Source organism: Colletes latitarsis, unplaced genomic scaffold (assembly GCF_051014445.1).
Source record: "Colletes latitarsis isolate SP2378_abdomen unplaced genomic scaffold, iyColLati1 scaffold0018, whole genome shotgun sequence".
Classification (NCBI taxonomy): domain Eukaryota; kingdom Metazoa; phylum Arthropoda; class Insecta; order Hymenoptera; family Colletidae; genus Colletes; species Colletes latitarsis.
Genome location: NW_027488369.1, coordinates 18,163,392 through 18,235,480, shown reverse-complemented (window position 1 = coordinate 18,235,480; position 72,089 = coordinate 18,163,392).

Below are 72,089 nucleotides of genomic sequence, written 5' to 3'. Positions count from 1 at the left end.
GGTTATGTCTGGGTTAGTTCTGGTATTTGCTATCATCTGGCACATACTTCCGCGTTTTTCGCATACTTGATGGCCGGATCCTGTGCTTTTTCTGTTTTGGATCCCGTAGTAATGAGGTTCCACACCGAAACAGTCAATTAAACTGGTTGCGATTAATATATTAGAGGATAACGCCGGTTATGTCTCGGGTAAGTCTGGGATTTGTCCTCATCTGACTCGTACTTCCGCGTTTTTCGCATACTTGTTGGCCAGATCGTGTGCTTTTTCTGTTTTGGATCCCGTAGTAATGAGGTTCCACACCGAAACAGTCAATTGAACCTGGTTGCGATTAATATTTTGGAGGATAACGCCAGTTATGTCTCGGTTAGGTCTGGTATTTGCCCTCATCTGGCTCGGACCTTCGCATTTTTCGCATACTTGTTGGCCAGATCCCGGCCTTCTTCTGGCTTGGTCCACGTAGTAAAGTGGCACCAGACTGAAACAGTCAATTAAACCTGGTTGCGAATAATATTTTAGAGGATAACGCTAGTTATGTCTGGGATAGTTCTGGTATTTGCAATCATCTGGCTCATACTTTCGCTTTTTCTCATAGTTGTTGGCCAGATCCTGGGTTTTTTTCTGGTTTGGATCCCGTAGTAATGCGGTACCACACCGAAACAGTCAATTAAATCTGTTTGCGATTAATATTTTAGAGGATAATGCCGGTAATGTCTCGGTTAGGTCTGGTATTTGTCCTCATCTGCCGCGTACTTTCGCATTTTTCGCATACTTGTTGGCCAGATCCTGGCCTTTTTCTGGCTTGGACCACGTAGTAATGTGTTACCACACTGAAACAGTCATTAAAAGCATGTTCCGATTCGTATTTTAGAGGATAACGCTGGTTATGTCAGAGTTAGTTCTGGTATTTGCAATCATCATGCTCATACTTTCGCATTTTTCTCATCCTTGTTGGCCAGATCCTGGCCTTTCTCTGGTTTGGATCACGTAGTAATGCGGTACCACACCGAAACAGTCAATTAAACCTGGTTGCGATTAATATTTTACAGGATAACGCCGGTTATGTCTCGGTTTGGTCTGGGATTTGCACTCATCTGGCTCGTACTTTCGCATTTTTCGCATACTTGTTAGCCAGATCCTGGCCTCTTTCCGGTTTGGATCATCGTAGCAATGCGGTACCACACCGAAACAGTCAATTAAACCTGGATGCGAATAATATTTTAGAGGATAACGCTGGTTATGCCTGGGATAGTTCTGGTATTTGCAATCATCTGGCTCAAACTTTCGCATTTTTCGCATACCTGTTGGCCAGATCCTGGGTTTTCTCTGTTTTGGATCCCGTAGTAATGTGGTACCACAACGAAACAGTCAATTAAACCTGGTTGAGATTAATATTTTAGCGGATAACGCCGGTTATGTCTGGGTTAGGTCTGGTATTTGCCCTCATCTGGCTCATACCTTCGCATTTTTCGCATACTTGTTGGCCATATCCTGGTTTTTTTTCTGGTTTGGATCCCGTAGTAATGTGGTTCCACACCGAAACAGTCAATAGAAGCTGGTTCCGATAAGTATTTTAAAGGATAACGCTGGTTATGTCTGGGTTAGTTCTGGTATTTGCTATCATCTGGCACATACTTCCGCGTTTTTCGCATACTTGATGGCCGGATCCTGTGCTTTTTCTGTTTTGGATCCCGTAGTAATGAGGTTCCACACCGAAACAGTCAATTAAACTGGTTGCGATTAATATTTTAGAGGATAACGCCGGTTGTGTCTCGGGTAAGTCTGGGATTTGTCCTCATCTGACTCGTACTTTCACGTTTCTCGCATTCTTGTTGGCCCGATCCTGGGATTTTTCTGGTTTGGATCTCGTAGTAATGTGTTACCACACTGAAACAGTCATTAAAAGCATGTTCCGATAAGTATTTTAGAGGATAACGCTGGTTATGTCTGGGTTAGTTCTGGTATTTGCTATCATCTGCCACATACTTCCGCGTTTTTCGCATACTTGTTGGCCAGATCCTGTGCTTTTTCTGTTTTGGATCCCGTAGTAATGAGGTTCCACACCGAAACAGTCAATTGAACCTGGTTGCGATTAATATTTTGGAGGATAACGCCGGTTATGTCTCGGTTAGGTCTGGTATTTGCCCTCATCTGGCTCGGACCTTCGCATTTTTCGCATACTTGTTGGCCAGATCCCGGCCTTCTTCTGGCTTGGTCCACGTAGTAAAGTGGCACCAGACTGAAACAGTCAATTAAACCTGGTTGCGAATAATATTTTAGAGGATAACGCTAGTTATGTCTGGGATAGTTCTGGTATTTGCAATCATCTGGCTCATACTTTCGCTTTTTCTCATAGTTGTTGGCCAGATCCTGGGTTTTTTTCTGGTTTGGATCCCGTAGTAATGCGGTACCACACCGAAACAGTCAATTAAATCTGTTTGCGATTAATATTTTAGAGGATAATGCCGGTAATGTCTCGGTTAGGTCTGGTATTTGCCCTTATCTGCCGCGTACTTTCGCATTTTTCGCATTCTTGTTGGCCAGATCCTGGCCTTTTTCTGGCTTGGACCACGTAGTAATGTGTTACCACACTGAAACAGTCATTAAAAGCATGTTCCGATTCGTATTTTAGAGGATAACGCTGGTTATGTCAGAGTTAGTTCTGGTATTTGCAATCATCATGCTCATACTTTCGCATTTTTCTCATCCTTGTTGGCCAGATCCTGGCCTTTCTCTGGTTTGGATCACGTAGTAATGCGGTACCACACCGAAACAGTCAATTAAACCTGGTTGCGATTAATATTTTACAGGATAACGCCGGTTATGTCTCGGTTTGGTCTGGGATTTGCACTCATCTGGCTCGTACTTTCGCATTTTTCGCATACTTGTTAGCCAGATCCTGGCCTCTTTCTGGTTTGGATCATCGTAGCAATGCGGTACCACACCGAAACAGTCAATTAAACCTGGATGCGAATAATATTTTAGAGGATAACGCTGGTTATGCCTGGGATAGTTCTGGTATTTGCAATCATCTGGCTCATACTTTCGCATTTTTCGCATACCTGTTGGCCAGATCCTGGGTTTTCTCTGTTTTGGAACCCGTAGTAATGTGGTACCACAACGAAACAGTCAATTAAACCTGGTTGAGATTAATATTTTAGCGGATAACGCCGGTTATGTCTGGGTTAGGTCTGGTATTTGCCCTCATCTGGCTCATACCTTCGCATTTTTCGCATACTTGTTGGCCATATCCTGGTTTTTTTTCTGGTTTGGATCCCGTAGTAATGTGGTTCCACACCGAAGCAGTCAATAGAAGCTGGTTCCGATAAGTATTTTAAAGGATAACGCTGGTTATGTCTGGGTTAGTTCTGGTATTTGCTATCATCTGGCACATACTTCCGCGTTTTTCGCATACTTGATGGCCGGATCCTGTGCTTTTTCTGTTTTGGATCCCGTAGTAATGAGGTTCCACACCGAAACAGTCAATTAAACTGGTTGCGATTAATATTTTAGAGGATAACGCCGGTTATGTCTCGGGTAAGTCTGGGATTTGTCCTCATCTGACTCGTACTTTCACGTTTCTCGCATTCTTGTTGGCCCGATCCTGGGATTTTTCTGGTTTGGATCTCGTAGTAATGTGTTACCACACTGAAACAGTCATTAAAAGCATGTTCCGATAAGTATTTTAGAGGATAACGCTGGTTACGTCTGGGTTAGTACTGGTATTTGCTATCATCTGCCACATACTTCCGCGTTTTTCGCATACTTGTTGGCCAGATCCTGTGCTTTTTCTGTTTTGGATCCCGTAGTAATGAGGTTCCACACCGAAACAGTCAATTGAACCTGGTTGCGATTAATATTTTGGAGGATAACGCCGGTTATGTCTCGGTTAGGTCTGGTATTTGCCCTCATCTGGCTCGGACCTTCGCATTTTTCGCATACTTGTTGGCCAGATCCCGGCCTTCTTCTGGCTTGGTCCACGTAGTAAAGTGGCACCAGACTGAAACAGTCAATTAAACCTGGTTGCGAATAATATTTTAGAGGATAACGCTAGTTATGTCTGGGATAGTTCTGGTATTTGCAATCATCTGGCTCATACTTTCGCGTTTTACTCATAGTTGTTGGCCAGATCCTGGGTTTTTTCTGGTTTGGATCACGTAGTAATGCGGTACCACACCGAAACAGTCAATTAAACCTGGTTGCGATTAATATTTTACAGGATAACGCCGGTTATGTCTCGGTTTGGTCTGGGATTTGCACTCATCTGGCTCGTACTTTCGCATTTTTCGCATACTTGTTAGCCAGATCCTGGCCTCTTTCTGATTTGGATCATCGTAGCAATGCGGTACCACACCGAAACAGTCAATTAAACCTGGATCCGAATAATATTTTAGAGGATAACGCTGGTTATGCCTGGGATAGTTCTGGTATTTGCAATCATCTGGCTCATACTTTCGCGTTTTTCTCATAGTTGTTGGCCAGATCCTGGCCTCTTTCTGGCATGGACCACGTAGTAATGTGGTGCCACACCGAAACAGTCAATTAAACCTGGTTGCGAATAATATGTTAGAGGATAACGCTGCTTATGCCTGGAATAGTTCTGGAATTTGCAATCATCTGGCTCATACTTTCGCGTTTTTCTCATAGTTGTTGGCCAGATCCTGGCCATTTTCTGGTTTGGATCACGTAGTAATGTGTTACCACACTGAAACAGTCATTAAAAGCATGTTGCGATTCGTATTTTAGAGGATAACGCTGGTTATGTCAGAGTTAGTTCTGGTATTTGCAATCATCATGCACATACTTTCGCATTTTTCTCATCCTTATTGGCCAGATCGTGGCCATTCTCTGGTTTGGATCACGTAGTAATGCGGTACCACACCGAAACAGTCAATTAAACCTGGTTGCGATTAATATTTTACAGGATAACGCCGGTTATGTCTCGGTTTGGTCTGGGATTTGCACTCATCTGGCTCGTACTTTCGCATTTTTCGCATACTTGTTAGACAGATCCTGGCCTCTTTCTGGTTTGGATCATCGTAGCAATGCGGTACCACACCGAAACAGTCAATTATACCTGGATGCGAATAATATTTTAGAGGATAACGCTGGTTATGCCTGGGATAGTTCTGGTATTTGCAATCATCTGGCTCATACTTTCGCGTTTTTCTCATAGTTGTTGGCCAGATCCTGGGTTTTTTCTGGTTTGGATCCCGTAGTAATGCGGTACCACACCGAAACAGTCAATTAAATCTGTTTGCGATTAATATTTTAGAGGATAATGCCGGTAATGTCTCGGTTAGGTCTGGTATTTGCCCTCATCTGCCGCGTACTTTCGCATTTTTCGCATTCTTGTTGGCCAGATCCTGGCCTTTTTCTGGCTTGGACCACGTAGTAATGTGGTGCCACACCGAAACAGTCAATTAAACCTGGTTGCGAATAATATTTTAGAGGATAACGCTGCTTATGCCTGGGATAGTTCTGGTATTTGCAATCATCTGGCTCATACTTTCGCATTTTTCGCATTCTTGTTGGCCAGATCCTGGCCTTTTTCTGGCTTGGACCACGTAGTGATGTGGTACCACACCGAAACAGTCAATTAAACCTGGTTGCTAATAATATTTTAGAGGATAACGCTGGTTATGCCTGGGATAGTTCTGGTATTTGCAATCATCTGGCTCATACTTTCGCGTTTTACTCATAGTTGTTGGCCAGATCCTGGGTTTTTTCTGGTTTGGATCCCGTAGTAATGCGGTACCACACCGAAACAGTCAATTAAATCTGTTTGCGATTAATATTTTAAAGGATAATGCCGGTAATGTCTCGGTTAGGTCTGGTATTTGCCCTCATCTGCCGCGTACTTTCGCATTTTTCGCATTCTTGTTGGCCAGATCCTGGCCTTTTTCTGGCTTGGACCACGTAGTAATGTGTTACCACACTGAAACAGTCATTAAAAGCATGTTCCGATTCGTATTTTAGAGGATAACGCTGGTTATGTCAGAGTTAGTTCTGGTATTTGCAATCATCATGCTCATACTTTCGCATTTTTCTCATCCTTGTTGGCCAGATCCCGGCCTTTCTCTGGTTTGGATCACGTAGTAATGCGGTACCACACCGAAACAGTCAATTAAACCTGGTTGCGATTAATATTTTACAGGATAACGCCGGTTATGTCTCGGTTTGGTCTGGGATTTGCACTCATCTGGCTCGTACTTTCGCATTTTTCGCATACTTGTTAGCCAGATCCTGGCCTCTTTCTGGTTTGGATCATCGTAGCAATGCGGTACCACACCGAAACAGTCAATTAAACCTGGATGCGAATTATATTTTAGAGGATAACGCTGGTTATGCCTGGGATAGTTCTGGTATTTGCAATCATCTGGCTCATACTTTCGCGTTTTTCTCATAGTTGTTGGCCAGATCCTGGCCTCTTTCTGGCATGGACCACGTAGTAATGTGGTGCCACACCGAAACAGTCAATTAAACCTGGTTGCGAATAATATGTTAGAGGATAACGCTGCTTATGCCTGGGATAGTTCTGGTATTTGCCCTCATCTGCCGCGTACTTTCGCATTTTTCGCATTCTTGTTGGCCAGATCCTGGCCTTTTTCTGGCTTGGACCACGTAGTAATGTGTTACCACACTGAAACAGTCATTAAAAGCATGTTCCGATTCGTATTTTAGAGGATAACGCTGGTTATGTCAGAGTTAGTTCTGGTATTTGCAATCATCATGCTCATACTTTCGCATTTTTCTCATCCTTGTTGGCCAGATCCTGGCCTTTCTCTGGTTTGGATCACGTAGTAATGCGGTACCACACCGAAACAGTCAATTAAACCTGGTTGCGATTAATATTTTACAGGATAACGCCGGTTATGTCTCGGTTTGGTCTGGGATTTGCACTCATCTGGCTCGTACTTTCGCATTTTTCGCATACTTGTTAGCCAGATCCTGGCCTCTTTCTGGTTTGGATCATCGTAGCAATGCGGTACCACACCGAAACAGTCAATTAAACCTGGATGCGAATAATATTTTAGAGGATTACGCTGGTTATGCCTGGGATAGTTCTGGTATTTGCAATCATCTGGCTCATACTTTCGCATTTTTCGCATACCTGTTGGCCAGATCCTGGGTTTTCTCTGTTTTGGATCCCGTAGTAATGTGGTACCACAACGAAACAGTCAATTAAACCTGGTTGAGATTAATATTTTAGCGGATAACGCCGGCTATGTCTGGGTTAGGTCTGGTATTTGCCCTCATCTGGCTCATACCTTCGCATTTTTCGCATACTTGTTGGCCATATCCTGGTTTTTTTTCTGGTTTGGATCCCGTAGTAATGTGGTTCCACACCGAAGCAGTCAACAGAAGCTGGTTCCGATGAGTATTTTAAAGGATAACGCTGGTTATGTCTGGGTTAGTACTGGTATTTGCTATCATCTGGCACATACTTCCGCGTTTTTCGCATACTTGATGGCCGGATCCTGTGCTTTTTCTGTTTTGGATCCCGTAGTAATGAGGTTCCACACCGAAACGGTCAATTAAACTGGTTGCGATTAATATTTTAGAGGATAACGCCGGTTATGTCTCGGGTAAGTCTGGGATTTGTCCTCATCTGACTCGTACTTTCACGTTTCTCGCATTCTTGTTGGCCCGATCCTGGGATTTTTCTGGTTTGGATCTCGTAGTAATGTGTTACCACACTGAAACAGTCATTAGAAGCATGTTCCGATAAGTATTTTAGAGGATAACGCTGGTTATGTCTGGGTTAGTTCTGGTATTTGCTATCATCTGCCACATACTTCCGCGTTTTTCGCATACTTGTTGGCCAGATCCTGTGCTTTTTCTGTTTTGGATCCCGTAGTAATGAGGTTCCACACCGAAACAGTCAATTGAACCTGGTTGCGATTAATATTTTGGAGGATAACGCCGGTTATGTCTCGGTTAGGTCTGGTATTTGCCCTCATCTGGCTCGGACCTTCGCATTTTTCGCATACTTGTTGGCCAGATCCCGGCCTTCTTCTGGCTTGGTCCACGTAGTAAAGTGGCACCAGACTGAAACAGTCAATTAAACCTGGTTGCGAATAATATTTTAGAGGATAACGCTAGTTATGTCTGGGATAGTTCTGGTATTTGCAATCATCTGGCTCATACTTTCGCTTTTTCTCATAGTTGTTGGCCAGATCCTGGATTTTTTTCTGGTTTGGATCCCGTAGTAATGCGGTACCACACCGAAACAGTCAATTAAATCTGTTTGCGATTAATATTTTAGAGGATAATGCCGGTAATGTCTCGGTTAGGTCTGGTATTTGCCCTCATCTGCCGCGTACTTTCGCATTTTTCGCATTCTTGTTGGCCAGATCCTGGCCTTTTTCTGGCTTGGACCACGTAGTAATGTGTTACCACACTGAAACAGTCATTAAAAGCATGTTCCGATTCGTATTTTAGAGGATAACGCTGGTTATGTCAGAGTTAGTTCTGGTATTTGCAATCATCATGCTCATACTTTCGCATTTTTCTCATCCTTGTTGGCCAGATCCTGGCCTTTCTCTGGTTTGGATCACGTAGTAATGCGGTACCACACCGAAACAGTCAATTAAACCTGGTTGCGATTAATATTTTACAGGATAACGCCGGTTATGTCTCGGTTTGGTCTGGGATTTGCACTCATCTGGCTCGTACTTTCGCATTTTTCGCATACTTGTTAGCCAGATCCTGGCCTCTTTCTGGTTTGGATCATCGTAGCAATGCGGTACCACACCGAAACAGTCAATTAAACCTGGATGCGAATAATATTTTAGAGGATAACGCTGGTTATGCCTGGGATAGTTCTGGTATTTGCAATCATCTGGCTCATACTTTCGCGTTTTTCTCATAGTTGTTGGCCAGATCCTGGCCTCTTTCTGGCATGGACCACGTAGTAATGTGGTGCCACACCGAAACAGTCAATTAAACCTGGTTGCGAATAATATGTTAGAGGATAACGCTGCTTATGCCTGGGATAGTTCTGGTATTTGCAATCATCTGGCTTATACTTTCGCGTTTTTCTCATAGTTGTTGGCCAGATCCTGGCCATTTTCTGGTTTGGATCACGTAGTAATGTGTTACCACACTGAAACAGTCATTAAAAGCATGTTGCGATTCGTATTTTAGAGGATAACGCTGGTTATGTCAGAGTTAGTTCTGGTATTTGCAATCATCATGCTCATACTTTCGCATTTTTCTCATCCTTGTTGGCCAGATCCTGGCCTTTCTCTGGTTTGGATCACGTAGTAATGCGGTACCACACCGAAACAGTCAATTCAACCTGGTTGCGATTAATATTTTACAGGATAACGCCGGTTATGTCTCGGTTTGGCCTGGGATTTGCACTCATCTGGCTCGTACTTTCGCATTTTTCGCATACTTGTTAGCCAGATCCTGGCCTCTTTCTGGTTTGGATCATCGTAGCAATGCGGTACCACACCGAAACAGTCAATTAAACCTGGATGCGAATAATATTTTAGAGGATAACGCTGGTTATGCCTGGGATAGTTCTGGTATTTGCAATCATCTGGCTCATACTTTCGCGTTTTTCTCATAGTTGTTGGCCAGATACTGGGTTTTTTCTGGTTTGGATCCCGTAGTAATGCGGTACCACACCGAAACAGTCAATTAAATCTGTTTGCGATTAATATTTTAGAGGATAATGCCGGTAATGTCTCGGTTAGGTCTGGTATTTGCCCTCATCTGCCGCGTACTTTCGCATTTTTCGCATTCTTGTTGGCCAGATCCTGGCCTTTTTCTGGCTTGGACCACGTAGTAATGTGGTGCCACACCGAAACAGTCAATTAAACCTGGTTGCGAATAATATTTTAGAGGATAACGCTGCTTATGCCTGGGATAGTTCTGGTATTTGCAATCATCTGGCTCATACTTTCGCATTTTTCGCATTCTTGTTGGCCAGATCCTGGCCTTTTTCTGGCTTGGACCACGTAGTGATGTGGTACCACACCGAAACAGTCAATTAAACCTGGTTGCTAATAATATTTTAGAGGATAACGCTGGTTATGCCTGGGATAGTTCTGGTATTTGCAATCATCTGGCTCATACTTTCGCGTTTTACTCATAGTTGTTGGCCAGATCCTGGGTTTTTTCTGGTTTGGATCCCGTAGTAATGCGGTACCACACCGAAACAGTCAATTAAATCTGTTTGCGATTAATATTTTAAAGGATAATGCCGGTAATGTCTCGGTTAGGTCTGGTATTTGCCCTCATCTGCCGCGTACTTTCGCATTTTTCGCATTCTTGTTGGCCAGATCCTGGCCTTTTTCTGGCTTGGACCACGTAGTAATGTGTTACCACACTGAAACAGTCATTAAAAGCATGTTCCGATTCGTATTTTAGAGGATAACGCTGGTTATGTCAGAGTTAGTTCTGGTATTTGCAATCATCATGCTCATACTTTCGCATTTTTCTCATCCTTGTTGGCCAGATCCTGGCCTTTCTCTGGTTTGGATCACGTAGTAATGCGGTACCACACCGAAACAGTCAATTAAACCTGGTTGCGATTAATATTTTACAGGATAACGCCGGTTATGTCTCGGTTTGGTCTGGGATTTGCACTCATCTGGCTCGTACTTTCGCATTTTTCGCATACTTGTTAGCCAGATCCTGGCCTCTTTCTGGTTTGGATCATCGTAGCAATGCGGTACCACACCGAAACAGTCAATTAAACCTGGATGCGAATAATATTTTAGAGGATAACGCTGGTTATGCCTGGGATAGTTCTGGTATTTGCAATCATCTGGCTCATGCTTTCGCATTTTTCGCATACCTGTTGGCCAGATCCTGGGTTTTCTCTGTTTTGGATCCCGTAGTAATGTGGTACCACAACGAAACAGTCAATTAAACCTGGTTGAGATTAATATTTTAGCGGATAACGCCGGCTATGTCTGGGTTAGGTCTGGTATTTGCCCTCATCTGGCTCATACCTTCGCATTTTTCGCATACTTGTTGGCCATATCCTGGTTTTTTTTCTGGTTTGGATCCCGTAGTAATGTGGTTCCACACCGAAGCAGTCAACAGAAGCTGGTTCCGATAAGTATTTTAAAGGATAACGCTGGTTATGTCTGGGTTAGTTCTGGTATTTGCTATCATCTGGCACATACTTCCGCGTTTTTCGCATACTTGATGGCCGGATCCTGTGCTTTTTCTGTTTTGGATCCCGTAGTAATGAGGTTCCACACCGAAACGGTCAATTAAACTGGTTGCGATTAATATTTTAGAGGATAACGCCGGTTATGTCTCGGGTAAGTCTGGGATTTGTCCTCATCTGACTCGTACTTTCACGTTTCTCGCATTCTTGTTGGCCCGATCCTGGGATTTTTCTGGTTTGGATCTCGTAGTAATGTGTTACCACACTGAAACAGTCATTAGAAGCATGTTCCGATAAGTATTTTAGAGGATAACGCTGGTTATGTCTGGGTTAGTTCTGGTATTTGCTATCATCTGCCACATACTTCCGCGTTTTTCGCATACTTGTTGGCCAGATCCTGTGCTTTTTCTGTTTTGGATCCCGTAGTAATGAGGTTCCACACCGAAACAGTCAATTGAACCTGGTTGCGATTAATATTTTGGAGGATAACGCCGGTTATGTCTCGGTTAGGTCTGGTATTTGCCCTCATCTGGCTCGGACCTTCGCATTTTTCGCATACTTGTTGGCCAGATCCCGGCCTTCTTCTGGCTTGGTCCACGTAGTAAAGTGGCACCAGACTGAAACAGTCAATTAAACCTGGTTGCGAATAATATTTTAGAGGATAACGCTAGTTATGTCTGGGATAGTTCTGGTATTTGCAATCATCTGGCTCATACTTTCGCTTTTTCTCATAGTTGTTGGCCAGATCCTGGATTTTTTTCTGGTTTGGATCCCGTAGTAATGCGGTACCACACCGAAACAGTCAATTAAATCTGTTTGCGATTAATATTTTAGAGGATAATGCCGGTAATGTCTCGGTTAGGTCTGGTATTTGCCCTCATCTGCCGCGTACTTTCGCATTTTTCGCATTCTTGTTGGCCAGATCCTGGCCTTTTTCTGGCTTGGACCACGTAGTAATGTGTTACCACACTGAAACAGTCATTAAAAGCATGTTCCGATTCGTATTTTAGAGGATAACGCTGGTTATGTCAGAGTTAGTTCTGGTATTTGCAATCATCATGCTCATACTTTCGCATTTTTCTCATCTTTGTTGGCCAGATCCTGGCCTTTCTCTGGTTTGGATCACGTAGTAATGCGGTACCACACCGAAACAGTCAATTAAACCTGGTTGCGATTAATATTTTACAGGATAACGCCGGTTATGTCTCGGTTTGGTCTGGGATTTGCACTCATCTGGCTCGTACTTTCGCATTTTTCGCATACTTGTTAGCCAGATCCTGGCCTCTTTCTGGTTTGGATCATCGTAGCAATGCGGTACCACACCGAAACAGTCAATTAAACCTGGATGCGAATAATATTTTAGAGGATAACGCTGGTTATGCCTGGGATAGTTCTGGTATTTGCAATCATCTGGCTCATACTTTCGCGTTTTTCTCATAGTTGTTGGCCAGATCCTGGCCTCTTTCTGGCATGGACCACGTAGTAATGTGGTGCCACACCGAAACAGTCAATTAAACCTGGTTGCGAATAATATGTTAGAGGATAACGCTGCTTATGCCTGGGATAGTTCTGGTATTTGCAATCATCTGGCTCATACTTTCGCGTTTTTCTCATAGTTGTTGGCCAGATCCTGGCCATTTTCTGGTTTGGATCACGTAGTAATGTGTTACCACACTGAAACAGTCATTAAAAGCATGTTGCGATTCGTATTTTAGAGGATAACGCTGGTTATGTCAGAGTTAGTTCTGGTATTTGCAATCATCATGCTCATACTTTCGCATTTTTCTCATCCTTGTTGGCCAGATCCTGGCCTTTCTCTGGTTTGGATCACGTAGTAATGCGGTACCACACCGAAACAGTCAATTCAACCTGGTTGCGATTAATATTTTACAGGATAACGCCGGTTATGTCTCGGTTTGGCCTGGGATTTGCACTCATCTGGCTCGTACTTTCGCATTTTTCGCATACTTGTTAGCCAGATCCTGGCCTCTTTCTGGTTTGGATCATCGTAGCAATGCGGTACCACACCGAAACAGTCAATTAAACCTGGATGCGAATAATATTTTAGAGGATAACGCTGGTTATGCCTGGGATAGTTCTGGTATTTGCAATCATCTGGCTCATACTTTCGCGTTTTTCTCATAGTTGTTGGCCAGATACTGGGTTTTTTCTGGTTTGGATCCCGTAGTAATGCGGTACCACACCGAAACAGTCAATTAAATCTGTTTGCGATTAATATTTTAGAGGATAATGCCGGTAATGTCTCGGTTAGGTCTGGTATTTGCCCTCATCTGGCTCGGACCTTCGCATTTTTCGCATACTTGTTGGCCAGATCCCGGCCTTCTTCTGGCTTGGTCCACGTAGTAAAGTGGCACCAGACTGAAACAGTCAATTAAACCTGGTTGCGAATAATATTTTAGAGGATAACGCTAGTTATGTCTGGGATAGTTCTGGTATTTGCAATCATCTGGCTCATACTTTCGCTTTTTCTCATAGTTGTTGGCCAGATCCTGGGTTTTTTTCTGGTTTGGATCCCGTAGTAATGCGGTACCACACCGAAACAGTCAATTAAATCTGTTTGCGATTAATATTTTAGAGGATAATGCCGGTAATGTCTCGGTTAGGTCTGGTATTTGTCCTCATCTGCCGCGTACTTTCGCATTTTTCGCATACTTGTTGGCCAGATCCTGGCCTTTTTCTGGCTTGGACCACGTAGTAATGTGTTACCACACTGAAACAGTCATTAAAAGCATGTTCCGATTCGTATTTTAGAGGATAACGCTGGTTATGTCAGAGTTAGTTCTGGTATTTGCAATCATCATGCTCATACTTTCGCATTTTTCTCATCCTTGTTGGCCAGATCCTGGCCTTTCTCTGGTTTGGATCACGTAGTAATGCGGTACCACACCGAAACAGTCAATTAAACCTGGTTGCGATTAATATTTTACGGGATAACGCCGGTTATGTCTCGGTTTGGTCTGGGATTTGCACTCATCTGGCTCGTACTTTCGCATTTTTCGCATACTTGTTAGCCAGATCCTGGCCTCTTTCCGGTTTGGATCATCGTAGCAATGCGGTACCACACCGAAACAGTCAATTAAACCTGGATGCGAATAATATTTTAGAGGATAACGCTGGTTATGCCTGGGATAGTTCTGGTATTTGCAATCATCTGGCTCAAACTTTCGCATTTTTCGCATACCTGTTGGCCAGATCCTGGGTTTTCTCTGTTTTGGATCCCGTAGTAATGTGGTACCACAACGAAACAGTCAATTAAACCTGGTTGAGATTAATATTTTAGCGGATAACGCCGGTTATGTCTGGGTTAGGTCTGGTATTTGCCCTCATCTGGCTCATACCTTCGCATTTTTCGCATACTTGTTGGCCATATCCTGGTTTTTTTTCTGGTTTGGATCCCGTAGTAATGTGGTTCCACACCGAAACAGTCAATAGAAGCTGGTTCCGATAAGTATTTTAAAGGATAACGCTGGTTATGTCTGGGTTAGTTCTGGTATTTGCTATCATCTGGCACATACTTCCGCGTTTTTCGCATACTTGATGGCCGGATCCTGTGCTTTTTCTGTTTTGGATCCCGTAGTAATGAGGTTCCACACCGAAACAGTCAATTAAACTGGTTGCGATTAATATTTTAGAGGATAACGCCGGTTGTGTCTCGGGTAAGTCTGGGATTTGTCCTCATCTGACTCGTACTTTCACGTTTCTCGCATTCTTGTTGGCCCGATCCTGGGATTTTTCTGGTTTGGATCTCGTAGTAATGTGTTACCACACTGAAACAGTCATTAAAAGCATGTTCCGATAAGTATTTTAGAGGATAACGCTGGTTATGTCTGGGTTAGTTCTGGTATTTGCTATCATCTGCCACATACTTCCGCGTTTTTCGCATACTTGTTGGCCAGATCCTGTGCTTTTTCTGTTTTGGATCCCGTAGTAATGAGGTTCCACACCGAAACAGTCAATTGAACCTGGTTGCGATTAATATTTTGGAGGATAACGCCGGTTATGTCTCGGTTAGGTCTGGTATTTGCCCTCATCTGGCTCGGACCTTCGCATTTTTCGCATACTTGTTGGCCAGATCCCGGCCTTCTTCTGGCTTGGTCCACGTAGTAAAGTGGCACCAGACTGAAACAGTCAATTAAACCTGGTTGCGAATAATATTTTAGAGGATAACGCTAGTTATGTCTGGGATAGTTCTGGTATTTGCAATCATCTGGCTCATACTTTCGCTTTTTCTCATAGTTGTTGGCCAGATCCTGGGTTTTTTTCTGGTTTGGATCCCGTAGTAATGCGGTACCACACCGAAACAGTCAATTAAATCTGTTTGCGATTAATATTTTAGAGGATAATGCCGGTAATGTCTCGGTTAGGTCTGGTATTTGCCCTTATCTGCCGCGTACTTTCGCATTTTTCGCATTCTTGTTGGCCAGATCCTGGCCTTTTTCTGGCTTGGACCACGTAGTAATGTGTTACCACACTGAAACAGTCATTAAAAGCATGTTCCGATTCGTATTTTAGAGGATAACGCTGGTTATGTCGGAGTTAGTTCTGGTATTTGCAATCATCATGCTCATACTTTCGCATTTTTCTCATCCTTGTTGGCCAGATCCTGGCCTTTCTCTGGTTTGGATCACGTAGTAATGCGGTACCACACCGAAACAGTCAATTAAACCTGGTTGCGATTAATATTTTACAGGATAACGCCGGTTATGTCTCGGTTTGGTCTGGGATTTGCACTCATCTGGCTCGTACTTTCGCATTTTTCGCATACTTGTTAGCCAGATCCTGGCCTCTTTCTGGTTTGGATCATCGTAGCAATGCGGTACCACACCGAAACAGTCAATTAAACCTGGATGCGAATAATATTTTAGAGGATAACGCTGGTTATGCCTGGGATAGTTCTGGTATTTGCAATCATCTGGCTCATACTTTCGCGTTTTTCTCATAGTTGTTGGCCAGATCCTGGCCTCTTTCTGGCATGGACCACGTAGTAATGTGGTGCCACACCGAAACAGTCAATTAAACCTGGTTGCGAATAATATGTTAGAGGATAACGCTGCTTATGCCTGGGATAGTTCTGGTATTTGCCCTCATCTGCCGCGTACTTTCGCATTTTTCGCATTCTTGTTGGCCAGATCCTGGCCTTTTTCTGGCTTGGACCACGTAGTAATGTGTTACCACACTGAAACAGTCATTAAAAGCATGTTCCGATTCGTATTTTAGAGGATAACGCTGGTTATGTCAGAGTTAGTTCTGGTATTTGCAATCATCATGCTCATACTTTCGCATTTTTCTCATCCTTGTTGGCCAGATCCTGGCCTTTCTCTGGTTTGGATCACGTAGTAATGCGGTACCACACCGAAACAGTCAATTAAACCTGGTTGCGATTAATATTTTACAGGATAACGCCGGTTATGTCTCGGTTTGGTCTGGGATTTGCACTCATCTGGCTCGTACTTTCGCATTTTTCGCATACTTGTTAGCCAGATCCTGGCCTCTTTCTGGTTTGGATCATCGTAGCAATGCGGTACCACACCGAAACAGTCAATTAAACCTGGATGCGAATAATATTTTAGAGGATAACGCTGGTTATGCCTGGGATAGTTCTGGTATTTGCAATCATCTGGCTCATACTTTCGCATTTTTCGCATACCTGTTGGCCAGATCCTGGGTTTTCTCTGTTTTGGAACCCGTAGTAATGTGGTACCACAACGAAACAGTCAATTAAACCTGGTTGAGATTAATATTTTAGCGGATAACGCCGGTTATGTCTGGGTTAGGTCTGGTATTTGCCCTCATCTGGCTCATACCTTCGCATTTTTCGCATACTTGTTGGCCATATCCTGGTTTTTTTCTGGTTTGGATCCCGTAGTAATGTGGTTCCACACCGAAGCAGTCAATAGAAGCTGGTTCCGATAAGTATTTTAAAGGATAACGCTGGTTATGTCTGGGTTAGTTCTGGTATTTGCTATCATCTGGCACATACTTCCGCGTTTTTCGCATACTTGATGGCCGGATCCTGTGCTTTTTCTGTTTTGGATCCCGTAGTAATGAGGTTCCACACCGAAACAGTCAATTAAACCTGGTTGAGATTAATATTTTAGCGGATAACGCCGGTTATGTCTGGGTTAGGTCTGGTATTTGCCCTCATCTGGCTCATACCTTCGCATTTTTCGCATACTTGTTGGCCATATCCTGGTTTTTTTCTGGTTTGGATCCCGTAGTAATGTGGTTCCACACCGAAGCAGTCAATAGAAGCTGGTTCCGATAAGTATTTTAAAGGATAACGCTGGTTATGTCTGGGTTAGTTCTGGTATTTGCTATCATCTGGCACATACTTCCGCGTTTTTCGCATACTTGATGGCCGGATCCTGTGCTTTTTCTGTTTTGGATCCCGTAGTAATGAGGTTCCACACCGAAACAGTCAATTAAACTGGTTGCGATTAATATTTTAGAGGATAACGCCGGTTATGTCTCGGGTAAGTCTGGGATTTGTCCTCATCTGACTCGTACTTTCACGTTTCTCGCATTCTTGTTGGCCCGATCCTGGGATTTTTCTGGTTTGGATCTCGTAGTAATGTGTTACCACACTGAAACAGTCATTAAAAGCATGTTCCGATAAGTATTTTAGAGGATAACGCTGGTTACGTCTGGGTTAGTTCTGGTATTTGCTATCATCTGCCACATACTTCCGCGTTTTTCGCATACTTGTTGGCCAGATCCTGTGCTTTTTCTGTTTTGGATCCCGTAGTAATGAGGTTCCACACCGAAACAGTCAATTGAACCTGGTTGCGATTAATATTTTGGAGGATAACGCCGGTTATGTCTCGGTTAGGTCTGGTATTTGCCCTCATCTGGCTCGGACCTTCGCATTTTTCGCATACTTGTTGGCCAGATCCCGGCCTTCTTCTGGCTTGGTCCACGTAGTAAAGTGGCACCAGACTGAAACAGTCAATTAAACCTGGTTGCGAATAATATTTTAGAGGATAACGCTAGTTATGTCTGGGATAGTTCTGGTATTTGCAATCATCTGGCTCATACTTTCGCGTTTTACTCATAGTTGTTGGCCAGATCCTGGGTTTTTTCTGGTTTGGATCACGTAGTAATGCGGTACCACACCGAAACAGTCAATTAAACCTGGTTGCGATTAATATTTTACAGGATAACGCCGGTTATGTCTCGGTTTGGTCTGGGATTTGCACTCATCTGGCTCGTACTTTCGCATTTTTCGCATACTTGTTAGCCAGATCCTGGCCTCTTTCTGGTTTGGATCATCGTAGCAATGCGGTACCACACCGAAACAGTCAATTAAACCTGGATGCGAATAATATTTTAGAGGATAACGCTGGTTATGCCTGGGATAGTTCTGGTATTTGCAATCATCTGGCTCATACTTTCGCGTTTTTCTCATAGTTGTTGGCCAGATCCTGGCCTCTTTCTGGCATGGACCACGTAGTAATGTGGTGCCACACCGAAACAGTCAATTAAACCTGGTTGCGAATAATATGTTAGAGGATAACGCTGCTTATGCCTGGAATAGTTCTGGAATTTGCAATCATCTGGCTCATACTTTCGCGTTTTTCTCATAGTTGTTGGCCAGATCCTGGCCATTTTCTGGTTTGGATCACGTAGTAATGTGTTACCACACTGAAACAGTCATTAAAAGCATGTTGCGATTCGTATTTTAGAGGATAACGCTGGTTATGTCAGAGTTAGTTCTGGTATTTGCAATCATCATGCACATACTTTCGCATTTTTCTCATCCTTGTTGGCCAGATCGTGGCCATTCTCTGGTTTGGATCACGTAGTAATGCGGTACCACACCGAAACAGTCAATTAAACCTGGTTGCGATTAATATTTTACAGGATAACGCCGGTTATGTCTCGGTTTGGTCTGGGATTTGCACTCATCTGGCTCGTACTTTCGCATTTTTCGCATACTTGTTAGACAGATCCTGGCCTCTTTCTGGTTTGGATCATCGTAGCAATGCGGTACCACACCGAAACAGTCAATTATACCTGGATGCGAATAATATTTTAGAGGATAACGCTGGTTATGCCTGGGATAGTTCTGGTATTTGCAATCATCTGGCTCATACTTTCGCGTTTTTCTCATAGTTGTTGGCCAGATCCTGGGTTTTTTCTGGTTTGGATCCCGTAGTAATGCGGTACCACACCGAAACAGTCAATTAAATCTGTTTGCGATTAATATTTTAGAGGATAATGCCGGTAATGTCTCGGTTAGGTCTGGTATTTGCCCTCATCTGCCGCGTACTTTCGCATTTTTCGCATTCTTGTTGGCCAGATCCTGGCCTTTTTCTGGCTTGGACCACGTAGTAATGTGGTGCCACACCGAAACAGTCAATTAAACCTGGTTGCGAATAATATTTTAGAGGATAACGCTGCTTATGCCTGGGATAGTTCTGGTATTTGCAATCATCTGGCTCATACTTTCGCATTTTTCGCATTCTTGTTGGCCAGATCCTGGCCTTTTTCTGGCTTGGACCACGTAGTGATGTGGTACCACACCGAAACAGTCAATTAAACCTGGTTGCTAATAATATTTTAGAGGATAACGCTGGTTATGCCTGGGATAGTTCTGGTATTTGCAATCATCTGGCTCATACTTTCGCGTTTTACTCATAGTTGTTGGCCAGATCCTGGGTTTTTTCTGGTTTGGATCCCGTAGTAATGCGGTACCACACCGAAACAGTCAATTAAATCTGTTTGCGATTAATATTTTAAAGGATAATGCCGGTAATGTCTCGGTTAGGTCTGGTATTTGCCCTCATCTGGCGCGTACTTTCGCATTTTTCGCATTCTTGTTGGCCAGATCCTGGCCTTTTACTGGCTTGGACCACGTAGTAATGTGTTACCACACTGAAACAGTCATTAAAAGCATGTTCCGATTCGTATTTTAGAGGATAACGCTGGTTATGTCAGAGTTAGTTCTGGTATTTGCAATCATCATGCTCATACTTTCGCATTTTTCTCATCCTTGTTGGCCAGATCCTGGCCTTTCTCTGGTTTGGATCACGTAGTAATGCGGTACCACACCGAAACAGTCAATTAAACCTGGTTGCGATTAATATTTTACAGGATAACGCCGGTTATGTCTCGGTTTGGTCTGGGATTTGCACTCATCTGGCTCGTACTTTCGCATTTTTCGCATACTTGTTAGCCAGATCCTGGCCTCTTTCTGGTTTGGATCATCGTAGCAATGCGGTACCACACCGAAACAGTCAATTAAACCTGGATGCGAATTATATTTTAGAGGATAACGCTGGTTATGCCTGGGATAGTTCTGGTATTTGCAATCATCTGGCTCATACTTTCGCGTTTTTCTCATAGTTGTTGGCCAGATCCTGGCCTCTTTCTGGCATGGACCACGTAGTAATGTGGTGCCACACCGAAACAGTCAATTAAACCTGGTTGCGAATAATATGTTAGAGGATAACGCTGCTTATGCCTGGGATAGTTCTGGTATTTGCCCTCATCTGCCGCGTACTTTCGCATTTTTCGCATTCTTGTTGGCCAGATCCTGGCCTTTTTCTGGCTTGGACCACGTAGTAATGTGTTACCACACTGAAACAGTCATTAACAGCATGTTCCGATTCGTATTTTAGAGGATAACGCTGGTTATGTCAGAGTTAGTTCTGGTATTTGCAATCATCATGCTCATACTTTCGCATTTTTCTCATCCTTGTTGGCCAGATCCTGGCCTTTCTCTGGTTTGGATCACGTAGTAATGCGGTACCACACCGAAACAGTCAATTAAACCTGGTTGCGATTAATATTTTACAGGATAACGCCGGTTATGTCTCGGTTTGGTCTGGGATTTGCACTCATCTGGCTCGTACTTTCGCATTTTTCGCATACTTGTTAGCCAGATCCTGGCCTCTTTCTGGTTTGGATCATCGTAGCAATGCGGTACCACACCGAAACAGTCAATTAAACCTGGATGCGAATAATATTTTAGAGGATAACGCTGGTTATGCCTGGGATAGTTCTGGTATTTGCAATCATCTGGCTCATACTTTCGCATTTTTCGCATACCTGTTGGCCAGATCCTGGGTTTTCTCTGTTTTGGATCCCGTAGTAATGTGGTACCACAACGAAACAGTCAATTAAACCTGGTTGAGATTAATATTTTAGCGGATAACGCCGGCTATGTCTGGGTTAGGTCTGGTATTTGCCCTCATCTGGCTCATACCTTCGCATTTTTCGCATACTTGTTGGCCATATCCTGGTTTTTTTTCTGGTTTGGATCCCGTAGTAATGTGGTTCCACACCGAAGCAGTCAACAGAAGCTGGTTCCGATAAGTATTTTAAAGGATAACGCTGGTTATGTCTGGGTTAGTTCTGGTATTTGCTATCATCTGGCACATACTTCCGCGTTTTTCGCATACTTGATGGCCGGATCCTGTGCTTTTTCTGTTTTGGATCCCGTAGTAATGAGGTTCCACACCGAAACGGTCAATTAAACTGGTTGCGATTAATATTTTAGAGGATAACGCCGGTTATGTCTCGGGTAAGTCTGGGATTTGTCCTCATCTGACTCGTACTTTCACGTTTCTCGCATTCTTGTTGGCCCGATCCTGGGATTTTTCTGGTTTGGATCTCGTAGTAATGTGTTACCACACTGAAACAGTCATTAGAAGCATGTTCCGATAAGTATTTTAGAGGATAACGCTGGTTATGTCTGGGTTAGTTCTGGTATTTGCTATCATCTGCCACATACTTCCGCGTTTTTCGCATACTTGTTGGCCAGATCCTGTGCTTTTTCTGTTTTGGATCCCGTAGTAATGAGGTTCCACACCGAAACAGTCAATTGAACCTGGTTGCGATTAATATTTTGGAGGATAACGCCGGTTATGTCTCGGTTAGGTCTGGTATTTGCCCTCATCTGGCTCGGACCTTCGCATTTTTCGCATACTTGTTGGCCAGATCCCGGCCTTCTTCTGGCTTGGTCCACGTAGTAAAGTGGCACCAGACCGAAACAGTCAATTAAACCTGGTTGCGAATAATATTTTAGAGGATAACGCTAGTTATGTCTGGGATAGTTCTGGTATTTGCAATCATCTGGCTCATACTTTCGCTTTTTCTCATAGTTGTTGGCCAGATCCTGGATTTTTTTCTGGTTTGGATCCCGTAGTAATGCGGTACCACACCGAAACAGTCAATTAAATCTGTTTGCGATTAATATTTTAGAGGATAATGCCGGTAATGTCTCGGTTAGGTCTGGTATTTGCCCTCATCTGCCGCGTACTTTCGCATTTTTCGCATTCTTGTTGGCCAGATCCTGGCCTTTTTCTGGCTTGGACCACGTAGTAATGTGTTACCACACTGAAACAGTCATTAAAAGCATGTTCCGATTCGTATTTTAGAGGATAACGCTGGTTATGTCAGAGTTAGTTCTGGTATTTGCAATCATCATGCTCATACTTTCGCATTTTTCTCATCCTTGTTGGCCAGATCCTGGCCTTTCTCTGGTTTGGATCACGTAGTAATGCGGTACCACACCGAAACAGTCAATTAAACCTGGTTGCGATTAATATTTTACAGGATAACGCCGGTTATGTCTCGGTTTGGTCTGGGATTTGCACTCATCTGGCTCGTACTTTCGCATTTTTCGCATACTTGTTAGCCAGATCCTGGCCTCTTTCTGGTTTGGATCATCGTAGCAATGCGGTACCACACCGAAACAGTCAATTAAACCTGGATGCGAATAATATTTTAGAGGATAACGCTGGTTATGCCTGGGATAGTTCTGGTATTTGCAATCATCTGGCTCATACTTTCGCGTTTTTCTCATAGTTGTTGGCCAGATCCTGGCCTCTTTCTGGCATGGACCACGTAGTAATGTGGTGCCACACCGAAACAGTCAATTAAACCTGGTTGCGAATAATATGTTAGAGGATAACGCTGCTTATGCCTGGGATAGTTCTGGTATTTGCAATCATCTGGCTCATACTTTCGCGTTTTTCTCATAGTTGTTGGCCAGATCCTGGCCATTTTCTGGTTTGGATCACGTAGTAATGTGTTACCACACTGAAACAGTCATTAAAAGCATGTTGCGATTCGTATTTTAGAGGATAACGCTGGTTATGTCAGAGTTAGTTCTGGTATTTGCAATCATCATGCTCATACTTTCGCATTTTTCTCATCCTTGTTGGCCAGATCCTGGCCTTTCTCTGGTTTGGATCACGTAGTAATGCGGTACCACACCGAAACAGTCAATTCAACCTGGTTGCGATTAATATTTTACAGGATAACGCCGGTTATGTCTCGGTTTGGCCTGGGATTTGCACTCATCTGGCTCGTACTTTCGCATTTTTCGCATACTTGTTAGCCAGATCCTGGCCTCTTTCTGGTTTGGATCATCGTAGCAATGCGGTACCACACCGAAACAGTCAATTAAACCTGGATGCGAATAATATTTTAGAGGATAACGCTGGTTATGCCTGGGATAGTTCTGGTATTTGCAATCATCTGGCTCATACTTTCGCGTTTTTCTCATAGTTGTTGGCCAGATACTGGGTTTTTTCTGGTTTGGATCCCGTAGTAATGCGGTACCACACCGAAACAGTCAATTAAATCTGTTTGCGATTAATATTTTAGAGGATAATGCCGGTAATGTCTCGGTTAGGTCTGGTATTTGCCCTCATCTGCCGCGTACTTTCGCATTTTTCGCATTCTTGTTGGCCAGATCCTGGCCTTTTTCTGGCTTGGACCACGTAGTAATGTGGTGCCACACCGAAACAGTCAATTAAACCTGGTTGCGAATAATATTTTAGAGGATAACGCTGCTTATGCCTGGGATAGTTCTGGTATTTGCAATCATCTGGCTCATACTTTCGCATTTTTCGCATTCTTGTTGGCCAGATCCTGGCCTTTTTCTGGCTTGGACCACGTAGTGATGTGGTACCACACCGAAACAGTCAATTAAACCTGGTTGCTAATAATATTTTAGAGGATAACGCTGGTTATGCCTGGGATAGTTCTGGTATTTGCAATCATCTGGCTCATACTTTCGCGTTTTACTCATAGTTGTTGGCCAGATCCTGGGTTTTTTCTGGTTTGGATCCCGTAGTAATGCGGTACCACACCGAAACAGTCAATTAAATCTGTTTGCGATTAATATTTTAGAGGATAATGCCGGTAATGTCTCGGTTAGGTCTGGTATTTGCCCTCATCTGCCGCGTACTTTCGCATTTTTCGCATTCTTGTTGGCCAGATCCTGGCCTTTTTCTGGCTTGGACCACGTAGTAATGTGGTGCCACACCGAAACAGTCAATTAAACCTGGTTGCGAATAATATTTTAGAGGATAACGCTGCTTATGCCTGGGATAGTTCTGGTATTTGCAATCATCTGGCTCATACTTTCGCATTTTTCGCATTCTTGTTGGCCAGATCCTGGCCTTTTTCTGGCTTGGACCACGTAGTAGTGTGTTGCCACACCGAAACAATCAATTAAACCTGGTTGCGAATAATATTTTAGAGGATAACGCTGCTTATGCCTGGGATAGTTCTGGTATTTGCAATCATCTGGCTCATACTTTCGCATTTTTCGCATTCTTGTTGGCCAGATCCTGGCCTTTTTCTGGCTTGGACCACGTAGTGATGTGGTACCACACCGAAACAGTCAATTAAACCTGGTTGCTAATAATATTTTAGAGGATAACGCTGGTTATGCCTGGGATAGTTCTGGTATTTGCAATCATCTGGCTCATACTTTCGCGTTCTACTCATAGTTGTTGGCCAGATCCTGGGTTTTTTCTGGTTTGGATCCCGTAGTAATGTGGTTCCACACCGAAACAGTCAATTAAACCTGGTTGCGATTAATATTTTAGGGGATAATGCCGGTTACGTCTCGGTTAGTTCTAGTATTTGCAATCATCTGGCTCATACTTTCGCATTTTTCGCATTCCTGTTGGCCAGATCCTGGGTTTCCTCTGGTTTGAATCCCGTAGTAATGTGGTTCCACACCGAAACAGTCAATTAAACCTGGTTGCGATTAATATTTTACAGGATAACGCCGGTTATTTCTCGGTTTGGTCTGGGATTTGCACTCATCTGGCTCGTACTTTCGCATTTTTCGCATACTTGTTGGCCAGATCCTGCGTTTTTTCTGGTTTGGATCCCGCAGTAATGTGGTTCCACAACGAAACAGTCAATTAAACCTGGTTGCGATTAATATTTTAGAGGATAACGCCGGTTATGTCTCGGTTAGGTCTGGGATTTGCCCTCATCTGGATCGTACTTTCGCATTTTTCGCATACTTGTTAGCCAGATCCTGGCCTCTTTCTGGTTTGGATCATCGTAGCAATGCGGTACCACACCGAAACAGTCAATTATACCTGGTTGCGATTAATATTTTAGGGGATAACGCCGGTTTTGTCTGGGTTAGGTCTGGTACTTGCCCTCATCTGGCTCGAACTTTCGCATTTTTCTCATACTTGTTGGCCAGATCCTGGGCTTTATCTGGTTTGGATCACGTAGTAATGAGGTTCCACACCGAAACAGTCAATTAAACTGGTTGCGATCAATATCTTAGAGGATAACGCCGGTTATGTCTCGGCTAGGTCTGGGATTTGTCCTCGTCTGACTCGTAGTTTCACGTTTTTCGCAGACTTGTCGGCCAGATCCTGTCCTTTCTCTGGTTTGGATCACGAAGTAATGCGGTACCACGCCTAAACAGTCAATTAAACCTGGTTGCGATTAATATTTTAGGGGATAACGCCGGTTACGTCTGGGTTAGTTCTGGTATATGCAATCATCTGGCTCATACTTTCGCATTTTTCGCATACTTGTTGGCCAGATCCTGGGTTTTGTCTGGTTTCGATCCCGTAGTAATGTGGTTCCACAACGAAACAGTCAATTAAACCTGGTTGAGATTAATATTTTAGAGGATAACGCCGGTTATGTCTCGGTTAGGTCTGGGATTTGCCCTCATCTGGCTCGTACTTTCGCATTTATCGCATACTTGTTCGCCAGATCCTGGGCTTTTTCTGATTTGGATCACGTAGTAATGTGGTACCACACTGAAACAGTTAACTAAACCTGGTTGCAATTAATATTTTAGAGGATAACGCCGGTTATGTCTCGGTTAGGTCTGGGATTTGCCCTCATCTGGATCGTTCTTTCGCATTTTTCGCATACTTGTTGGCCAGATCCTGGGTTCTTTCTGGTTTGGATCCCGTAGTAATGTGGTTCCACAACGAAACAGTCAATTAAACCTGGTTGCGATTAATATTTTAGCGGATAACGCCGGTTATGTCTGGATTAGGTCTGGGATTTTCCCTCATGTGGCTCGTACTTTCGCGTTTCTCGCATTCTTGTTGTCCCGATCCTGGGATTTTTCTGGTTTGGATCTCGTAGTAATGTGTTACCACACTGAAACAGTCATTAAAAGCATGTTCCGATTCGTATTTTAGAGGATAACGCTGGTTATGTCGGGCATAGTTCTGGTATTTGCAATCATCTGGCTCATACTTTCGCATTTTTCGCATACTTGTTGGCCAGGTCCTGGCCTTTTTCTGGTCTGGATCACGTAGTAATGCAGTACCACACAGAAACAGTCAATTAAACCTGGTTGCGATTAATATTTTAGAGGATAACGCCGTTTATGTCTCGGTTTGGTCTGGGATTTGCCCTCATCTGGCTCGTACTTTCGCATTTTGCGCATACTTGTTGGCCAGATCCTGGCCTGTTCCTGGTCTGGATCACGTAGTAATGCAGTACCACACCGAAACAGTCAATTAGACCTGGTTGCGATTAATATTTTAGAGGATAACGCTGGTTATGTCTGGGTTAGTTCTGGTATTTGCAATCATCTGGCTCATACTTTCGCATTTTTCGCATACTTGTTGGCCAGATCCTGGCCTCTTTCTGGTTTGGATCATCGTAGCAATGCGGTACCACACCGAAACAGTCAATTGAACCTGGTTGCGATTAATATTTTAGAGGATAACGCCGGTAATGTCTCGGTTAGGTCTAATATTTGCCCTCATCTGGCGCATACTTTCGCATTTTTCGTATTCTTGTTGGCCAGATCCTGGCCTTTTTCTCTCTTGGACCACGTAGTAATGTGGTACCACACCGAAACAGTCAATTAAACCTGGTTGCGATTAATATTTTAGCGGATAACGCCGGTTATGTCTGGATTAGGTCTGGAATTTTCCCTCATGTGGCTCGGACCTTCGCATTTTTCGCATACTTGTTGGCCAGATCCCGGCCTTCTTCTGGCTTGGTCCACGTAGTAAAGTGGCACCAGACCGAAACAGTCAATTAAACCTGGTTGCGAATAATATTTTAGAGGATAACGCTAGTTATGTCTGGGATAGTTCTGGTATTTGCAATCATCTGGCTCATACTTTCGCTTTTTCTCATAGTTGTTGGCCAGATCCTGGATTTTTTTCTGGTTTGGATCCCGTAGTAATGCGGTACCACACCGAAACAGTCAATTAAATCTGTTTGCGATTAATATTTTAGAGGATAATGCCGGTAATGTCTCGGTTAGGTCTGGTATTTGCCCTCATCTGCCGCGTACTTTCGCATTTTTCGCATTCTTGTTGGCCAGATCCTGGCCTTTTTCTGGCTTGGACCACGTAGTAATGTGTTACCACACTGAAACAGTCATTAAAAGCATGTTCCGATTCGTATTTTAGAGGATAACGCTGGTTATGTCAGAGTTAGTTCTGGTATTTGCAATCATCATGCTCATACTTTCGCATTTTTCTCATCCTTGTTGGCCAGATCCTGGCCTTTCTCTGGTTTGGATCACGTAGTAATGCGGTACCACACCGAAACAGTCAATTAAACCTGGTTGCGATTAATATTTTACAGGATAACGCCGGTTATGTCTCGGTTTGGTCTGGGATTTGCACTCATCTGGCTCGTACTTTCGCATTTTTCGCATACTTGTTAGCCAGATCCTGGCCTCTTTCTGGTTTGGATCATCGTAGCAATGCGGTACCACACCGAAACAGTCAATTAAACCTGGATGCGAATAATATTTTAGAGGATAACGCTGGTTATGCCTGGGATAGTTCTGGTATTTGCAATCATCTGGCTCATACTTTCGCGTTTTTCTCATAGTTGTTGGCCAGATCCTGGCCTCTTTCTGGCATGGACCACGTAGTAATGTGGTGCCACACCGAAACAGTCAATTAAACCTGGTTGCGAATAATATGTTAGAGGATAACGCTGCTTATGCCTGGGATAGTTCTGGTATTTGCAATCATCTGGCTCATACTTTCGCGTTTTTCTCATAGTTGTTGGCCAGATCCTGGCCATTTTCTGGTTTGGATCACGTAGTAATGTGTTACCACACTGAAACAGTCATTAAAAGCATGTTGCGATTCGTATTTTAGAGGATAACGCTGGTTATGTCAGAGTTAGTTCTGGTATTTGCAATCATCATGCTCATACTTTCGCATTTTTCTCATCCTTGTTGGCCAGATCCTGGCCTTTCTCTGGTTTGGATCACGTAGTAATGCGGTACCACACCGAAACAGTCAATTCAACCTGGTTGCGATTAATATTTTACAGGATAACGCCGGTTATGTCTCGGTTTGGCCTGGGATTTGCACTCATCTGGCTCGTACTTTCGCATTTTTCGCATACTTGTTAGCCAGATCCTGGCCTCTTTCTGGTTTGGATCATCGTAGCAATGCGGTACCACACCGAAACAGTCAATTAAACCTGGATGCGAATAATATTTTAGAGGATAACGCTGGTTATGCCTGGGATAGTTCTGGTATTTGCAATCATCTGGCTCATACTTTCGCGTTTTTCTCATAGTTGTTGGCCAGATACTGGGTTTTTTCTGGTTTGGATCCCGTAGTAATGCGGTACCACACCGAAACAGTCAATTAAATCTGTTTGCGATTAATATTTTAGAGGATAATGCCGGTAATGTCTCGGTTAGGTCTGGTATTTGCCCTCATCTGCCGCGTACTTTCGCATTTTTCGCATTCTTGTTGGCCAGATCCTGGCCTTTTTCTGGCTTGGACCACGTAGTAATGTGGTGCCACACCGAAACAGTCAATTAAACCTGGTTGCGAATAATATTTTAGAGGATAACGCTGCTTATGCCTGGGATAGTTCTGGTATTTGCAATCATCTGGCTCATACTTTCGCATTTTTCGCATTCTTGTTGGCCAGATCCTGGCCTTTTTCTGGCTTGGACCACGTAGTGATGTGGTACCACACCGAAACAGTCAATTAAACCTGGTTGCTAATAATATTTTAGAGGATAACGCTGGTTATGCCTGGGATAGTTCTGGTATTTGCAATCATCTGGCTCATACTTTCGCGTTTTACTCATAGTTGTTGGCCAGATCCTGGGTTTTTTCTGGTTTGGATCCCGTAGTAATGCGGTACCACACCGAAACAGTCAATTAAATCTGTTTGCGATTAATATTTTAGAGGATAATGCCGGTAATGTCTCGGTTAGGTCTGGTATTTGCCCTCATCTGCCGCGTACTTTCGCATTTTTCGCATTCTTGTTGGCCAGATCCTGGCCTTTTTCTGGCTTGGACCACGTAGTAATGTGGTGCCACACCGAAACAGTCAATTAAACCTGGTTGCGAATAATATTTTAGAGGATAACGCTGCTTATGCCTGGGATAGTTCTGGTATTTGCAATCATCTGGCTCATACTTTCGCATTTTTCGCATTCTTGTTGGCCAGATCCTGGCCTTTTTCTGGCTTGGACCACGTAGTAGTGTGTTGCCACACCGAAACAATCAATTAAACCTGGTTGCGAATAATATTTTAGAGGATAACGCTGCTTATGCCTGGGATAGTTCTGGTATTTGCAATCATCTGGCTCATACTTTCGCATTTTTCGCATTCTTGTTGGCCAGATCCTGGCCTTTTTCTGGCTTGGACCACGTAGTGATGTGGTACCACACCGAAACAGTCAATTAAACCTGGTTGCTAATAATATTTTAGAGGATAACGCTGGTTATGCCTGGGATAGTTCTGGTATTTGCAATCATCTGGCTCATACTTTCGCGTTTTACTCATAGTTGTTGGCCAGATCCTGGGTTTTTTCTGGTTTGGATCCCGTAGTAATGTGGTTCCACACCGAAACAGTCAATTAAACCTGGTTGCGATTAATATTTTAGGGGATAATGCCGGTTACGTCTCGGTTAGTTCTAGTATTTGCAATCATCTGGCTCATACTTTCGCATTTTTCGCATTCCTGTTGGCCAGATCCTGGGTTTCCTCTGGTTTGAATCCCGTAGTAATGTGGTTCCACACCGAAACAGTCAATTAAACCTGGTTGCGATTAATATTTTACAGGATAACGCCGGTTATTTCTCGGTTTGGTCTGGGATTTGCACTCATCTGGCTCGTACTTTCGCATTTTTCGCATACTTGTTGGCCAGATCCTGCGTTTTTTCTGGTTTGGATCCCGCAGTAATGTGGTTCCACAACGAAACAGTCAATTAAACCTGGTTGCGATTAATATTTTAGAGGATAACGCCGGTTATGTCTCGGTTAGGTCTGGGATTTGCCCTCATCTGGATCGTACTTTCGCATTTTTCGCATACTTGTTAGCCAGATCCTGGCCTCTTTCTGGTTTGGATCATCGTAGCAATGCGGTACCACACCGAAACAGTCAATTATACCTGGTTGCGATCAATATCTTAGAGGATAACGCCGGTTATGTCTCGGCTAGGTCTGGGATTTGTCCTCGTCTGACTCGTAGTTTCACGTTTTTCGCAGACTTGTCGGCCAGATCCTGTCCTTTCTCTGGTTTGGATCACGAAGTAATGCGGTACCACGCCTAAACAGTCAATTAAACCTGGTTGCGATTAATATTTTAGGGGATAACGCCGGTTACGTCTGGGTTAGTTCTGGTATATGCAATCATCTGGCTCATACTTTCGCATTTTTCGCATACTTGTTGGCCAGATCCTGGGCTTTATCTGGTTTGGATCACGTAGTAATGAGGTTCCACACCGAAACAGTCAATTAAACTGGTTGCGATCAATATCTTAGAGGATAACGCCGGTTATGTCTCGGCTAGGTCTGGGATTTGTCCTCGTCTGACTCGTAGTTTCACGTTTTTCGCAGACTTGTCGGCCAGATCCTGTCCTTTCTCTGGTTTGGATCACGAAGTAATGCGGTACCACGCCTAAACAGTCAATTAAACCTGGTTGCGATTAATATTTTAGGGGATAACGCCGGTTTTGTCTGGGTTAGGTCTGGTACTTGCCCTCATCTGGCTCGAACTTTCGCATTTTTCTCATACTTGTTGGCCAGATCCTGGGCTTTATCTGGTTTGGATCACGTAGTAATGAGGTTCCACACCGAAACAGTCAATTAAACTGGTTGCGATCAATATCTTAGAGGATAACGCCGGTTATGTCTCGGCTAGGTCTGGGATTTGTCCTCGTCTGACTCGTAGTTTCACGTTTTTCGCAGACTTGTCGGCCAGATCCTGTCCTTTCTCTGGTTTGGATCACGAAGTAATGCGGTACCACGCCTAAACAGTCAATTAAACCTGGTTGCGATTAATATTTTAGGGGATAACGCCGGTTACGTCTGGGTTAGTTCTGGTATATGCAATCATCTGGCTCATACTTTCGCATTTTTCGCATACTTGTTGGCCAGATCCTGGGTTTTGTCTGGTTTCGATCCCGTAGTAATGTGGTTCCACAACGAAACAGTCAATTAAACCTGGTTGAGATTAATATTTTAGAGGATAACGCCGGTTATGTCTCGGTTAGGTCTGGGATTTGCCCTCATCTGGCTCGTACTTTCGCATTTATCGCATACTTGTTCGCCAGATCCTGGGCTTTTTCTGATTTGGATCACGTAGTAATGTGGTACCACACTGAAACAGTTAACTAAACCTGGTTGCAATTAATATTTTAGAGGATAACGCCGGTTATGTCTCGGTTAGGTCTGGGATTTGCCCTCATCTGGATCGTTCTTTCGCATTTTTCGCATACTTGTTGGCCAGATCCTGGGTTCTTTCTGGTTTGGATCCCGTAGTAATGTGGTTCCACAACGAAACAGTCAATTAAACCTGGTTGCGATTAATATTTTAGCGGATAACGCCGGTTATGTCTGGATTAGGTCTGGGATTTTCCCTCATGTGGCTCGTACTTTCGCGTTTCTCGCATTCTTGTTGTCCCGATCCTGGGATTTTTCTGGTTTGGATCTCGTAGTAATGTGTTACCACACTGAAACAGTCATTAAAAGCATGTTCCGATTCGTATTTTAGAGGATAACGCTGGTTATGTCGGGCATAGTTCTGGTATTTGCAATCATCTGGCTCATACTTTCGCATTTTTCGCATACTTGTTGGCCAGGTCCTGGCCTTTTTCTGGTCTGGATCACGTAGTAATGCAGTACCACACAGAAACAGTCAATTAAACCTGGTTGCGATTAATATTTTAGAGGATAACGCCGTTTATGTCTCGGTTTGGTCTGGGATTTGCCCTCATCTGGCTCGTACTTTCGCATTTTGCGCATACTTGTTGGCCAGATCCTGGCCTGTTCCTGGTCTGGATCACGTAGTAATGCAGTACCACACCGAAACAGTCAATTAGACCTGGTTGCGATTAATATTTTAGAGGATAACGCTGGTTATGTCTGGGTTAGTTCTGGTATTTGCAATCATCTGGCTCATACTTTCGCATTTTTCGCATACTTGTTGGCCAGATCCTGGCCTCTTTCTGGTTTGGATCATCGTAGCAATGCGGTACCACACCGAAACAGTCAATTGAACCTGGTTGCGATTAATATTTTAGAGGATAACGCCGGTAATGTCTCGGTTAGGTCTAATATTTGCCCTCATCTGGCGCATACTTTCGCATTTTTCGTATTCTTGTTGGCCAGATCCTGGCCTTTTTCTCTCTTGGACCACGTAGTAATGTGGTACCACACCGAAACAGTCAATTAAACCTGGTTGCGATTAATATTTTAGCGGATAACGCCGGTTATGTCTGGATTAGGTCTGGAATTTTCCCTCATGTGGCTCGTACTTTCGCGTTTCTCGCATTCTTGTTGTCCCGATCCTGGGATTTTTCTGGTTTGGATCTCGTAGTAATGTGTTACCACACTGAAACAGTCATTAAAAGCATGTTCCGATTCGTATTTTAGAGGATAACGCTGGTTATGTCAGGGTTAGTTCTGGTATTTGCAATCATCTGGATCATATATTCGCATTTTTCTCATCCTTGTTGGCCAGATCCTGGCCTTTCTCTGGTTTGGATCACGTAGTAATGCGGTACCACACCGAAACAGTCAATTAAACCTGGTTGCGATTAATATTTTAGGGGATAACGCCGGTAATGTCTCGGTTAGGTCTAATATTTGCCCTCATCTGGCGCATACTTTCGCATTTTTCGTATTCTTGTTGGCCAGATCCTGGCCTTTTTCTCTCTTGGACCACGTAGTAATGTGGTACCACACCGAAACAGTCAATTAAACCTGGATGCGAATAATATTTTAGAGGATAACGCTGGTTATGCCTGGGATAGTTCTGGTATTTGCAATCATCTGGCTCATACTTTCGCGTTTTTCTCATAGTTGTTGGCCAGAGCCTGGGTTTTTTCTGGTTTGGATCCCGTAGTAATGTGGTTCCACACCGAAACAGTCAATTGAACCTGGTTGCGATTAATATTTTGGAGGATAACGCCGGTTATGTCTCGGTTAGGTCTGGTATTTGCCCTCATCTGGTTCGGACCTTCGCATTTTTCGCATACTTGATGGCCAGATCCCGGCCTTCTTCTGGCTTGGTCCACGTAGTAAAGTGGCTCCAGACTGAAACAGTCAATTAAACCTGGTTGCGAATAATATTTTAGAGGATAACGCTGTTTATGTCTGGGATAGTTCTGGTATTTGCAATCATCTGGCTCATACTTTCGCTTTTTCGCATAGTTGTTGGCCAGATCCTGGCCTTTTTCTGGTTTGGATCACGTAGTAATGCGGTACCACACCGAAACAGTCAATTAAATCTGGTTGCGATTAATATTTTAGAGGATAATGCCGGTAATGTCTCGGTTAGGTCTGGTATTTGCCGTCATCTGGCGCGTACTTTCGCATTTTTCGCATTCTTGTTGGCCAGATCCTGGCCTTTTTCTGGCTTGGACCACGTAGTAATGTGGTACCACACCGAAACAGTCAATTAAACCTGGTTGCGAATAATATTTTAGAGGATAACGCTGTTTATGCCTGGGATAGTTCTGGTATTTGCAATCATCTGGCTCATACTTTCGCGTTTTTCTAATAGTTGTTGGCCAGATCCTGGGTTTTTTCTGGTTTGGATCCCGTAGTAATGTGGTTCCACACGGAAACAGTCAATTAAACCCGGTTGCGATTAATATTTTAGAGGATAACGCAGGTTATGTCTGTGTTAAGTCTGGTATTTGCCCTCCCCTGGCTCATACTATCGCATTTTTCGAGTACTTGTCGGCCAGATCCTGAGTTTTTTCTGGTTTGGATCCCGTAGTAATGTGGTTCCACACCGAAACAGTCAATTAAACCTGGTTGCGATTAATATTTTAGGGGATAACGCCGGTTACGTCTCGGTTAGGTCTCAGATTTTCCCTCATCTGGTTCGTACTTTCGCATTTTTCGCATTCTTGTTGGCCCGATCCTGGGATGTTTCTGGTTTGAATCACGTAGTAATGTGTTACCACACTGAAACAGTCATTAAAAGCATGTTCCGATTCGTATTTTAGAGGATAACGCTGGTTATGTCAGGGTTAGTTCTGGTATTTGCAATCATCATGCTCATACTTTCGCATTTTTCTCATCCTTGTTGGCCAGATCCTGGCCTTTCTCTGGTTTGGATCACGTAGTAATGCGGTACCACACCGAAACAGTCAATTAAACCTGGTTGCGATTAATATTTTAGAGGATAACGCCGGTTATGTCTGGGTTAGGTCTGGTGTTTGCCCTCATCTGGCTCGTACTTTCGCATGTTTCGCATACTTTTTGGCCAGATCCTGGCCTTTTTCTGGTTTGGATCACGTAGTGATGTGGTACCACACTGAAGCAGTCATTAAAAACATGTTCTGATTCGTGTTTTAGAGGATAACGCTGTTTATGTCAGGCATAGTTCTGGTATTTGCAATCATCTAGCTCATAATTTCGCATTTTTCGGATACTTGCTGGCCAGATCCTGGCCTTTTTCTGGTTTGGATCACGTAGTAATGCGGTACCACACCGAAACAGTCAATTAAACCTGGTTGCGATTAATATTTTAGAGGATAACGCCGGTTATGTCTCGGTTAGGTCTGGGATTTGCCCTCATCTGGATCGTACTTTCGCATTTTTCGCATACTTGTTGGCCAGATCCTGCGTTTTCTCTGGTTTGGATCCCGCAGTAATGTGGTTCCACAACGAAACAGTCAATTAAACCTTGTTGCGATTAATATTTTAGAGGACAACGCCGGTTATGTCTCGGTTAGGTCTGGGATTTGCCCTCATCCGGATCGTACTTTCGCATTTTTCGCATACTTGTTAGCCAGATCCTGGCCTCTTTCTGGTTTGGATCATCGTAGCAATGCGGTACCACACCGAAACAGTCAATTATACCTGGTTGCGATTAATATTTTAGGGGATAACGCCGGTTTTGTCTGGGTTAGGTCTGGTACTTGCCCTCATCTGGCTCGAACTTTCGCATCTTCCTCATACTTGTTGGCCAGATCCTGGGCTTTATCTGGTTTGGATAACGTAGTAATGAGGTTCCACACCGAAACAGTCAATTAAACTGGTTGCGATCAATATTTTAGAGGATAACGCCGGTTATGACTCGGCTAGGTCTGGGATTTGTCCTCATCTGACTCGTACTTTCACATTTTTCGCATACTTGTTGGCCAGATCCTGGCCTTTCTCTGGTTTGGATCACGAAGTAATGCGGTACCACACCGAAACAGTCAATTAAACCTGGTTGCGATTAATATTTTAGGGGATAACGCCGGTTACGTCTGGGTTAGTTCTGGTATTTGCAATCATCTGGCTCATGCTTTAGCATTTTTCGCATACTTGTTGGCCAGATCCTGGGTTTTGTCTGGTTTCGATCCCGTAGTAATGTGGTTCCACAACGAAACAGTCAATTAAACCTGGTTCAGATTAATATTTTAGAGGATAACGCCGGTTATGTCTCGGGTAGGTCTGGGATTTGCCCACATCTGGCTCGTACTTTCGCTTTTTTCGCATTCTTGTTGGCCTGATCCTGGCCTCTTTCTGGTTTGTATCCCGTAGTAATGCGGTACAACACCGAAACAGTCAATTAAACCTGGTTGCGATTAATATTTTAGAGGATAACGCGGGTTATGTCTCGGTTAGGTCTGGTATTTGCCCTCATCTGGCTGGGACTTTCGCATTTTTCGCATACTTGTTGGCCAGACCCTGGCCCTTTTCTGGTTTGGATCACGTAGTAATGTGGTACCACACTGAAACAGTCAATAGAAGCTGGTTCCGATATGTATTTTAGAGGATAACGCTGGTTATGTCTGGGTTAGTTCTAGTATTTGCTATCATCTGGCACATACTATCGCTTTTTTCGCATACTTGTTGGCCAGATCCTGGGCTTTTTCTGGTTTGGATCACGTAGTAATGCGGTACCACACCGAAACAGTCAATTAAATCTGGTTGCGATTAATATTTTAGAGGATAATGCCGGTAATGTCTGGGCTAGGTCTGGTATTTGCCCTCATCTGGCTCGTACTTTCGCATTTTTGCATACTTGTTGGCCAGATCTTGGACTTTTTCTGGTTTGGATCACGTAGTAATGCGTCACCACACCGAAACAGTCAATTAAACCTGGTTGCGATTAATATTTTAGAGGATAACGCCGGTTTTGTCTGGGTTAGGTCTGGTACTTGCCCTCATCTGGCTCGAACTTTCGCATCTTCCTCATACTTGTTGGCCAGATCCTGGGCTTTATCTGGTTTGGATAACGTAGTAATGAGGTTCCACACCGAAACAGTCAATTAAACTGGTTGCGATCAATATTTTAGAGGATAACGCCGGTTATGACTCGGCTAGGTCTGGGATTTGTCCTCATCTGACTCGTACTTTCACATTTTTCGCATACTTGTTGGCCAGATCCTGGCCTTTCTCTGGTTTGGATCACGAAGTAATGCGGTACCACACCGAAACAGTCAATTAAACCTGGTTGCGATTAATATTTTAGGGGATAACGCCGGTTACGTCTGGGTTAGTTCTGGTATTTGCAATCATCTGGCTCATACTTTAGCATTTTTCGCATACTTGTTGGCCAGATCCTGGGTTTTGTCTGGTTTCGATCCCGTAGTAATGTGGTTCCACAACGAAACAGTCAATTAAACCTGGTTCAGATTAATATTTTAGAGGATAACGCCGGTTATGTCTCGGGTAGGTCTGGGATTTGCCCACATCTGGCTCGTACTTTCGCTTTTTTCGCATTCTTGTTGGCCTGATCCTGGCCTCTTTCTGGTTTGGATCCCGTAGTAATGCGGTACAACACCGAAACAGTCAATTAAACCTGGTTGCGATTAATATTTTAGAGGATAACGCGGGTTATGTCTCGGTTAGGTCTGGTATTTGCCCTCATCTGGCTGGGACTTTCGCATTTTTCGCATACTTGTTGGCCAGACCCTGGCCCTTTTCTGGTTTGGATCACGTAGTAATGTGGTACCACACTGAAACAGTCAATAGAAGCTGGTTCCGATATGTATTTTAGAGGATAACGCTGGTTATGTCTGGGTTAGTTCTAGTATTTGCTATCATCTGGCACATACTATCGCTTTTTTCGCATACTTGTTGGCCAGATCCTGGGCTTTTTCTGGTTTGGATCACGTAGTAATGCGGTACCACACCGAAACAGTCAATTAAATCTGGTTGCGATTAATATTTTAGAGGATAATGCCGGTAATGTCTGGGCTAGGTCTGGTATTTGCCCTCATCTGGCTCGTACTTTCGCATTTTTGCATACTTGTTGGCCAGATCTTGGACTTTTTCTGGTTTGGATCACGTAGTAATGCGTCACCACACCGAAACAGTCAATTAAACCTGGTTGCGATTAATATTTTAGAGGATAACGCCGGTTATGTCTCGGTTAGGTCTGGGATTTGCCTGGGATCCTGGCCTCTTTCTGGTTTGGATCCCGTAGTAATGCGGTACAACACCGAAACAGTCAATTAAACCTGGTTGCGATTAATATTTTAGAGGATAACGCGGGTTATGTCTCGGTTAGGTCTGGTATTTGCCCTCATCTGGCTGGGACTTTCGCATTTTTCGCATACTTGTTGGCCAGATCCTGCGTTGTCTCTGGTTTGGATCCCGCAGTAATGTGGTTCCACAACGAAACAGTCAATTAAACCTTGTTGCGATTAATATTTTAGAGGATAACGCCGGTTATGTCTCGGTTAGGTCTGGGATTTGCCCTCATCCGGATCGTACTTTCGCATTTTTCGCATACTTGTTAGCCAGATCCTGGCCTCTTTCTGGTTTGGATCATCGTAGCAATGCGGTACCACACCGAAACAGTCAATTATACCTGGTTGCGATTAATATTTTAGGGGATAACGCCGGTTTTGTCTGGGTTAGGTCTGGTACTTGCCCTCATCTGGCTCGAACTTTCGCATTTTCCTCATACTTGTTGGCCAGATCCTGGGCTTTATCTGGTTTGGATAACGTAGTAATGAGGTTCCACACCGAAACAGTCAATTAAACTGGTTGCGATCAATATTTCAGAGGATAACGCCGGTTATGACTCGGCTAGGTCTGGGATTTGTCCTCATCTGACTCGTACTTTCACATTTTTCGCATACTTGTTGGCCAGATCCTGGCCTTTCTCTGGTTTGGATCACGAAGTAATGCGGTACCACACCGAAACAGTCAATTCAACCTGGTTGCGATTAATATTTTACAGGATAACGCCGGTTATGTCTCGGTTTGGCCTGGGATTTGCACTCATCTGGCTCGTACTTTCGCATTTTTCGCATACTTGTTAGCCAGATCCTGGCCTCTTTCTGGTTTGGATCATCGTAGCAATGCGGTACCACACCGAAACAGTCAATTAAACCTGGATGCGAATAATATTTTAGAGGATAACGCTGGTTATGCCTGGGATAGTTCTGGTATTTGCAATCATCTGGCTCATACTTTCGCGTTTTTCTCATAGTTGTTGGCCAGATCCTGGGTTTTTTCTGGTTTGGATCCCGTAGTAATGCGGTACCACACCGAAACAGTCAATTAAATCTGTTTGCGATTAATATTTTAGAGGATAATGCCGGTAATGTCTCGGTTAGGTCTGGTATTTGCCCTCATCTGCCGCGTACTTTCGCATTTTTCGCATTCTTGTTGGCCAGATCCTGGCCTTTTTCTGGCTTGGACCACGTAGTAATGTGGTGCCACACCGAAACAGTCAATTAAACCTGGTTGCGAATAATATTTTAGAGGATAACGCTGCTTATGCCTGGGATAGTTCTGGTATTTGCAATCATCTGGCTCATACTTCCGCATTTTTCGCATTCTTGTTGGCCAGATCCTGGCCTTTTTCTGGCTTGGACCACGTAGTGATGTGGTACCACACCGAAACAGTCAATTAAACCTGGTTGCTAATAATATTTTAGAGGATAACGCTGGTTATGCCTGGGATAGTTCTGGTATTTGCAATCATCTGGCTCATACTTTCGCGTTTTACTCATAGTTGTTGGCCAGATCCTGGGTTTTTTCTGGTTTGGATCCCGTAGTAATGCGGTACCACACCGAAACAGTCAATTAAATCTGTTTGCGATTAATATTTTAGAGGATAATGCCGGTAATGTCTCGGTTAGGTCTGGTATTTGCCCTCATCTGCCGCGTACTTTCGCATTTTTCGCATTCTTGTTGGCCAGATCCTGGCCTTTTTCTGGCTTGGACCACGTAGTAATGTGGTGCCACACCGAAACAGTCAATTAAACCTGGTTGCGAATAATATTTTAGAGGATAACGCTGCTTATGCCTGGGATAGTTCTGGTATTTGCAATCATCTGGCTCATACTTTCGCATTTTTCGCATTCTTGTTGGCCAGATCCTGGCCTTTTTCTGGCTTGGACCACGTAGTAATGTGTTGCCACACCGAAACAGTCAATTAAACCTGGTTGCGAATAATATTTTAGAGGATAACGCTGCTTATGCCTGGGATAGTTCTGGTATTTGCAATCATCTGTCTCATACTTTCGCATTTTTCGCATTCTTGTTGGCCAGATCCTGGCCTTTTTCTGGCTTGGACCACGTAGTGATGTGGTACCACACCGAAACAGTCAATTAAACCTGGTTGCTAATAATATTTTAGAGGATAACGCTGGTTATGCCTGGGATAGTTCTGGTATTTGCAATCATCTGGCTCATACTTTCGCGTTTTACTCATAGTTGTTGGCCAGATCCTGGGTTTTTCCTGGTTTGGATCCCGTAGTAATGTGGTTCCACACCGAAACAGTCAATTAAACCTGGTTGCGATTAATATTTTAGGGGATAATGCCGGTTACGTCTCGGTTAGTTCTAGTATTTGCAATCATCTGGCTCATACTTTCGCATTTTTCGCATTCCTGTTGGCCAGATCCTGGGTTTCCTCTGGTTTGAATCCCGTAGTAATGTGGTTCCACACCGAAACAGTCAATTAAACCTGGTTGCGATTAATATTTTACAGGATAACGCCGGTTATTTCTCGGTTTGGTCTGGGATTTGCACTCATCTGGCTCGTACTTTCGCATTTTTCGCATACTTGTTGGCCAGATCCTGCGTTTTTTCTGGTTTGGATCCCGCAGTAATGTGGTTCCACAACGAAACAGTCAATTAAACCTGGTTGCGATTAATATTTTAGAGGATAACGCCGGTTATGTCTCGGTTAGGTCTGGGATTTGCCCTCATCTGGATCGTACTTTCGCATTTTTCGCATACTTGTTAGCCAGATCCTGGCCTCTTTCTGGTTTGGATCATCGTAGCAATGCGGTACCACACCGAAACAGTCAATTATACCTGGTTGCGATTAATATTTTAGGGGATAACGCCGGTTTTGTCTGGGTTAGGTCTGGTACTTGCCCTCATCTGGCTCGAACTTTCGCATTTTTCTCATACTTGTTGGCCAGATCCTGGGCTTTATCTGGTTTGGATCACGTAGTAATGAGGTTCCACACCGAAACAGTCAATTAAACTGGTTGCGATCAATATCTTAGAGGATAACGCCGGTTATGTCTGGGCTAGGTCTGGGATTTGTCCTCGTCTGACTCGTAGTTTCACGTTTTTCGCAGACTTGTCGGCCAGATCCTGTCCTTTCTCTGGTTTGGATCACGAAGTAATGCGGTACCACGCCTAAACAGTCAATTAAACCTGGTTGCGATTAATATTTTAGGGGATAACGCCGGTTACGTCTGGGTTAGTTCTGGTATATGCAATCATCTGGCTCATACTTTCGCATTTTTCGCATACTTGTTGGCCAGATCCTGGGTTTTGTCTGGTTTCGATCCCGTAGTAATGTGGTTCCACAACGAAACAGTCAATTAAACCTGGTTGAGATTAATATTTTAGAGGATAACGCCGGTTATGTCTCGGTTAGGTCTGGGATTTGCCCTCATCTGGCTCGTACTTTCGCATTTATCGCATACTTGTTCGCCAGATCCTGGGCTTTTTCTGATTTGGATCACGTAGTAATGTGGTACCACACTGAAACAGTTAACTAAACCTGGTTGCAATTAATATTTTAGAGGATAACGCCGGTTATGTCTCGGTTAGGTCTGGGATTTGCCCTCATCTGGATCGTTCTTTCGCATTTTTCGGATACTTGTTGACCAGATCCTGGGTTCTTTCTGGTTTGGATCCCGTAGTAATGTGGTTCCACAACGAAACAGTCAATTAAACCTGGTTGCGATTAATATTTTAGCGGATAACGCCGGTTATGTCTGGATTAGGTCTGGGATTTTCCCTCATGTGGCTCGTACTTTCGCGTTTCTCGCATTCTTGTTGTCCCGATCCTGGGATTTTTCTGGTTTGGATCTCGTAGTAATGTGTTACCACACTGAAACAGTCATTAAAAGCATGTTCCGATTCGTATTTTAGAGGATAACGCTGGTTATGTCGGGCATAGTTCTGGTATTTGCAATCATCTGGCTCATACTTTCGCATTTTTCGCATACTTGTTGGCCAGGTCCTGGCCTTTTTCTGGTCTGGATCACGTAGTAATGCAGTACCACACAGAAACAGTCAATTAAACCTGGTTGCGATTAATATTTTAGAGGATAACGCCGTTTATGTCTCGGTTTGGTCTGGGATTTGCCCTCATCTGGCTCGTACTTTCGCATTTTGCGCATACTTGTTGGCCAGATCCTGGCCTGTTCCTGGTCTGGATCACGTAGTAATGCAGTACCACACCGAAACAGTCAATTAGACCTGGTTGCGATTAATATTTTAGAGGATAACGCTGGTTATGTCTGGGTTAGTTCTGGTATTTGCAATCATCTGGCTCATACTTTCGCATTTTTCGCATACTTGTTGGCCAGATCCTGGCCTCTTTCTGGTTTGGATCATCGTAGCAATGCGGTACCACACCGAAACAGTCAATTATACCTCGTTGCGATTAATATTTTAGGGGATAACGCCGGTTACGTCTCGGTTAGGTCTGGGATTTTCCCTCATCTGGCTCGTACTTTCGCATTTTTCGCATTCTTGTTGGCCCGATCCTGGGCTTTTTCTGGTTTGGATCACGTAGTAATGTGGTGCCACACTGAAACAGTCATTAAAAGCATGTTCCGATGCGTATTTTAGAGGATAACGCTGGTTATGTCAGGGTTAGTTCTGGTATTTGCAATCATCTGGATCATATATTCGCATTTTTCTCATCCTTGTTGGCCAGATCCTGGCCTTTCTCTGGTTTGGATCACGTAGTAATGCGGTACCACACCGAAACAGTCAATTAAACCTGGTTGCGATTAATATTTTAGGGGATAACGCCGGTTATGACTGGGTTAGTTCTGGTATTTGCAATCATCTGGCTCATACTTTCGCATTTTTCGCATACTTGTTGGCCAGATCCTGGCCTCTTTCTGGTTTGGATCATCGTAGCAATGCGGTACCACACCGAAACAGTCAATTAAACCTGGTTGCGAATAATATTTTAGAGGATAACGCTGTTTATGCCTGGGATAGTTCTGGTATTTGCAATCATCTGGCTCATACTTTCGCGTTTTTCTAATAGTTGTTGGCCAGATCCTGGGTTTTTTCTGGTTTGGATCCCGTAGTAATGTGGTTCCACACGGAAACAGTCAATTAAACCCGGTTGCGATTAATATTTTAGAGGATAACGCAGGTTATGTCTGTGTTAAGTCTGGTATTTGCCCTCCCCTGGCTCATACTATCGCATTTTTCGAGTACTTGTCGGCCAGATCCTGAGTTTTTTCTGGTTTGGATCCCGTAGTAATGTGGTTCCACACCGAAACAGTCAATTAAACCTGGTTGCGATTAATATTTTAGGGGATAACGCCGGTTACGTCTCGGTTAGGTCTCAGATTTTCCCTCATCTGGTTCGTACTTTCGCATTTTTCGCATTCTTGTTGGCCCGATCCTGGGATGTTTCTGGTTTGAATCACGTAGTAATGTGTTACCACACTGAAACAGTCATTAAAAGCATGTTCCGATTCGTATTTTAGAGGATAACGCTGGTTATGTCAGGGTTAGTTCTGGTATTTGCAATCATCATGCTCATACTTTCGCATTTTTCTCATCCTTGTTGGCCAGATCCTGGCCTTTCTCTGGTTTGGATCACGTAGTAATGCGGTACCACACCGAAACAGTCAATTAAACCTGGTTGCGATTAATATTTTAGAGGATAACGCCGGTTATGTCTGGGTTAGTTCTGGTGTTTGCCCTCATCTGGCTCGTACTTTCGCATGTTTCGCATACTTTTTGGCCAGATCCTGGCCTTTTTCTGGTTTGGATCACGTAGTGATGTGGTACCACACTGAAGCAGTCATTAAAAACATGTTCTGATTCGTGTTTTAGAGGATAACGCTGTTTATGTCAGGCATAGTTCTGGTATTTGCAATCATCTAGCTCATAATTTCGCATTTTTCGGATACTTGCTGGCCAGATCCTGGACTTTCTCTGGTTTGGATCACGTAGTAATGCGGTACCACACCGAAACAGTCAATTAAACCTGGTTGCGATTAATATTTTAGAGGATAACGCCGGTTATGTCTCGGTTAGGTCTGGGATTTGCCCTCATCTGGATCGTACTTTCGCATTTTTCGCATACTTGTTGGCCAGAGCCTGCGTTTTCTCTGGTTTGGATCCCGCAGTAATGTGGTTCCACAACGAAACAGTCAATTAAACCTTGTTGCGATTAATATTTTAGAGGATAACGCCGGTTATGTCTCGGTTAGGTCTGGGATTTGCCCTCATCCGGATCGTACTTTCGCATTTTTCGCATACTTGTTAGCCAGATCCTGGCCTCTTTCTGGTTTGGATAACGTAGTAATGAGGTTCCACACCGAAACAGTCAATTAAACTGGTTGCGATCAATATTTTAGAGGATAACGCCGGTTATGACTCGGCTAGGTCTGGGATTTGTCCTCATCTGACTCGTACTTTCACATTTTTCGCATACTTGTTGGCCAGATCCTGGCCTTTCTCTGGTTTGGATCACGAAGTAATGCGGTACCACACCGAAACAGTCAATTAATCCTGGTTGCGATTAATATTTTAGGCGATAACGCCGGTTACGTCTGGGTTAGTTCTGGTATTTGCAATCATCTGGCTCATGCTTTAGCATTTTTCGCATACTTGTTGGCCAGATCCTGGGTTTTGTCTGGTTTCGATCCCGTAGTAATGTGGTTCCACAACGAAACAGTCAATTAAACCTGGTTCAGATTAATATTTTAGAGGATAACGCCGGTTATGTCTCGGGTAGGTCTGGGATTTGCCCACATCTGGCTCGTACTTTCGCTTTTTTCGCATTCTTGTTGGCCTGATCCTGGCCTCTTTCTGGTTTGGATCCCGTAGTAATGCGGTACAACACCGAAACAGTCAATTAAACCTGGTTGCGATTAATATTTTAGAGGATAACGCGGGTTATGTCTCGGTTAGGTCTGGTATTTGCCCTCATCTGGCTGGGACTTTCGCATTTTTCGCATACTTGTTGGCCAGACCCTGGCCCTTTTCTGGTTTGGATCACGTAGTAATGTGGTACCACACTGAAACAGTCAATAGAAGCTGGTTCCGATATGTATTTTAGAGGATAACGCTGGTTATGTCTGGGTTAGTTCTAGTATTTGCTATCATCTGGCACATACTATCGCTTTTTTCGCATACTTGTTGGCCAGATCCTGGGCTTTTTCTGGTTTGGATCACGTAGTAATGCGGTACCACACCGAAACAGTCAATTAAATCTGGTTGCGATTAATATTTTAGAGGATAATGCCGGTAATGTCTGGGCTAGGTCTGGTATTTGCCCTCATCTGGCTCGTACTTTCGCATTTTTGCATACTTGTTGGCCAGATCTTGGACTTTTTCTGGTTTGGATCACGTAGTAATGCGTCACCACACCGAAACAGTCAATTAAACCTGGTTCAGATTAATATTTTAGAGGATAACGCCGGTTATGTCTTGGGTAGGTCTGGGATTTGCCCACATCTGGCTCGTACTTTCGCTTTTTTCGCATTCTTGTTGGCCAGATCCTGGGCTTTTTCTGGTTTGGATCACGTAGTAATGCGGTACCACACCGAAACAGTCAATTAAATCTGGTTGCGATTAATATTTTAGAGGATAATGCCGGTAATGTCTGGGCTAGGTCTGGTATTTGCCCTCATCTGGCTCGTACTTTCGCATTTTTGCATACTTGTTGGCCAGATCTTGGACTTTTTCTGGTTTGGATCACGTAGTAATGCGTCACCACACCGAAACAGTCAATTAAACCTGGTTGCGATTAATATTTTAGAGGATAACGCCGGTTATGTCTCGGTTAGGTCTGGGATTTGCCCTCATCTGGCTCGTACTTTCGCTTTTTTCGCATTCTTGTTGGCCTGATCCTGGCCTCTTTCTGGTTTGGATCCCGTAGTAATGCGGTACAACACCGAAACAGTCAATTAAACCTGGTTGCGATTAATATTTTAGAGGATAACGCGGGTTATGTCTCGGTTAGGTCTGGTATTTGCCCTCATCTGGCTGGGACTTTCGCATTTTTCGCATACTTGTTGGCCAGATCCTGCGTTGTCTCTGGTTTGGATCCCGCAGTAATGTGGTTCCACAACGAAACAGTCAATTAAACCTTGTTGCGATTAATATTTTAGAGGATAACGCCGGTTATGTCTCGGTTAGGTCTGGGATTTGCCCTCATCCGGATCGTACTTTCGCATTTTTCGCATACTTGTTAGCCAGATCCTGGCCTCTTTCTGGTTTGGATCATCGTAGCAATGCGGTACCACACCGAAACAGTCAATTATACCTGGTTGCGATTAATATTTTAGGGGATAACGCCGGTTTTGTCTGGGTTAGGTCTGGTACTTGCCCTCATCTGGCTCGAACTTTCGCATTTTCCTCATACTTGTTGGCCAGATCCTGGGCTTTATCTGGTTTGGATAACGTAGTAATGAGGTTCCACACCGAAACAGTCAATTAAACTGGTTGCGATCAATATTTGAGAGGATAACGCCGGTTATGACTCGGCTAGGTCTGGGATTTGTCCTCATCTGACTCGTACTTTCACATTTTTCGCATACTTGTTGGCCAGATCCTGGCCTTTCTCTGGTTTGGATCACGAAGTAATGCGGTACCACACCGAAACAGTCAATTAAACCTGGTTGCGATTAATATTTTAGGGGATAACGCCGGTTACGTCTGGGTTAGTTCTGGTATTTGCAATCATCTGGCTCATGCTTTAGCATTTTTCGCATACTTGTTGGCCAGATCCTGGGTTTTGTCTGGTTTCGATCCCGTAGTAATGTGGCTCCACAACGAAACAGTCAATTAAACCTGGTTCAGATTAATATTTTAGAGGATAACGCCGGTTATGTCTCGGTTAGGTCTGGGATTTGCCCACATCTGGCTCGTACTTTCGCTTTTTTCGCATTCTTGTTGGCCTGATCCTGGCCTCTTTCTGGTTTGGTTCCCGTAGTAATGCGGTACAACACCGAAACAGTCAATTAAACCTGGTTGCGATTAATATTTTAGAGGATAACGCGGGTTATGTCTCGGTTAGGTCTGGTATTTGCCCTCATCTGGCTGGGACTTTCGCATTTTTCGCATACTTGTTGGCCAGATCCTGGCCTTTCTCTGGTTTGGATCACGAAGTAATGCGGTACCACACCGAAACAGTCAATTAAACCTGGTTGCGATTAATATTTTAGGGGATAACGCCGGTTACGTCTGGGTTAGTTCTGGTATTTGCAATCATCTGGCTCATGCTTTAGCATTTTTCGCATACTTGTTGGCCAGATCCTGGGTTTTGTCTGGTTTCGATCCCGTAGTAATGTGGTTCCACAACGAAACAGTCAATTAAACCTGGTTCAGATTAATATTTTAGAGGATAACGCCGGTTATGTCTCGGTTAGGTCTGGGATTTGCCCACATCTGGCTCGTACTTTCGCTTTTTTCGCATTCTTGTTGGCCTGATCCTGGCCTCTTTCTGGTTTGGATCCCGTAGTAATGCGGTACAACACCGAAACAGTCAATTAAACCTGGTTGCGATTAATATTTTAGAGGATAACGCGGGTTATGTCTCGGTTAGGTCTGGTATTTGCCCTCATCTGGCTGGGACTTTCGCATTTTTCGCATACTTGTTGGCCAGACCCTGGCCCTTTTCTGGTTTGGATCACGTAGTAATGTGGTACCACACTGAAACAGTCAATAGAAGCTGGTTCCGATATGTATTTTAGAGGATAACGCTGGTTATGTCTGGGTTAGTTCTGGTATTTGCTATCATCTGGCACATACTTTCGCTTTTTTCGCATACTTGTTGGCCAGATCCTGCGTTGTCTCTGGTTTGGATCCCGCAGTAATGTGGTTCCACAACGAAACAGTCAATTAAACCTTGTTGCGATTAATATTTTAGAGGATAACGCCGGTTATGTCTCGGTTAGGTCTGGGATTTGCCCTCATCCGGATCGTACTTTCGCATTTTTCGCATACTTGTTAGCCAGATCCTGGCCTCTTTCTGGTTTGGATCATCGTAGCAATGCGGTACCACACCGAAACAGTCAATTATACCTGGTTGCGATTAATATTTTAGGGGATAACGCCGGTTTTGTCTGGGTTAGGTCTGGTACTTGCCCTCATCTGGCTCGAACTTTCGCATTTTCCTCATACTTGTTGGCCAGATCCTGGGCTTTATCTGGTTTGGATAACGTAGTAATGAGGTTCCACACCGAAACAGTCAATTAAACTGGTTGCGATCAATATTTCAGAGGATAACGCCGGTTATGACTCGGCTAGGTCTGGGATTTGTCCTCATCTGACTCGTACTTTCACATTTTTCGCATACTTGTTGGCCAGATCCTGGCCTTTCTCTGGTTTGGATCACGAAGTAATGCGGTACCACACCGAAACAGTCAATTAAACCTGGTTGCGATTAATATTTTAGGGGATAACGCCGGTTACGTCTGGGTTAGTTCTGGTATTTGCAATCATCTGGCTCATGCTTTAGCATTTTTCGCATACTTGTTGGCCAGATCCTGGGTTTTGTCTGGTTTCGATCCCGTAGTAATGTGGCTCCACAACGAAACAGTCAATTAAACCTGGTTCAGATTAATATTTTAGAGGATAACGCCGGTTATGTCTCGGTTAGGTCTGGGATTTGCCCACATCTGGCTCGTACTTTCGCTTTTTTCGCATTCTTGTTGGCCTGATCCTGGCCTCTTTCTGGTTTGGTTCCCGTAGTAATGCGGTACAACACCGAAACAGTCAATTAAACCTGGTTGCGATTAATATTTTAGAGGATAACGCGGGTTATGTCTCGGTTAGGTCTGGTATTTGCCCTCATCTGGCTGGGACTTTCGCATTTTTCGCATACTTGTTGGCCAGATCCTGGCCTTTCTCTGGTTTGGATCACGAAGTAATGCGGTACCACACCGAAACAGTCAATTAAACCTGGTTGCGATTAATATTTTAGGGGATAACGCCGGTTACGTCTGGGTTAGTTCTGGTATTTGCAATCATCTGGCTCATGCTTTAGCATTTTTCGCATACTTGTTGGCCAGATCCTGGGTTTTGTCTGGTTTCGATCCCGTAGTAATGTGGTTCCACAACGAAACAGTCAATTAAACCTGGTTCAGATTAATATTTTAGAGGATAACGCCGGTTATGTCTCGGTTAGGTCTGGGATTTGCCCACATCTGGCTCGTACTTTCGCTTTTTTCGCATTCTTGTTGGCCTGATCCTGGCCTCTTTCTGGTTTGGATCCCGTAGTAATGCGGTACAACACCGAAACAGTCAATTAAACCTGGTTGCGATTAATATTTTAGAGGATAACGCGGGTTATGTCTCGGTTAGGTCTGGTATTTGCCCTCATCTGGCTGGGACTTTCGCATTTTTCGCATACTTGTTGGCCAGACCCTGGCCCTTTTCTGGTTTGGATCACGTAGTAATGTGGTACCACACTGAAACAGTCAATAGAAGCTGGTTCCGATATGTATTTTAGAGGATAACGCTGGTTATGTCTGGGTTAGTTCTGGTATTTGCTATCATCTGGCACATACTTTCGCTTTTTTCGCATACTTGTTGGCCAGATCCTGGGCTTTTTCTGGTTTGGATCACGTAGTAATGCGGTACCACACCGAAACAGTCAATTAAATCTGGTTGCAATTAATATTTTAGAGGATAATGCCGGTAATGTCTGGGCTAGGTCTGGTATTTGCCCTCATCTGGCTCGTACTTTCGCATTTTTCGCATACTTGTTGGCCAGATCTTGGACTTTTTCTGGTTTGGATCACGTAGTAATGCGTCACCACACCGAAACAGTCAATTAAACCTGGTTGCGATTAATATTTTAGAGGATAACGCTGGTTATGCCTGGGATAGTTCTGGTATTTGCAATCATCTGGCTCATACTTTCGCGTTTTTCTCATAGTTGTTGGCCAGATCCTGGGTTTTTTCTGGTTTGGATCCCGTAGTAATGTGGTGCCACACGGAAACAGTCAATTAAACCCGGTTGCGATTAATATTTTAGAGGATAACGCAGGTTATGTCTGTGTTAAGTCTGGTATTTGCCCTCCCCTGGCTCATACTATCGCATTTTTCGAATACTTGTCGGCCAGATCCTGAGTTTTTTCTGGTTTGGATCCCGTAGTAATGTGGTTCCACACCGAAACAGTCAATTAAACCTGGTTGCGATTAATATTTTAGAGGATAACGCCGGTTATGTCTCGGTTAGGTCTGGTATTTGCCCTCAACTGGCTCGTACTTTCGCAGTTTTCGCATACTTGTTGGCCACATACTGGCCTTCTTCTGGATTGGACCGCGTAGTGAAGTGGTACCACACTGAAACTGTCAATAAAAGCTGGTTGCGAATAATACTGTAGAGGATAACGCGGGTTATGCCTGTGTTAGTTCTGGTATTTGCAACCATCTGGCTCATACTTTCGCGTTTTTCTCATAGTTGTTGGCCAGATTCTGGGTTTTTTCTGGTTTGGATCCCGTAGTAATGTGGTTCCACACCGAAACAGTCAATTAAACTGGTTGCGATTAATATTTTAGAGGATAACGCCGGTTATGTCTCGGGTAGGTCTGGGATTTGTCCTTATCTGGCTCGTACTTTCGCGTTTTTCGCATACTTGTTGGCCAGATCCTGGGTTTTGTCTGGTTTGGATCACGTAGTAATGTGGTACCACACTGAAACAGTCAATAGAAGCTGGCTCCGATTTGTATTTTAGAGGATAACGCGGGTTATGTCTCGGTTAGGTCTGGTATTTGCCCTCATCTGGCTGGGACTTTCGCATTTTTCGCATACTTGTTGGCCAGACCCTGGCCCTTTTCTGGTTTGGATCACGTAGTAATGTGGTACCACACTGAAACAGTCAATAGAAGCTGGTTCCGATATGTATTTTAGAGGATAACGCTGGTTATGTCTGGGTTAGTTCTGGTATTTGCTATCATCTGGCACATACTTTCGCTTTTTTCGCATACTTGTTGGCCAGATCCTGCGTTGTCTCTGGTTTGGATCCCGCAGTAATGTGGTTCCACAACGAAACAGTCAATTAAACCTTGTTGCGATTAATATTTTAGAGGATAACGCCGGTTATGTCTCGGTTAGGTCTGGGATTTGCCCTCATCCGGATCGTACTTTCGCATTTTTCGCATACTTGTTAGCCAGATCCTGGCCTCTTTCTGGTTTGGATCATCGTAGCAATGCGGTACCACACCGAAACAGTCAATTATACCTGGTTGCGATTAATATTTTAGGGGATAACGCCGGTTTTGTCTGGGTTAGGTCTGGTACTTGCCCTCATCTGGCTCGAACTTTCGCATTTTCCTCATACTTGTTGGCCAGATCCTGGGCTTTATCTGGTTTGGATAACGTAGTAATGAGGTTCCACACCGAAACAGTCAATTAAACTGGTTGCGATCAATATTTCAGAGGATAACGCCGGTTATGACTCGGCTAGGTCTGGGATTTGTCCTCATCTGACTCGTACTTTCACATTTTTCGCATACTTGTTGGCCAGATCCTGGCCTTTCTCTGGTTTGGATCACGAAGTAATGCGGTACCACACCGAAACAGTCAATTAAACCTGGTTGCGATTAATATTTTAGGGGATAACGCCGGTTACGTCTGGGTTAGTTCTGGTATTTGCAATCATCTGGCTCATGCTTTAGCATTTTTCGCATACTTGTTGGCCAGATCCTGGGTTTTGTCTGGTTTCGATCCCGTAGTAATGTGGCTCCACAACGAAACAGTCAATTAAACCTGGTTCAGATTAATATTTTAGAGGATAACGCCGGTTATGTCTCGGTTAGGTCTGGGATTTGCCCACATCTGGCTCGTACTTTCGCTTTTTTCGCATTCTTGTTGGCCTGATCCTGGCCTCTTTCTGGTTTGGTTCCCGTAGTAATGCGGTACAACACCGAAACAGTCAATTAAACCTGGTTGCGATTAATATTTTAGAGGATAACGCGGGTTATGTCTCGGTTAGGTCTGGTATTTGCCCTCATCTGGCTGGGACTTTCGCATTTTTCGCATACTTGTTGGCCAGATCCTGGCCTTTCTCTGGTTTGGATCACGAAGTAATGCGGTACCACACCGAAACAGTCAATTAAACCTGGTTGCGATTAATATTTTAGGGGATAACGCCGGTTACGTCTGGGTTAGTTCTGGTATTTGCAATCATCTGGCTCATGCTTTAGCATTTTTCGCATACTTGTTGGCCAGATCCTGGGTTTTGTCTGGTTTCGATCCCGTAGTAATGTGGTTCCACAACGAAACAGTCAATTAAACCTGGTTCAGATTAATATTTTAGAGGATAACGCCGGTTATGTCTCGGTTAGGTCTGGGATTTGCCCACATCTGGCTCGTACTTTCGCTTTTTTCGCATTCTTGTTGGCCTGATCCTGGCCTCTTTCTGGTTTGGATCCCGTAGTAATGCGGTACAACACCGAAACAGTCAATTAAACCTGGTTGCGATTAATATTTTAGAGGATAACGCGGGTTATGTCTCGGTTAGGTCTGGTATTTGCCCTCATCTGGCTGGGACTTTCGCATTTTTCGCATACTTGTTGGCCAGACCCTGGCCCTTTTCTGGTTTGGATCACGTAGTAATGTGGTACCACACTGAAACAGTCAATAGAAGCTGGTTCCGATATGTATTTTAGAGGATAACGCTGGTTATGTCTGGGTTAGTTCTGGTATTTGCTATCATCTGGCACATACTTTCGCTTTTTTCGCATACTTGTTGGCCAGATCCTGGGCTTTTTCTGGTTTGGATCACGTAGTAATGCGGTACCACACCGAAACAGTCAATTAAATCTGGTTGCAATTAATATTTTAGAGGATAATGCCGGTAATGTCTGGGCTAGGTCTGGTATTTGCCCTCATCTGGCTCGTACTTTCGCATTTTTCGCATACTTGTTGGCCAGATCTTGGACTTTTTCTGGTTTGGATCACGTAGTAATGCGTCACCACACCGAAACAGTCAATTAAACCTGGTTGCGATTAATATTTTAGAGGATAACGCTGGTTATGCCTGGGATAGTTCTGGTATTTGCAATCATCTGGCTCATACTTTCGCGTTTTTCTCATAGTTGTTGGCCAGATCCTGGGTTTTTTCTGGTTTGGATCCCGTAGTAATGTGGTGCCACACGGAAACAGTCAATTAAACCCGGTTGCGATTAATATTTTAGAGGATAACGCAGGTTATGTCTGTGTTAAGTCTGGTATTTGCCCTCCCCTGGCTCATACTATCGCATTTTTCGAATACTTGTCGGCCAGATCCTGAGTTTTTTCTGGTTTGGATCCCGTAGTAATGTGGTTCCACACCGAAACAGTCAATTAAACCTGGTTGCGATTAATATTTTAGAGGATAACGCCGGTTATGTCTCGGTTAGGTCTGGTATTTGCCCTCAACTGGCTCGTACTTTCGCAGTTTTCGCATACTTGTTGGCCACATACTGGCCTTCTTCTGGATTGGACCGCGTAGTGAAGTGGTACCACACTGAAACTGTCAATAAAAGCTGGTTGCGAATAATACTGTAGAGGATAACGCGGGTTATGCCTGTGTTAGTTCTGGTATTTGCAACCATCTGGCTCATACTTTCGCGTTTTTCTCATAGTTGTTGGCCAGATTCTGGGTTTTTTCTGGTTTGGATCCCGTAGTAATGTGGTTCCACACCGAAACAGTCAATTAAACTGGTTGCGATTAATATTTTAGAGGATAACGCCGGTTATGTCTCGGGTAGGTCTGGGATTTGTCCTTATCTGGCTCGTACTTTCGCGTTTTTCGCATACTTGTTGGCCAGATCCTGGGTTTTGTCTGGTTTGGATCACGTAGTAATGTGGTACCACACTGAAACAGTCAATAGAAGCTGGCTCCGATTTGTATTTTAGAGGATAACGCTGGTTATGTCTCGGGTAGGTCTGGGATTTGTCCTCATCTGGCTCGTACTTTCGCGTTTTTCGCATACTTGTTGGCCAGATCCTGGCCTTTTTCTGGTTTGGATCCCGTAGTAATGCGGTACAACACCGAAACAGTCAATTAAACCTGGTTGCGATTAATATTTTAGAGGATAACGCTGGGTGTGTCTCGGTTAGGTCTAGGATTTGCCCCCATCTGGCTCGTACTTTCGCGTCTTTCTCATAGTTGTTGGCCAGATCCTGGGTTTTTTCTGGTTTGGATCCCGTAGTAATGTGGTTCCACACCGAAACAGTCAATTGAACCTGGTTGCGATTAATATTTTAGAGGATAACGCGGGTTATGTCTCGGTTAGGTCTGGTATTTGCCCTCATCTGGCTGGGACTTTCGCATTTTTCGCATACTTGTTGGCCAGACCCTGGCCCCTTTCTGGTTTGGATCACGTAGTAATGTGGTACCACACTGAAACAGTCAATAGAAGCTGGTTCCGATATGTATTTTAGAGGATAACGCTGGTTATGTCTGGGTTAGTTCTGGTATTTGCTATCATCTGGCACATACTTTCGCTTTTTTCGCATACTTGTTGGCCAGATCCTGGGCTTTTTCTGGTTTGGATCACGTAGTAATGCGGTACCACACCGAAACAGTCAATTAAATCTGGTTGCGATTAATATTTTAGAGGATAATGCCGGTAATGTCTGGGCTAGGTCTGGTATTTGCCCTCATCTGGCTCGTACTTTCGCATTTTTCGCATACTTGTTGGCCAGATCTTGGACTTTTTCTGGTTTGGATCACGTAGTAATGCGTCACCACACCGAAACAGTCAATTAAACCTGGTTGCGATTAATATTTTAGAGGATAACGCCGGTTATGTCTCGGTTAGGTCTGGGATTTGCCCTCATCTGGCTCGTACTTTGGCATTTTTCGCATACTTGTTGGCCAGATCCTGGGCTTTTTCTGGTTTGGATCGCGTAGTAGTGCGTTACCACACCGAAACAGTCAATTAAACCTGGTTGCGATTAATATTTTAGAGGATAACGCTGGTTATGTCAGGGTTAGTTCTGGTATTTGCAACCATCTGGCTCAAACTTTCGCATTTTTCGCATACCTGTTGGCCAGATCCTGGGTTTTCTCTGTTTTGGATCCCGTAGTAATGTGGTACCACAACGAAACAGTCAATTAAACCTGGTTGAGATTAATATTTTAGCGGATAACGCCGGATATGTCTGGGTTAGGTCTGGTATTTGCCCTCATCTGGCTCATACCTTCGCATTTTTCGCATACTTCTTGGCCATATCCTGTTTTTTTTTCTGTTTTGGATCCCGTAGTAATGAGGGTCCACACCGAAACAGTCAATTAAACCTGGTTGCGAATAATATTTTAGAGGATAACGCTGCTTATGCCTGGGATAGTTCTGGTATTTGCAATCATCTGGCTCATACTGTCGCGTTTTTCTCATAGTAGTAGGCCAGATCCTGGCCATTTTCTGGTTTGGATCACGTAGTAATGTGTTACCACACTGAAACAGTCATTAAAAGCATGTTCCGATTCGTATTTTAGAGGATAACGCTGGTTATGTCAGAGTTAGTTCTGGTATTTGCAATCATCATGCTCATACTTTCGCATTTTTCTCATAGTTGTTGGCCAGATCCTCGGTTTTTTCTGGTTTGGATCCCGTAGTGATGCGGTACCACACCGAAACAGTCAATTAAATCTGGTTGCGATTAATATTTTAGAGGATAATGCCGGTAATGTCTCGGTTAGGTCTGGTATTTGCCCTCATCTGGCGCGTACTTTCGCATTTTTCGCATTCTTGTTGGCCAGATCCTGGCCTTTTTCTGGCTTGGATCACGTAGTAATGCGGTACCACACCGAAACAGTCAATTAAACCTGGTTGCGAAAAATATTCTAGAGGATAACGCCGGTTATGTCTCGGTTAGGTCTGGGATTTGCCCTCATCTGGATCGTACTTTCGCATTTTTCGCATACGTGTTGGCCAGATCCTGCGTTTTTTCTGGTTTGGATCCCGCAGTAATGTGGTTCCACAACGAAACAGTCAATTAAACCTGGTTGCGATTAATATTTTAGAGGATAACGCCGGTTATGTCTCGGTTAGGTCTGGGATTTGCCCTCATCTGGATCGTACTTTCACGTTTTCCGCATACTTGTTGGCCAGATCCTGGGCTTTTTCCGGTTTGGATCACGTAGCAATGTGGTACCACACTGGAACAGTCAATTAAACCTGGTTGCGATTAATAATTTAGAGGATAACGCCGGTTATGGCTCGGGTAGGTCTGGGATTTGCCCATATCTGGCTCGTACTTTCGCTTTTTTCGCATTCTTGTTAGCCTGATCCTGGCCTCTTTCTGGTTTGGATCACGCAGTAATGCGGTACAACACCGAAACAGTCAATTAAACCTGGTTGCGATTAATATTTTAGAGGATAACGCTGGTTATGTCTCGGTTAGGTCTGGGATTTGCCCCCATCTGGCTCGTACTTTCGCGTTTTTCTCATAGTTGTTGGCCAGATCCTGGGTTTTTTCTGGTTTGGATCCCGTAGTAATGTGGTTCCACACCGGAACAGTCAATTGAACCTGGTTGCGATTAATATTTTAGAGGATAACGCCGGTTATGTCTCGGTTAGGTGTGGTATTTGCCCTCATCTGGCTGGGACTTTCGCATTTTTCGCATACTTCTTGGCCAGACCCTGGCCCTTTTCTGGTTTGGATCACGTAGTAATGTGGTACCACACTGAAACACTCAATAGAAGCTGGTTCCGATATGTATTTTAGAGGATAACGCTGGTTATGTCTGGGTTAGTTCTGGTATTTGCTATCATCTGGCACATACTTTCGCTTTTTTCGCACACTTGTTGGCCAGATCCTGGGCTTTTTCTGGTTTGGATCACGTAGTAATGCGGTACCACACCGAAACAGTCAATTAAATCTGGTTGCGATTAATATTTTAGAGGATAATGCCGGTAATGTCTGGGCTAGGTCTGGTATTTGCCCTCATCTGGCTCGTACTTTCGCATTTTTCGCATACTTGTTGGCCAGATCTTGGACTTTTTCTGGTTTGGATCACGTAGTAATGCGTCACCACACCGAAACAGTCAATTAAACCTGGTTGCGATTAATATTTTAGGGGATAACGCTGGTTATGTCAGGGTTAGTTCTGGTATTTGCAATCATCTGGATCATATATTCGCATTTTTCTCATCCTTGTTGGCCAGATCCTGGCCTTTCTCTGGTTTGGATCACGTAGTAATGCGGTACCACACCGAAACAGTCAATTAAACCTGGTTGCGATTAATATTTTAGGGGATAACGCCGGTTATGTCTGGGTTAGTTCTGGTATTTGCAATCATCTGGCTCATACTTTCGCATTTTTCGCATACTTGTTGGCCAGATCCTGGCCTCTTTCTGGTTTGGATCATCGTAGCAATGCGGTACCACACCGAAACAGTCAATTAAACCTGGTTGCGATTAATATTTTAGGGGATAACGCCGGTTATGTCTGGGTTAGTTCTGGTATTTGCAATCATCTGGCTCATACTTTCGCATTTTACGCATACTTGTTGGCCAGATCCTGGCCTCTTTCTGGTTTGGATCATCGTAGTAATGCGGTACCACACCGAAACAGTCAATTAAACGTGGTTGCGATTAATATTTTAGAGGATAACGCTGGTTATGTCTCGGTTAGGTCTGGGATTTGCCCCCATCTGGCTCGTACTTTCGCGTTTTTCTCATAGTTGTTGAACAGATCCTGGGTTTTTTCTGGTTTGGATCCCGTAGTAATGTGGTCCCACACCGAAACAGTCAATTGAACCTGGTTGCGATTAATATTTTAGAGGATAACGCCGGTAATGTCTCGGTTAGGTCTAATATTTGCCCTCATCTGGCGCATACTTTCGCGTTTTTCGTATTCTTGTTGGCCAGATCCTGGCCTTTTTCTCTCTTGGACCACGTAGTAATGTGGTACCACACCGAAACAGTCAATTAAACCTGGATGCGAATAATATTTTAGAGGATAGCGCTGGTTATGCCTGGGATAGTTCTGGTATTTGCAATCATCTGGCTCATACTTTCGCGTTTTTCTCATAGTTGTTGGCCAGAGCCTGGGTTTTTTCTGGTTTGGATCCCGTAGTAATGTGGTTCCACACCGAAACAGTCAATTGAACCTGGTTGCGATTAATATTTTGGAGGATAACGCCGGTTATGTCTCGGTTAGGTCTGGTATTTGCCGTCATCTGGCGCGTACTTTCGCATTTTTCGCATTCTTGTTGGCCAGATCCTGGCCTTTTTCTGGCTTGGACCACGTAGTAATGTGGTACCACACCGAAACAGTCAATTAAACCTGGTTGCGAATAATATTTTAGAGGATAACGCTGTTTATGCCTGGGATAGTTCTGGTATTTGCAATCATCTGGCTCATACTTTCGCGTTTTTCTAATAGTTGTTGGCCAGATCCTGGGTTTTTTCTGGTTTGGATCCCGTAGTAATGTGGTTCCACACGGAAACAGTCAATTAAACCCGGTTGCGATTAATATTTTAGAGGATAACGCAGGTTATGTCTGTGTTAAGTCTGGTATTTGCCCTCCCCTGGCTCATACTATCGCATTTTTCGAATACTTGTCGGCCAGATCCTGAGTTTTTTCTGGTTTGGATCCCGTAGTAATGTGGTTCCACACCGAAACAGTCAATTAAACCTGGTTGCGATTAATATTTTAGGGGATAACGCCGGTTACGTCTCGGTTAGGTCTCAGATTTTCCCTCATCTGGTTCGTACTTTCGCATTTTTCGCATTCTTGTTGGCCCGATGCTGGGATGTTTCTGGTTTGAATCACGTAGTAATGTGTTACCACACTGAAACAGTCATTAAAAGCATGTTCCGATTCGTATTTTAGAGGATAACGCTGGTTATGTCAGGGTTAGTTCTGGTATTTGCAATCATCATGCTCATACTTTCGCATTTTTCTCATCCTTGTTGGCCAGATCCTGGCCTTTCTCTGGTTTGGATCACGTAGTAATGCGGTACCACACCGAAACAGTCAATTAAACCTGGTTGCGATTAATATTTTAGAGGATAACGCCGGTTATGTCTGGGTTAGGTCTGGTGTTTGCCCTCATCTGGCTCGTACTTTCGCATGTTTCGCATACTTTTTGGCCAGATCCTGGCCTTTTTCTGGTTTGGATCACGTAGTGATGTGGTACCACACTGAAGCAGTCATTAAAAACATGTTCTGATTCGTGTTTTAGAGGATAACGCTGTTTATGTCAGGCATAGTTCTGGTATTTGCAATCATCTAGCTCATAATTTCGCATTTTTCGGATACTTGCTGGCCAGATCCTGGCCTTTTTCTGGTTTGGATCACGTAGTAATGCGGTACCACACCGAAACAGTCAATTAAACCTGGTTGCGATTAATATTTTAGAGGATAACGCCGGTTATGTCTCGGTTAGGTCTGGGATTTGCCCTCATCTGGATCGTACTTTCGCATTTTTCGCATACTTGTTGGCCAGATCCTGCGTTTTCTCTGGTTTGGATCCCGCAGTAATGTGGTTCCACAACGAAACAGTCAATTAAACCCTGTTGCGATTAATATTTTAGAGGATAACGCCGGTTATGTCTCGGTTAGGTCTGGGATTTGCCCTCATCCGGATCGTACTTTCGCATTTTTCGCATACTTGTTAGCCAGATCCTGGCCTCTTTCTGGTTTGGATCATCGTAGCAATGCGGTACCACACCGAAACAGTCAATTATACCTGGTTGCGATTAATATTTTAGGGGATAACGCCGGTTTTGTCTGGGTTAGGTCTGGTACTTGCCCTCATCTGGCTCGAACTTTCGCATCTTCCTCATACTTGTTGGCCAGATCCTGGGCTTTATCTGGTTTGGATAACGTAATAATGAGGTTCCACACCGAAACAGTCAATTAAACTGGTTGCGATCAATATTTTAGAGGATAACGCCGGTTATGACTCGGCTAGGTCTGGGATTTGTCCTCATCTGACTCGTACTTTCACATTTTTCGCATACTTGTTGGCCAGATCCTGGCCTTTCTCTGGTTTGGATCACGAAGTAATGCGGTACCACACCGAAACAGTCAATTAAACCTGGTTGCGATTAATATTTTAGGGGATAACGCCGGTTACGTCTGGGTTAGTTCTGGTATTTGCAATCATCTGGCTCATGCTTTAGCATTTTTCGCATACTTGTTGGCCAGATCCTGGGTTTTGTCTGGTTTCGATCCCGTAGTAATGTGGTTCCACAACGAAACAGTCAATTAAACCTGGTTCAGATTAATATTTTAGAGGATAACGCCGGTTATGTCTCGGTTAGGTCTGGGATTTGCCCACATCTGGCTCGTACTTTCGCTTTTTTCGCATTCTTGTTGGCCTGATCCTGGCCTCTTTCTGGTTTGGATCCCGTAGTAATGCGGTACAACACCGAAACAGTCAATTAAACCTGGTTGCGATTAATATTTTAGAGGATAACGCGGGTTATGTCTCGGTTAGGTCTGGTATTTGCCCTCATCTGGCTGGGACTTTCGCATTTTTCGCATACTTGTTGGCCAGACCCTGGCCCTTTTCTGGTTTGGATCACGTAGTAATGTGGTACCACACTGAAACAGTCAATAGAAGCTGGTTCCGATATGTATTTTAGAGGATAACGCTGGTTATGTCTGGGTTAGTTCTGGTATTTGCTATCATCTGGCACATACTTTCGCTTTTTTCGCATACTTGTTGGCCAGATCCTGGGCTTTTTCTGGTTTGGATCACGTAGTAATGCGGTACCACACCGAAACAGTCAATTAAATCTGGTTGCGATTAATATTTTAGAGGATAATGCCGGTAATGTCTGGGCTAAGTCTGGTATTTGCCCTCATCTGGCTCGTACTTTCGCATTTTTCGCATACTTGTTGGCCAGATCTTGGACTTTTTCTGGTTTGGATCACGTAGTAATGCGTCACCACACCGAAACAGTCAATTAAACCTGGTTGCGATTAATATTTTAGAGGATAACGCTGGTTATGCCTGGGATAGTTCTGGTATTTGCAATCATCTGGCTCATACTTTCGCGTTTTTCTCATAGTTGTTGGCCAGATCCTGGGTTTTTTCTGGTCTGGATCCCGTAGTAATGTGGTTCCACACGGAAACAGTCAACTAAACCCGGTTGCGATTAATATTTTAGAGGATAACGCAGGTTATGTCTGTGTTAAGTCTGGTATTTGCCCTCCCCTGGCTCATACTATCGCATTTTTCGAATACTTGTCGGCCAGATCCTGAGTTTTTTCTGGTTTGGATCCCGTAGTAATGTGGTTCCACACCGAAACAGTCAATTAAACCTGGTTGCGATTAATATTTTAGGGGATAACGCCGGTTTTGTCTGGGTTAGGTCTGGTACTTGCCCTCATCTGGCTCGAACTTTCGCATTTTCCTCATACTTGTTGGCCAGATCCTGGGCTTTATCTGGTTTGGATAACGTAATAATGAGGTTCCACACCGAAACAGTCAATTAAACTGGTTGCGATCAATATTTTAGAGGATAACGCCGGTTATGACTCGGCTAGGTCTGGGATTTGTCCTCATCTGACTCGTACTTTCACATTTTTCGCATACTTGTTGGCCAGATCCTGGCCTTTCTCTGGTTTGGATCACGTAGTAATGCGGTACCACACCGAAACAGTCAATTAAACCTGGTTGCGATTAATATTTTAGGGGATAACGCCGGTTACGTCTGGGTTAGTTCTGGTATTTGCAATCATCTGGCTCATGCTTTAGCATTTTTCGCATACTTGTTGGCCAGATCGTGGGTTTTGTCTGGTTTCGATCCCGTAGTAATGTGGTTCCACAACGAAACAGTCAATTAAACCTGGTTCAGATTAATATTTTAGAGGATAACGCCGGTTATGTCTCGGTTAGGTCTGGGATTTGCCCACATCTGGCTCGTACTTTCGCTTTTTTCGCATTCTTGTTGGCCTGATCCTGGCCTCTTTCTGGTTTGGATCCCGTAGTAATGCGGTACAACACCGAAACAGTCAATTAAACCTGGTTGCGATTAATATTTTAGAGGATAACGCGGGTTATGTCTCGGTTAGGTCTGGTATTTGCCCTCATCTGGCTGGGACTTTCGCATTTTTCGCATACTTGTTGGCCAGACCCTGGCCCTTTTCTGGTTTGGATCACGTAGTAATGTGGTACCACACTGAAACAGTCAATAGAAGCTGGTTCCGATATGTATTTTAGAGGATAACGCTGGTTATGTCTGGGTTAGTTCTGGTATTTGCTATCATCTGGCACATACTTTCGCTTTTTTCGCATACTTGTTGGCCAGATCCTGGGCTTTTTCTGGTTTGGATCACGTAGTAATGCGGTACCACACCGAAACAGTCAATTAAATCTGGTTGCGATTAATATTTTAGAGGATAATGCCGGTAATGTCTGGGCTAGGTCTGGTATTTGCCCTCATCTGGCTCGTACTTTCGCATTTTTCGCATACTTGTTGGCCAGATCTTGGACTTTTTCTGGTTTGGATCACGTAGTAATGCGTCACCACGCCGAAACAGTCAATTAAACCTGGTTGCGATTAATATTTTAGAGGATAACGCTGGTTATGCCTGGGATAGTTCTGGTATTTGCAATCATCTGGCTCATACTTTCGCGTTTTTCTCATAGTTGTTGGCCAGATCCTGGGTTTTTTCTGGTTTGGATCCCGTAGTAATGTGGTTCCACACGGAAACAGTCAATTAAACCCGGTTGCGATTAATATTTTAGAGGATAACGCAGGTTATGTCTGTGTTAAGTCTGGTATTTGCCCTCCCCTGGCTCATACTATCGCATTTTTCGAATACTTGTCGGCCAGATCCTGAGTTTTTTCTGGTTTGGATCCCGTAGTAACGTGGTTCCACACCGAAACAGTCAATTAAACCTGGTTGCGATTAATATTTTAGGGGATAACGCCGGTTTTGTCTGGGTTAGGTCTGGTACTTGCCCTCATCTGGCTCGAACTTTCGCATTTTCCTCATACTTGTTGGCCAGATCCTGGGCTTTATCTGGTTTGGATAACGTAGTAATGAGGTTCCACACCGAAACAGTCAATTAAACTGGTTGCGATCAATAGTTTAGAGGATAACGCCGGTTATGACTCGGCTAGGTCTGGGATTTGTCCTCATCTGACTCGTACTTTCACATTTTTCGCATACTTGTTGGCCAGATCCTGGCCTTTCTCTGGTTTGGATCACGTAGTAATGCGGTACCACACCGAAACAGTCAATTAAACCTGGTTGCGATTAATATTTTAGGGGATAACGCCGGTTACGTCTGGGTTAGTTCTGGTATTTGCAATCATCTGGCTCATGCATTCGCATTTTTCGCATACTTGTTGGCCAGATCCTGGGTTTTGTCTGGTTTCGATCCCGTAGTAATGTGGTTCCACAACGAAACAGTCAATTAAACCTGGTTCAGATTAATATTTTAGAGGATAACGCCGGTTATGTCTCGGGTAGGTCTGGGGTTTGCCCACATCTGGCTCGTACTTTCGCTTTTTTCGCATTCTTGTTGGCCTGATCCTGGCCTCTTTCTGGTTTGGATCCCGTAGTAATGCGGTACAACACCGAAACAGTCAATTAAACCTGGTTGCGATTAATATTTTAGAGGATAACGCTGGGTGTGTCTCGGTTAGGTCTAGGATTTGCCCCCATCTGGCTCGTACTTTCGCGTTTTTCTCATTGTTGTTGGCCAGATCCTGGGTTTTTTCTGGTTTGGATCCCGTAGTAATGTGGTTCCACACCGAAACAGTCAATTGAACCTGGTTGCGATTAATATTTTAGAGGATAACGCGGGTTATGTTTCGGTTAGGTCTGGTATTTGCCCTCATCTGGCTGGGACTTTCGCATTTTTCGCATACTTGTTGGCCAGACCCTGGCCCTTTTCTGGTTTGGATCACGTAGTAATGTGGTACCACACTGAAACAGTCAATAGAAGCTGGTTCCGATATGTATTTTAGAGGATAACGCTGGTTATGTCTGGGTTAGTTCTGGTATTTGCTATCATCTGGCACATACTTTCGCTTTTTTCGCATACTTGTTGGCCAGATCCTGGCCTTTTTCTGGTTTGGATCACGTAGTAATGCGGTACCACACCGAAACAGTCAATTAAACCTGGTTGCGATTAATATTTTAGAGGATAACGCCGGTTATGTCTCGGTTAGGTCTGGGATTTGCCCTCATCTGGATCGTACTTTCGCATTTTTCGCATACTTGTTGGCCAGATCCTGCGTTTTCTCTGGTTTGTATCCCGCAGTAATGTGGTTCCACAACGAAACAGTCAATTAAACCTTGTTGCGATTAATATTTTAGAGGATAACGCCGGTTATGTCTCGGTTAGGTCTGGGATTTGCCCTCATCCGGATCGTACTTTCGCATTTTTCGCATACTTGTTAGCCAGATCCTGGCCTCTTTCTGGTTTGGATCATCGTAGCAATGCGGTACCACACCGAAACAGTCAATTATACCTGGTTGCGATTAATATTTTAGGGGATAACGCCGGTTTTGTCTGGGTTAGGTCTGGTACTTGCCCTCATCTGGCTCGAACTTTCGCATCTTCCTCATACTTGTTGGCCAGATCCTGGGCTTTATCTGGTTTGGATAACGTAGTAATGAGGTTCCACACCGAAACAGTCAATTAAACTGGTTGCGATCAATATTTTAGAGGATAACGCCGGTTATGACTCGGCTAGGTCTGGGATTTGTCCTCATCTGACTCGTACTTTCACATTTTTCGCATACTTGTTGGCCAGATCCTGGCCTTTCTCTGGTTTGGATCACGAAGTAATGCGGTACCACACCGAAACAGTCAATTAAACCTGGTTGCGATTAATATTTTAGGGGATAACGCCGGTTACGTCTGGGTTAGTTCTGGTATTTGCAATCATCTGGCTCATGCTTTAGCATTTTTCGCATACTTGTTGACCAGATCCTGGGTTTTGTCTGGTTTCGATCCCGTAGTAATGTGGTTCCACAACGAAACAGTCAATTAAACCTGGTTCAGATTAATATTTTAGAGGATAACGCCGGTTATGTCTCGGGTAGGTCTGGGATTTGCCCACATCTGGCTCGTACTTTCGCTTTTTTCGCATTCTTGTTGGCCTGATCCTGGCCTCTTTCTGGTTTGGATCCCGTAGTAATGCGGTACAACACCGAAACAGTCAATTAAACCTGGTTGCGATTAATATTTTAGAGGATAACGCGGGTTATGTCTCGGTTAGGTCTGGTATTTGCCCTCATCTGGCTGGGACTTTCGCATTTTTCGCATACTTGTTGGCCAGACCCTGGCCCTTTTCTGGTTTGGATCACGTAGTAATGTGGTACCACACTGAAACAGTCAATAGAAGCTGGTTCCGATATGTATTTTAGAGGATAACGCTGGTTATGTCTGGGTTAGTTCTAGTATTTGCTATCATCTGGCACATACTTTCGCTTTTTTCGCATACTTGTTGGCCAGATCCTGGGCTTTTTCTGGTTTGGATCACGTAGTAATGCGGTACCACACCGAAACAGTCAATTAAATCTGGTTGCGATTAATATTTTAGAGGATAATGCCGGTAATGTCTGGGCTAGGTCTGGTATTTGCCCTCATCTGGCTCGTACTTTCGCATTTTTGCATACTTGTTGGCCAGATCTTGGACTTTTTCTGGTTTGGATCACGTAGTAATGCGTCACCACACCGAAACAGTCAATTAAACCTGGTTGCGATTAATATTTTAGAGGATAACGCCGGTTATGTCTCGGTTAGGTCTGGGATTTGCCCTCATCTGGCTCGTACTTTCGCTTTTTTCGCATTCTTGTTGGCCTGATCCTGGCCTCTTTCTGGTTTGGATCCCGTAGTAATGCGGTACAACACCGAAACAGTCAATTAAACCTGGTTGCGATTAATATTTTAGAGGATAACGCGGGTTATGTCTCGGTTAGGTCTGGTATTTGCCCTCATCTGGCTGGGACTTTCGCATTTTTCGCATACTTGTTGGCCAGATCCTGCGTTGTCTCTGGTTTGGATCCCGCAGTAATGTGGTTCCACAACGAAACAGTCAATTAAACCTTGTTGCGATTAATATTTTAGAGGATAACGCCGGTTATGTCTCGGTTAGGTCTGGGATTTGCCCTCATCCGGATCGTACTTTCGCATTTTTCGCATACTTGTTAGCCAGATCCTGGCCTCTTTCTGGTTTGGATCATCGTAGCAATGCGGTACCACACCGAAACAGTCAATTATACCTGGTTGCGATTAATATTTTAGGGGATAACGCCGGTTTTGTCTGGGTTAGGTCTGGTACTTGCCCTCATCTGGCTCGAACTTTCGCATCTTCCTCATACTTGTTGGCCAGATCCTGGGCTTTATCTGGTTTGGATAACGTAATAATGAGGTTCCACACCGAAACAGTCAATTAAACTGGTTGCGATCAATATTTTAGAGGATAACGCCGGTTATGACTCGGCTAGGTCTGGGATTTGTCCTCATCTGACTCGTACTTTCACATTTTTCGCATACTTGTTGGCCAGATCCTGGCCTTTCTCTGGTTTGGATCACGAAGTAATGCGGTACCACACCGAAACAGTCAATTAAACCTGGTTGCGATTAATATTTTAGGGGATAACGCCGGTTACGTCTGGGTTAGTTCTGGTATTTGCAATCATCTGGCTCATGCTTTAGCATTTTTCGCATACTTGTTGGCCAGATCCTGGGTTTTGTCTGGTTTCGATCCCGTAGTAATGTGGTTCCACAACGAAACAGTCAATTAAACCTGGTTCAGATTAATATTTTAGAGGATAACGCCGGTTATGTCTCGGTTAGGTCTGGGATTTGCCCACATCTGGCTCGTACTTTCGCTTTTTTCGCATTCTTGTTGGCCTGATCCTGGCCTCTTTCTGGTTTGGATCCCGTAGTAATGCGGTACAACACCGAAACAGTCAATTAAACCTGGTTGCGATTAATATTTTAGAGGATAACGCCGGTTATGTCTCGGTTAGGTCTGGGATTTGCCCTCATCTGGATCGTACTTTCGCATTTTTCGCATACTTGTTGGCCAGATCCTGGGTTTTTTCTGGTTTGGATCCCGTAGTAATGTGGTTCCACACCGAAACAGTCAATTAAACCTGGTTGCGATTAATATTTTAGAGGATAACGCGGGTTATGTTTCGGTTAGGTCTGGTATTTGCCCTCATCTGGCTGGGACTTTCGCATTTTTCGCATACTTGTTGGCCAGACCCTGGCCCTTTTCTGGTTTGGATCACGTAGTAATGTGGTACCACACTGAAACAGTCAATAGAAGCTGGTTCCGATATGTATTTTAGAGGATAACGCTGGTTATGTCTGGGTTAGTTCTGGTATTTGCTATCATCTGGCACATACTTTCGCTTTTTTCGCATACTTGTTGGCCAGATCCTGGCCTTTTTCTGGTTTGGATCACGTAGTAATGCGGTACCACACCGAAACAGTCAATTAAACCTGGTTGCGATTAATATTTTAGAGGATAACGCCGGTTATGTCTCGGTTAGGTCTGGGATTTGCCCTCATCTGGATCGTACTTTCGCATTTTTCGCATACTTGTTGGCCAGATCCTGCGTTTTCTCTGGTTTGGATCCCGCAGTAATGTGGTTCCACAACGAAACAGTCAATTAAACCTTGTTGCGATTAATATTTTAGAGGATAACGCCGGTTATGTCTCGGTTAGGTCTGGGATTTGCCCTCATCCGGATCGTACTTTCGCATTTTTCGCATACTTGTTAGCCAGATCCTGGCCTCTTTCTGGTTTGGATCATCGTAGCAATGCGGTACCACACCGAAACAGTCAATTATACCTGGTTGCGATTAATATTTTAGGGGATAACGCCGGTTTTGTCTGGGTTAGGTCTGGTACTTGCCCTCATCTGGCTCGAACTTTCGCATCTTCCTCATACTTGTTGGCCAGATCCTGGGCTTTATCTGGTTTGGATAACGTAGTAATGAGGTTCCACACCGAAACAGTCAATTAAACTGGTTGCGATCAATATTTTAGAGGATAACGCCGGTTATGACTCGGCTAGGTCTGGGATTTGTCCTCATCTGACTCGTACTTTCACATTTTTCGCATACTTGTTGGCCAGATCCTGGCCTTTCTCTGGTTTGGATCACGAAGTAATGCGGTACCACACCGAAACAGTCAATTAAACCTGGTTGCGATTAATATTTTAGGGGATAACGCCGGTTACGTCTGGGTTAGTTCTGGTATTTGCAATCATCTGGCTCATGCTTTAGCATTTTTCGCATACTTGTTGACCAGATCCTGGGTTTTGTCTGGTTTCGATCCCGTAGTAATGTGGTTCCACAACGAAACAGTCAATTAAACCTGGTTCAGATTAATATTTTAGAGGATAACGCCGGTTATGTCTCGGGTAGGTCTGGGATTTGCCCACATCTGGCTCGTACTTTCGCTTTTTTCGCATTCTTGTTGGCCTGATCCTGGCCTCTTTCTGGTTTGGATCCCGTAGTAATGCGGTACAACACCGAAACAGTCAATTAAACCTGGTTGCGATTAATATTTTAGAGGATAACGCGGGTTATGTCTCGGTTAGGTCTGGTATTTGCCCTCATCTGGCTGGGACTTTCGCATTTTTCGCATACTTGTTGGCCAGACCCTGGCCCTTTTCTGGTTTGGATCACGTAGTAATGTGGTACCACACTGAAACAGTCAATAGAAGCTGGTTCCGATATGTATTTTAGAGGATAACGCTGGTTATGTCTGGGTTAGTTCTAGTATTTGCTATCATCTGGCACATACTTTCGCTTTTTTCGCATACTTGTTGGCCAGATCCTGGGCTTTTTCTGGTTTGGATCACGTAGTAATGCGGTACCACACCGAAACAGTCAATTAAATCTGGTTGCGATTAATATTTTAGAGGATAATGCCGGTAATGTCTGGGCTAGGTCTGGTATTTGCCCTCATCTGGCTCGTACTTTCGCATTTTTGCATACTTGTTGGCCAGATCTTGGACTTTTTCTGGTTTGGATCACGTAGTAATGCGTCACCACACCGAAACAGTCAATTAAACCTGGTTGCGATTAATATTTTAGAGGATAACGCCGGTTATGTCTCGGTTAGGTCTGGGATTTGCCCTCATCTGGCTCGTACTTTCGCTTTTTTCGCATTCTTGTTGGCCTGATCCTGGCCTCTTTCTGGTTTGGATCCCGTAGTAATGCGGTACAACACCGAAACAGTCAATTAAACCTGGTTGCGATTAATATTTTAGAGGATAACGCGGGTTATGTCTCGGTTAGGTCTGGTATTTGCCCTCATCTGGCTGGGACTTTCGCATTTTTCGCATACTTGTTGGCCAGATCCTGCGTTGTCTCTGGTTTGGATCCCGCAGTAATGTGGTTCCACAACGAAACAGTCAATTAAACCTTGTTGCGATTAATATTTTAGAGGATAACGCCGGTTATGTCTCGGTTAGGTCTGGGATTTGCCCTCATCCGGATCGTACTTTCGCATTTTTCGCATACTTGTTAGCCAGATCCTGGCCTCTTTCTGGTTTGGATCATCGTAGCAATGCGGTACCACACCGAAACAGTCAATTATACCTGGTTGCGATTAATATTTTAGGGGATAACGCCGGTTTTGTCTGGGTTAGGTCTGGTACTTGCCCTCATCTGGCTCGAACTTTCGCATCTTCCTCATACTTGTTGGCCAGATCCTGGGCTTTATCTGGTTTGGATAACGTAATAATGAGGTTCCACACCGAAACAGTCAATTAAACTGGTTGCGATCAATATTTTAGAGGATAACGCCGGTTATGACTCGGCTAGGTCTGGGATTTGTCCTCATCTGACTCGTACTTTCACATTTTTCGCATACTTGTTGGCCAGATCCTGGCCTTTCTCTGGTTTGGATCACGAAGTAATGCGGTACCACACCGAAACAGTCAATTAAACCTGGTTGCGATTAATATTTTAGGGGATAACGCCGGTTACGTCTGGGTTAGTTCTGGTATTTGCAATCATCTGGCTCATGCTTTAGCATTTTTCGCATACTTGTTGGCCAGATCCTGGGTTTTGTCTGGTTTCGATCCCGTAGTAATGTGGTTCCACAACGAAACAGTCAATTAAACCTGGTTCAGATTAATATTTTAGAGGATAACGCCGGTTATGTCTCGGTTAGGTCTGGGATTTGCCCACATCTGGCTCGTACTTTCGCTTTTTTCGCATTCTTGTTGGCCTGATCCTGGCCTCTTTCTGGTTTGGATCCCGTAGTAATGCGGTACAACACCGAAACAGTCAATTAAACCTGGTTGCGATTAATATTTTAGAGGATAACGCGGGTTATGTCTCGGTTAGGTCTGGTATGTGCCCTCATCTGGCTGGGACTTTCGCATTTTTCGCATACTTGTTGGCCAGACCCTGGCCCTTTTCTGGTTTGGATCACGTAGTAATGTGGTACCACACTGAAACAGTCAATAGAAGCTGGTTCCGATATGTATTTTAGAGGATAACGCTGGTTATGTCTGGGTTAGTTCTGGTATTTGCTATCATCTGGCACATACTTTCGCTTTTTTCGCATACTTGTTGGCCAGATCCTGGGCTTTTTCTGGTTTGGATCACGTAGTAATGCGGTACCACACCGAAACAGTCAATTAAATCTGGTTGCGATTAATATTTTAGAGGATAATGCCGGTAATGTCTGGGCTAAGTCTGGTATTTGCCCTCATCTGGCTCGTACTTTCGCATTTTTCGCATACTTGTTGGCCAGATCTTGGACTTTTTCTGGTTTGGATCACGTAGTAATGCGTCACCACACCGAAACAGTCAATTAAACCTGGTTGCGATTAATATTTTAGAGGATAACGCTGGTTATGCCTGGGATAGTTCTGGTATTTGCAATCATCTGGCTCATACTTTCGCGTTTTTCTCATAGTTGTTGGCCAGATCCTGGGTTTTTTCTGGTCTGGATCCCGTAGTAATGTGGTTCCACACGGAAACAGTCAACTAAACCCGGTTGCGATTAATATTTTAGAGGATAACGCAGGTTATGTCTGTGTTAAGTCTGGTATTTGCCCTCCCCTGGCTCATACTATCGCATTTTTCGAATACTTGTCGGCCAGATCCTGAGTTTTTTCTGGTTTGGATCCCGTAGTAATGTGGTTCCACACCGAAACAGTCAATTAAACCTGGTTGCGATTAATATTTTAGGGGATAACGCCGGTTTTGTCTGGGTTAGGTCTGGTACTTGCCCTCATCTGGCTCGAACTTTCGCATTTTCCTCATACTTGTTGGCCAGATCCTGGGCTTTATCTGGTTTGGATAACGTAGTAATGAGGTTCCACACCGAAACAGTCAATTAAACTGGTTGCGATCAATAGTATAGAGGATAACGCCGGTTATGACTCGGCTAGGTCTGGGATTTGTCCTCATCTGACTCGTACTTTCACATTTTTCGCATACTTGTTGGCCAGATCCTGGCCTTTCTCTGGTTTGGATCACGTAGTAATGCGGTACCACACCGAAACAGTCAATTAAACCTGGTTGCGATTAATATTTTAGGGGATAACGCCGGTTACGTCTGGGTTAGTTCTGGTATTTGCAATCATCTGGCTCATGCATTCGCATTTTTCGCATACTTGTTGGCCAGATCCTGGGTTTTGTCTGGTTTCGATCCCGTAGTAATGTGGTTCCACAACGAAACAGTCAATTAAACCTGGTTCAGATTAATATTTTAGAGGATAACGCCGGTTATGTCTCGGGTAGGTCTGGGATTTGCCCACATCTGGCTCGTACTTTCGCTTTTTTTGCATTCTTGTTGGCCTGATCCTGGCCTCTTTCTGGTTTGGATCCCGTAGTAATGCGGTACAACACCGAAACAGT